This window comes from Pollicipes pollicipes, unplaced genomic scaffold (genome assembly GCF_011947565.3).
Source record: "Pollicipes pollicipes isolate AB1234 unplaced genomic scaffold, Ppol_2.1 Scaffold_6686;HRSCAF=7923_pilon_pilon_pilon, whole genome shotgun sequence".
NCBI lineage: Eukaryota > Metazoa > Arthropoda > Thecostraca > Pollicipedomorpha > Pollicipedidae > Pollicipes > Pollicipes pollicipes.
The window spans coordinates 30,302,479-30,366,726 of record NW_023596921.1 but is presented as its reverse complement, the minus strand read 5'-3'; the positions used below and the strand labels follow the sequence as shown (position 1 = coordinate 30,366,726).

The 64,248-nt window shown below is 57.6% G+C and overlaps 1 protein-coding gene across 1 annotated transcript; it reads left to right on the top strand.

The window, feature by feature from the left end:
- Positions 1-3,888: 3,888 nt before the first annotated feature.
- LOC119108165 (nuclear factor 1 X-type) lies at positions 3,889-36,771 on the top strand. The gene is made up of 18 exons (XM_037231744.1): positions 3,889-3,947; positions 4,158-4,314; positions 4,923-5,028; positions 6,801-6,811; positions 7,432-7,615; positions 14,569-14,634; positions 22,491-22,559; positions 25,146-25,244; positions 28,719-28,859; positions 29,447-29,656; positions 30,018-30,107; positions 30,601-30,746; positions 31,415-31,477; positions 31,833-31,965; positions 32,423-32,559; positions 32,696-32,767; positions 36,018-36,285; positions 36,623-36,771. The coding sequence occupies exons 1-18, from the start codon at positions 3,889-3,891 to the stop codon at positions 36,754-36,756; spliced, it is 2,145 nt and encodes a 714-aa protein (XP_037087639.1). The 3' UTR covers positions 36,757-36,771.
- The last annotated feature ends 27,477 nt before the right edge of the window (positions 36,772-64,248 follow it).

Below are 64,248 nucleotides of genomic sequence, written 5' to 3'. Positions count from 1 at the left end.
TCCACGGAGACTCAGAAGTTCGATGCGCTGACTTAATCACGCGCGGGCGACGGCGCATCTGTGGTGAGCGTGACGAACAGCGTGTGCGGCACGAGAGCCACGGGCTGTCCACCCCGGCAGCGGCGCGAGGCACGAGGGCCGCGGGCTGTCCACCCTGGCGGGGCGTGCGGCTCGAGGGCCACGGGCTGTCCACCCCGGCAGCGGCGTGCGGCACGAGGGTCGCGCCTGTCCATCCCGGCAGGGGCGTGAGGCGCGAGGGCCGCGGGCTGTCCACCCCGGCAGCAGCGTGGGCACGAGGGCCGCGCCTGTCCACCCCGGCAGCGGCGTGCGGCACGAGGGCCGCGCCTGTCCACCCCGGCAGCGGCGTGCGGCACGAGGGCCGCGGCTGTCCACCCCGGCAATCGTGTCAGACGGCTCGGTCGAGTCTTGCGTGAGGCATGTGGCCGAGGTCGCATGCGCCAAGCCCTTCGCCTTGTATTTTTTGAGTGCCTAGGCAATGGCTAAACCGTTTTAAAAGGCCCCGTTTCCCCCACTTGGCACCGAAGTAACTACGTTTTGTTCTTTGTGTGGATTGGTGGTGATTCCACGCGCTACTGTGGACGAGTCGCCTCCGTACGAGTATAACGGGTTCTTGTGCCTCAAGCAGCCAACGTAACGTGATTTAGAATTAGCTTCAGCAAGTAATGACGCCATTGCAATATTACATTCTGTCGACATGAACCGCTGTCGGCTGCCGTTCGCCAGCTCTGGCCGTGCTGTTTCTGCCGGGCCCGGCACAACGCAGCTGCTCCGGTCGGGCCCGGTCGCCGACGGAAATCGTGTGCTCGGCGGCGACGGCGTCGCGACCGAGCCGCGGGCTGCCCTGGGTCGCGCGACAGAACCGCCGCCGCCGCCGCCGCCGTCTGGCCTCGCCGCAGCCTTGGTAATGAATTGGCGTGTCCTTGGGCCAGGTGGGCACGGCCGGCCGGGCTGGAACCGGCGGACGGCGGCGCGGCGGCGCGGCGGAGGCGGGCCGCCGCCCCTGCCGGAAGGGCTGGCGCCTCCCCCCCCCGCACTGGAGCGGTCTGACGAGTGCCGCGAGACGGGCGGCCTCGTGACCGGCCGGGCTGCTTCCCGGACGGAGCTCCCAGGAGACATCGTGGCTGCGGGGCCGTCGGGCGCCCACCGCGCTGCTGCTCGCGCGTGAGGTTGGCAGACAGCAGTTTTGTGTTTGCGGTGGGAAGCTGCTGCTGCTGCTGCAAACATTTGGTGTCAAGCGATCAGACAGGTGTAAACCATGGGTCGATGCGTTCCTGCATACCCACGGGAGAATTACGCCGGCGCGGTTCGCCCTATGTTAGCATGATTATCATTTTGCTACGGTTTCGGGTTTGACAAGTAGGAAAGGGAGACCAGGGGGGCGTTTGAGGACGATATCACGCGTTGTTTTCCAGAGACCGCTGTGGTCTGTCGCTGTGCTGACAGACCGCAGCAGGAGTATCGTCAGCGGGCGCGGCTGGAGCCACCCGTCCCCCGACAATTCTTAAACTGCATGACGCCTAGGGTGGGGCATGGGGAAGGTTGGCTCTCGCATACCCCGTGTGCTCTCCAATGCACAGTATCCCCCTCCCCCCGGCCGGCCGGTGGTGCCGCCGTTACCGCGTGCGAAGCTGCCCATCTTGCACACCTGTGGTTAGCTTCCGTGTGTTAGAATACGGCACGGAAACTCTGAGCCCCGCTCTTCCGAAGATCATCCAATGGCTCACGCGAAAAGAACAATGCGGGACGTTTAAAGGGAGTGTTCCACATTTGTGTGTGGTTTTCAACCCAATAACCATCGTGAAGACCGTCCGATGCAGCTCACAGTTTTGCCCTTTTTAAGACCTAAACCCAACTAGTTTGTAAGCTAGACGCCCACAGATGCGCAGACCATTTCGTGCCGACTGCGACTATTGCAAGGTCACCCAGGCATCCATGACGCCTTAATAACGCTATTCAAATCCCGCCATTCCATTGACCATGCGGCGGTCAAGGCCAAGAAAATATCACTTGTCGAGTCGTTCACATCTGACGTTCGTGAGCACGATTTCTGGGCCGTCAACTGGCTCTCAAACAATGTTTTGCACGATATGATGACGCAGTCAAACGCTGACATATTTAGGCGTATATTTACTAAACAGGGACATGTGTCGTCTGAAGAGTCCTTTCCACTTTAAAGTATACCAATAGTTATAAGCGAGCTTATTTCATCACAACTGTGTCATCATATCTTCGATGTCTTCAAATGTGGAACATCCCTTTTGTTATATAGTTATATATAGTTTGTTAATAGTTATAAGCGAGCTTATTTCATCACAACTGTGTCATCATATCTTCGATGTCTTCAAATGTGGAACATCCCCTTTTGTTATATAGTTATATATAGTTTGTTAATAGTTGTAAGCGAGCTTATTTCATCACAACTGTGTCATCATATCTTCGATGTCTTCAAATGTGGAACATCCCCTTTTTTAAGCGCGCACCGTTAACACCGAAATCGCGAGATAGTACACCATGCGAATGGGGGCGAATGATGAGTAGCAAATAAAGCATGTAGCGACTTATGTAGATCTCAAGTGGCTACACGCTTTCCGTAGCCAAAATTCCGTGGTTGTCCGTCGCCAAAACGCAGATTGAGTTTGTAGCGTGTTTTTTTAGCAGTCGGTCGACAGTGTACATCCTACCTGCATTACACCAAATGATCTGGAACCAACTGATGCGAAGAGAGCACACTGACCACCAACGCAACAAAGACCATGGGCTTCCGTAAGATGAGGCGAGGGGAAATGCCGCCATACCGCCTCAGAATAAGACGTGCATAGGCTTCTCCCCAGATATTTGCTATGTGGGGAAGACCGACCGTGATGTCTTCGTTGAGCGGAGCCGTGCCGCCGTTCGCCACGTCTTGGTGGAATGTGTCCACACTGCCTCGAAGCGCATGCGCCACTTTGGACCAGGTGCCGTGTACCGGACACTGATCGTGCCTGCATGTAACGAAGCGCCTCTCGAAAACCAATAGCCACTTAATGTACGTTTCTGAGCGCCACCGCCAAAGCTCCATTCACCGCCGAGTGTCAGTTGCAAAGCCATGTGAAAGTGTTGAGGTGTGCAAATGATCGGCTTGATACATTCGTGTCGGACCACCATTCCGGTTTTCCTCGCTGTGGGTAGAGAAGCACCGCATCGCGGCAAGGCAGTAGATACGCGCGACGTGGCTGGGTCCGAACGTGGGTCTCTCCAGCTGCCAACTGTTGTGCAGGGTCTGGCCTGATCCAGGTCCGAGGCGTGGGTCTCTCCAGTGCCGACTGTTGTGCCGGGCCTGGCCTGATCCAGGTCCGAGCGGGGGGTCTCTCCAAACTGCCGACTGTGTGTGCCGGGTCTGGCCTGATCCAGGTCCGAGCGGGGGGTCTCTCTAGCTGCCGACTGTTGTCCGGGTTCTGGCCCGATCCAGGTCCGAGCGTGGGTCTCTCCAGCTGCCGACTGTTGTGCCGGGCCTGGTCTGATCCAGGTCCGAGCGTGGGTCTCTCCATCTGCCGACTGTTGTGCGGGGCCTGGCCTGATCCAGGTCCGAGCGGGGGTCTCTCCAGCTGCCCGACTGTTGTGCCGGGTCTGGCCTGATCCAGGTCCGAGCGGGGTGGTCTCTCCAGTTTCCCGACTGTTGGTGCCGGGCCTGGCCTGGTTCAGGTCCGAGCGTGGGTCTCTCCAGCTGCCGACTGTTGTGCCGGGTCTGGCCTGACCCAGGTCCAGAGCGGGGGGTCTCCTCCACCTGCCGACTGTTGGTGCCGGGTCTGGCCTGATCCAGGTCCGAGCGGGGGGTCTCTCCAGCTGCCGACTGTTGTGCGCGGCCTGGCCTGATCCAGGTCCGAGACAATGGGTCTCTCCAGCTGCCCGACTGTTTGTGCCGGGTCTGGCGTGATCCAGGTCCGAGCGTGGGTCTCTCCAGCTGCCGACTGTTGTGCCGGGCCTGGCCTGATCAGGTCCGAGCGTGGGTCTCTCCAGCTGCCCACTGTTGTCCCGAGCCCGGCCGGCCAGCCGTCGGCGTTCCCGGACAGGCCTTCCCCGTTTGCGGGCTGGCGGCAGCCGGCCGCTCTGCATCCTGCCGTGGCCGGCGGCTGACAATCCGCCCGGCTCTCCGGCAGGACGAGTTCCACCCCGTTCATCGAGGCCCTGTTGCCGCACGTCAAGGCCTTCTCCTACACCTGGTTCAATCTGCAGGCGGCCAAGCGGAAATACTTCAAGAAGCACGAGAAGCGCATGAGCCTGGAGGAGGAGCGCCGGTGTAAGGAGGAGCTCCAGGTGCGTGCGCCGCCCGAGGCCGAAGCACGCGGCAGGGCAGGGGAGGAGTGGGAGCACCGGTCTGGGAAGAGGACGGGACGGGGCGGGAAGCAGGGGGCTTCCTTTCTTGTAGGTGCACTGCGCCGAGGAGCAATGAAGACCCAAGTGGAAGACGCAATGTCGCGCAAACGATGCAGAGGCATAGCTTTCGCAACATCTTGTTGGAATACACATACTTAACTAAACTGACTGTTCATTGGCCTAAGGCTATCTGTGCATGTATTTTTACTTACCCTAGTGGTATTTTTATAACTGTCCAGACCATTATCGTTCATCGTTCGTTACAGTTGTTAGATGTCCTTTCAGGTATATGACCTTGATTTGTGGTCAACTTGGTGCTTCTGGTTTCAAGACTGCCTGTAACGAAGCGTGCTGGATCTTTTCCCCGACTCCCCGCTGCGTCTGTCCTCCAGATTTGTTTTCTACGGAGCCGTGACGTTAGGCTTGCCGGAATGCTGCGAATGCGTTCCGTTTGAACACATTCGTCCGGCCCGGACCTCGTTTCGTGACGCGCAAGCTGTGATCCACTCAGCACTATTCGCAGCACTGACCCGTATCGTCTCTCGCAGAGCGAGAAAGCAGAGGTGAAGCAGAAGTGGGCGTCAAGGCTCCTCGGCAAGCTCCGCAAAGACATCACACAGGAGTGTCGCGAAGACTTCGTCCTCTCTGTAACAGGTGACTATCAGGTCCATTTATAGCGGCACGCGCCCACCGTGCTATTTGCCACGCACGTCAATGGCGTGATGCTGTGATGAGATTTGCGGAGGTCGGCAACTTATGGCGTTGTAAGATACTCCATTTTAATGCGATAGTCTTAGTCAACCCGTCCGCCGAATAAAACATGTCTCGTGGCATACCTCGTCGTAGCAGTAACAATGGCCCGCGGCATACCTCTGTCGCAGCAGTAACAATGGCCCGCGGCATACCTCTGTCGCAGCAGTAACATGTCGGCATACCTCTGCAGCAGTAACAGTCTCGCGGCACTCTGCAGCAGTAACAGTGTCTCGCGGCATACCTCTGTCGCAACAGTAACAGTGTCTCGTGGCATACCTCTGTCGCAGCAGTAACAGTGTCCGCGGCATACCTCTGTCGCAGCAGTAACAGTTTACTCAGCTAGCCATCAGATACCGTCGGTCATCCCCCATGCGGTTGCGCTCTTATCGTCTCTCTGGGTGGCTGTACTCTCGGGCTTCACTGCCGTGTCACCCCCGGCTCGTCTCCCACCCGGTGGGACTACTCTCGCGGCCTCACTGCCGTGTCACCCCCGGCTCGTCTCCCACCCGGTGGGACTACTCTCTCGGGGCCTCACTGCCGTGTCACTTCCCGGCTCGTCTCCCGCCCGTGGGACTACTCTCTCGGGGCCTCACTGCCGTGTCACTCCCGGCTCGTCTCCCACCCGGTGGGACTACTCTCTCGGGCTTCACTGCCGCGTCACCCCCGGCTTGTTCTCCGCCCGGTGGGACTACTCTCTCGGGCTCACTGCGTGTCACTCCCGGCTCGTCTCCCGCCGGTGGACTACTCTCTCGGAGCCTCACTGCCGTGTCACTCCCGCTCGTCTCCGCGCCCGGTGGGACTACTCTCTCGGGGCCTCACTGTCGTGTCACCCCGGCTCGTCTCCCGCCCGGTGGGACTACTCTCTCGGGGCCTCACTGCCGTGTCACTCCCGGCTCGTCTCCGCCCGGTGTGACTACTCTCCGGGGGCCTCACTGCCCGTCACCCCGGCTCGTCTCCCGCCCGGTGGGACTACTCTCTCGGGGCCTCACTGCCGTGTCACTCCCGGCTCGTCTCCCGCCCGGTGGGACTACTCTCTCAGGACCTCACTGCGTGTCACCCCCGCTCGTCTCCCACCCGGGGGACTACTCTCTCGGAGCCTCACTGCCGTTCACCCCCGGCTCGTCTCCCACCCGGTGGGACTACTCTTTCGGAGCCTCACTGCAGTGTCACCCCCGGCTCGTCTCCCACCCGGTGGACTACTCTCTCGGAGCCTCACTGCCGTGTCAACCCCCGGCTCGTCTCCCACCCGGTGGACTACTCTCTCGGAGCCCACTGCCGTGTCACCCGGCTCGTCTCCCACCCGGTGGGACTACTCTCTCGGAGCCTCACTGCCGTGTCCACCCCCGGCTCGTCTCCCACCCGGTGGGACTACTCTCTCGGAGCCTCACTGCCGTGTCACTCCCGGCTCGTCTCCCACCCGATTGGGACTACTCTTCTCGGAGCCTCACGGCCGTGTCACTCCCGGCTCGTCTCCCACCCGGTGTGACCACTCTCTCGGAGCCTCACTGGCCGTGTCAACCCCCGGCTCGTCTCCCACCCGTGTGACTACTCTCCTCGGAGCCTCACTGCCTTGGGTCACTCTGGGCCCGCCTCCCGTCCCGGGGTGGCTGTACTCTCTCGCGGCGTCACTGCTGTCACTCCCAGCTCCACTGACACCGCTTGCCCGTCCTCAGGCAAGAAGCCGGCCTGTGCGTACTCTCCAACCCCGACCAGAAGGGCAAGATTCTCCGGATAGACTGCCTCGGCAAGCGACAAGGTCAGTGCGGCCGACCGTGCGGCCGACGGTTTCTGTTTCCCGGTGGCTGTGCGGCTGCCGTGCGCACCAGACGGTGCGCCACTAGACTCGGCACCGGATGTCGTGAGACGATGGTTTCTCCGCTCACCGTCCGCGGCCGCTGCAATGACAGCACGGAGCCGAGGGCGGGACTGGGGCAGCGTGCCCACAGCTGGCAGGGCGCCGTAATGGCCGGCACGGTTGTGAGTACCGCGTGTGTCTGCCGGTCGGGGCTTCGCGTGGCGTCGTTACACCTTCCCGTGCGCTGGGCTTGTGGTCTCGAGATTCCTCAATCGTGCATGTTCGTGTGTGTGTGGGGGGTGATGCCGGGGGACCTGCGGTCAGTGTGTGGACGTTCTCGGCTAATCCTGTGAACAGTTGTGCATTCTCGCGACGCTGCCGCTAGACGCTGTGTCTCATCTCTGAGGGAGGGCTCACTCGCAGCCCGTCTCTCCTCTCCCTCTCGTGGCCGGCGGTGTCCCGTGTCTGCGTCGCCCGCCGCCGCCTAACCCCGGCCTTCCGTGCGGCAGGTGTGGCGGCTGGACCTGGTCATGGTGATCCTCTTCAAGGCCATCCCGCTGGAGTCGACTGACGGCGAGCGGCTCGAGAAATCGCCCGACTGCATGCACCCGCAGCTCTGCGTCAACCCCTACCACATCAACATCTCGGTCCGCGAGCTCGACCTCTACCTGGCCAACTACGTCCACCGGCCAGGTAAGCGGCCGGGGCCGCACGACTGGCGGGGCGGGCCGGGCCCGGCGCGGGGACGGCCGCCGGCGCACAAGCGGGCGCTGATGGCACCGCTGCCTGTCCGGCCGGCTGCGCAACTGGCGTTGGAGCCGGGTACCACGCCCCAGCGTCTGGTTGGCACACGATGGCGAGGCGGCCGTTAGCGGGTGTGTTCACAGCGGGCTCTTGGCTGGGTGTGAGGTGTCTCCGGGTGCGGTCGGCCCCAGCTGAGCGTGGCTGCGTGCGGACGGTGCGTTTTGGCACGCCTCCGCCTGTCGCCCGTCGCGAGGCCCCGCATCACCCTCGCCCACATCGCCGGCGCTCTCTGACGCCCCCATGCGTCTGGCCTGTCCCGCGGCCTCCCTCGGACCGCTCGCCGGTCGCCGGCCCGACCGGCTGCCGCCGGCGGCCATGGCGGCTGGTCGCTGCGGCGTGCCTCAGGGGCCGGCGCGGCGGCCTCCCTGCCCGCCTGCAGTTACTGCCGAACGGTGCAGGGCCGGGCGCGCGCTGCTCCACTCGCCGCACTGGCCCGGCAACTGGGCCGCCAGATGTGGCGGGGTCGCAGCCCGAGGACGCGCTCCGGGCGGAGGCGTCCGGAGCGGTGCCCCGGCCGCGCCGCCGTGCTGTAAGCGGTCACAGCCGGGCTGCCGGGGCTTTTGTTTCATGGTGTCAGCGCACGGTTAGTTCGGCGCCGTCGGTGGCAACTCGGGAATGATGCGCACACCGGTATTGTCGCCTTTGACCCTTTGCCGCATCAAAATGATAAGAGTTGTGGCGCTGTTCGGCAGAGCCTCTGCGGTGCATATCTGAAAGCACGGACGTCCGATCCTGTGCGGGTATCGCGAGCGCACTGCTGGTGCTGCAGGCGCTCTTTAGCCCGGGGGATGTTTAGCAGTGATGCTGTTAGGATGGCCACCGGCCGCACTTGAGCTAGAAACGTCCAGTCGTGAGCGGAATCATAAGCAGTAGTCGGAATTAGACCCAGCAGTGGGCGTAATGGTGTGGCGCCGCAACATTCTGCAAATGGTTTATTTGTGCTTTTATAACCAAGTCAGGCGAATCAGTTATTTCAGGTTTCATATATTTTTTCATGGATTGAGAAGCTGCGTCCCACCTACACGTGTGCGGCACTGCATTTGAAACTGACCAGTCAAAAGCACATAGGCTGGTGGTGTGCTCTTGCACCAATATTGCGCCAGCCTGGGCTGGTCCGATATATGCGTGGTGAGGGGAGACATTGCATCATTAGGCGCGTCTCATTAGGGCTTGGTCGATTGAGGCCGTGGAACTAGGTTTTTTGGAGTTCCTGTTTAAGGGGTTGGATTGTCAATGGAAATGGCGGATCTCGTTGACTTTGCTCATCGCTTGTTTAGAGCTGTTCTGTTTAACAAAGAAGCCTGTATTTGTTACTTTTGGAAGATATTGTCAGCATGGCTTTCGTAAGAGTTTGTGCCAGGCTGTAATGCCTCATACGGGTAAAACACACTGCTTAATAATCCAAGTTGTTTGTAGGCAGCAATACGCTGTTCGGTTCATTATATTTTGTAGTGGAATTGTACAAACTGCGGCTTGGTGTATGAGATAGATTTCCGTCTCACCAAAAGCACTGAGCCTAGCCGTAACGCGCTGCGGCCAATGGAACGGGTCCTTTCAAACGCGTGGTCTCTGATTGGTTCACGGCTCGCGCACGATAGAAACTGCCACACGTGGCGTGAGTTAGCGCTGTTTACAACTCCAGGAAATTGTATCGGCAGTTCATGCTTCGGCCGACGCGAGCATGCGGTCCGTCGTGCGGGATGGATTCCAGTCCTGCTCGCTCAGTGCAGGGATGTTAACATGGCCTCCAAAGGTGGCGCTCCTCCTTTGAAGGGCTGTTTACTGAAATGACTTCTCAGGGGTCTGAGCATCCTAGAATCGGTGTTGGTGGAGGGATCAAGAGTGTTCACGTGTTAGTGTTCAGTTCTGTTCAGGAGGAACATGCATGGACTAGCGTCGGCCTTTTACCTGTGACCATAAATTTGGCTTTCACAAACACGCGATGCCTATGGTTGAGTGGGTCTCTCAACCACGGGTTTGTGAGAAATGTACTCAAACGTTTTGTTTCCAGAAAAATGAATTGCCCAAAAGTCTTCAGATATGCGATGTTTCTGTCTCGACCGCCTGAATTATCGCTCGCCGATTGCGCCCCCAGCCCGTTCGTCGCTCAGACCTCTGACCCACTGTCCCGCGCCGCACTTCTCCCCGCTGATCGTGCGACGGTGCGCGTGCCCACTCCCTGGTGATCGTGCGACGGTGCGCGTGCCCCGCGCCGCACCACTCCCTGGCGATCGCGCGACGGTGCGCGTGCCCCGCGCCGCACCACTCCCTGGTAATCGTGCGACGGTACGCGTGCCCCGCGCCCCACCACTCCTCGCTGATCGTGCGGCGGCGCGGGCGCCTCGGGCCGCACCACTCCCCCGCGAAACTTTCCGACATCGGTAACAAATACGCCGGCATTTGCCGGCACCCCTTCATCGCGGCCCGCGCGAATTCACATGTAGATTTTACAGCCCGTATCTGGGCGGCGGTGGCGAGGGCGTCGCGGCGCGGCCACCCGCTCGGAAAGGCGGCGTCCGACGGCGTTTACCATAAATCGGCGCCGACGACGCGCCGGCAGTTTGTTCCGAGCTATTGCTAGTTCCGCCGCTGCGCATTGTGCCATCGGATCCGGTGGTAATCCCCCGCCCCCCCCCCCCCCCCTCCGTCGCTGCCGGCGCCACCTCGGAGGCCTGTCCGCGCCGCCGCCTCGGCCGCCGCGATACCCGGACTCATTACGGATAATTACCTCCTCGCAATGTGCGGCCAAGTGGCAGTTTAAAGAGGGCCGCTGTGTCCCGGCCTGGGGAACGGAACGCGGCGGCGCTAAAAATAAGCCGGCGCCTGTTTTTGTGTGTTTTGAAGATGTGCGGACGCGGCTGGGCTCGGGCCGGATATAAATACATCGCCGTGGATATCCTGTTACCCTTTGGGCCCTCGCTAGCTGTGTTGAAGCGTAGTTTTGTCAGCCAATGTTGATTTGTAGGGCAAGGATCTGCTCTGAGTCGTTCCGGGACACAAATTGGAGATCAGTTTGGCACAGAAGCTCTTGCTTTGTAGGTTTTTCTGCCCCCCGTTCTATCTTGCGTACAGACATTCTCGTGGGATAAAGCTGGTCGTATCTTGATGTGATTTAACCAAACTGGTGAAGTTATCTTCCCTCGCTCGGTCCCGAACTTAAATATGTTGTCGGTCTTATCTCATCGAGGCCTTAGAAGGCTATGAAGGTACTTCAAATGCAGTGGCATGTGGCGATGGATGGTTATTATTCGTCTTTCTGATGTGCAATGAAGCATTATCACCTTTTTACATTGGTTGTTTGGGCGCTTTCTCCATGTGATCATATGGTCATGTGGCGCCGACGGCCGAAAATATGCCATATTAATGCACTGAACAGGATCAAGGCAAAATTGCGATGTCCATGGGTTCAAGCATATGCTTCTCCAGACGCCCCCTCTTACATTTCAATCTCTTTGGATCCGTCAGAACATTGGTCTTTAGCTGTCGTGGCGTTATAACTGCTATCACCTAACGGTGGTTCTCAACTGGGGGCATCGGAAGCCCAACAAAACACAGCCACCGCCCGTAATGCGCGCTCTCCCCATTCAGCCGTCATTTGCGTACGTTCTCGTCTTCCCTCAGCGGTTTCGCTGCTCGCACTCATTCCAGCGTCGTTGTGGCGCGCGTTTGCAACGGCCGTTCCGCTGTCGACCCGCCTCCCCGTGGCCGTTGTTAGCGCGGCACCCTCCGCCGCTCGCCACTTTTGTCTCGCGCGCGCCGATTATGAATGCATAATGTAGCCGATACCGGGTGCTGACTGCTGCTGTTTAGCCGCGGCGCCGTGGACAATTATGGTAATAATTTGCCATTTCGGTCGTTAGACGAGTGCGCTAAATCAGCACTGGCCGCCGTCTCGGACATAACTTCCAGTCCACTTAGCGGCGGCGGCGTGTCGCCTGGCTGCGTGTGGCGTCGCACGCGCCGGGCACGCGCCCGCCGCCAGGCCAGCCGGAGCCAGAGCCGGGGGGCCGGGCACGTGCCGGCCGGCCAGCGGGGTCCGCCACCGGGCCGGGGCCCCCGCCGCCTGGTCGCCGCGTGAGGGCCGTCGCCGCTGCCCCAGCCGCCCGGCCCAACCGGCTTTGACGACCGCCGTCCAGCGTCGACGGCGACGCCGCCCCCGCGCCGCCGATGCGTCGGGGCAAGCGTGGGGAGGTTGGGATAGTCTGCCGCCGCCGCCGCCGCCGCCGCTCAAATGGGCGGTAAATCGTCGGATTCCGCCCGGCCGACGTTCCGGACCGGGCTATGCGCGCCGGTATTTTGACGTGGGAGGCATAGAAAAGGCATCGGCCGCTGGGCGAATGGTCGCGCGCAAGCGTCGACGATCAAGGTAACGACGGCGCGGCGGCGGCGGCGACGGCGGCGCCCGCCCCGTCGACCCGTCATCGCCGCGGATGGTCCGGGCCGAACGGTCCGACGTCGAAGTCGACGATGCGGCGCGAGCCGTCGGCGCTGCCAGCGCTCGCTGAGCCGGTGCGAATTTACGCGCCCGGTATCAGTACGCGATCGCCGCGCGCCGGCCGGTGCTAATGTGGCGTGATCGGACGACCGGCCGGCGCCGAATTTACGGCGTCGATACCGGCCTAATGGCGGCTTTATGGAGCCAGCCCGTCGAAAAAACGTCCCGATTAAAGCGAACAAATTATCCGGCCTGCGACGCACCGAGATCTCTGGCGTTGATTGGGGACGCCGTGCCGTCGCTGGACACCCGGCTATCGGCGGCCTGAGGGGTGGCGAGCAGACGGGACGGCCCCGCTGGCGGCCGGCCCCCTCCCATTGCCGGGTTCACCGCTCACGTGCTCATCAGGTCGGCGCGGCCGCTGAAATGGGTCGGTCATGGCAGAGGATGGGTGACGTTTGTTCACCAGTAGTGCGTAAAACACCAGTTGTTTTATGAAATCGCGTAATGGCTGTACATGCGTTTTTTTCGGAGCAGCGCGTATGTATGCCAGATTCGTACGTACAGCAATTGATTTAATATCGTTGATTTTTATCGGTACGTTACATTCTCCGTCTGGGCCATGCGACACCATTGTCTCCCGTCATTTTTCTAATCAAGTTACTTTCATTATTTGTATTCAATATGGTGGTCGTTGAAGTCTCCCGTCCGAAAGTCTTCTCATATACTTGGTGGGTTCTTTAAACTATCTCCAGGATGCAGTGCTTCAGCGCCCCGTTTTGTCCGTGGGTAAACCACGCCGCGCGCAATCTGGTAAACGGGTTTTGTATCGCCATGTTTCAGCAATGGGGTCATTAATGTGCATGGTAAGAATAGATAATCGCTTTATTTTCTTTCGATTTTAGAGCAGGTGCACCGTAAAGAATAATTACTTGAATAGAAGCCTCTTCTCAGGAGTTATCCGTTTTCCTGCGATCTCGCTTGTTGTAGTTATTCCCGTCATCAAAGTAGTTGGCATACCCGGAGATGCTTCAATCTTTCTTTTGATGTGGGTTGGAAAATGACCATCGCAGTCAGCGCGCTCTTAAACCAACCATCATCACCTTTTGATTCCAATGGCCTTTTCTGCTCCACAAAGATTCATTAGTCACTTTAGAAAATGAAGTCACACGCTGAAGAACACACTTACGTGACCGGCCGCGTCAGAGAAATCACCTGATTCGGGGGCATCAGACGACACAAGTCACGTGCCCAGCTGACAGGGGACCAAAAATCAGCGGTTTAGACTCGGTTGAGATGAGTAGGAATGATATGTATAGTACAGTTCAGTACATGACGTTAAGTTCGAGAAGGTGAGCTGTGGTCGTTAAGGTAACTACAATTTGTCGCTTATCAGCTGAAGGGTGTGATATGTCCATCAGCGTCGTGAGGCCCAAGGCGCCCACTTGAATAAGATGAGGCCAGGCGCAACCTGGCGCTGGCGGTCGGATCAGTTGCAGCGCGCCCGAGTCTGCACACTGTCTCGGCGCTGCCGGCTGTGTGAGCGGCTCTGTCGGCGGCCGCTCGGCATACATAGCCATGAGCCTGAGCCGGGCCGACCAGGCTGGTGGCCGAGCGAGCAGGCCGCCGCCGCCCCCGCCGCCGCTGCCGCCGCTGCCGCTGCCTCGGTACCGCCGGTACACACCCGATGAGTGCTCTCTGAAGCTTGCCGGCGGCTCTCAGGCGAGCACGCTGGCCTGTGTCTCCGCTGCGGCGACGGTACCGGCCTTTCCCCCGCACACGTCCTGTCCGGCAGCTGCTGACCTTATGCCGGCGGGCGTGTGGCGACTGGAGAGCGGCGGCTGCCGCGCGCCGGCTGTGGCTCGGCTGGCATCACCGGCGTCCCGGCTCGCGCCGACGGCCAGGCGTCAGCGCTGGCGTGGCCGTACCGACCGCGGACGCTGCCTCTGCCCGCGTCTCGAGATCTGTGTGCCGTCTCGGGAGCGGACAGGCCGCCGCTAAGACGGGTAGGCCGTCTCTGTTCCTGCCGTGCCTTCCCCGAAACCGCTGCTCAGTTGTGGTGGTAGTCATGGCGCGTCGGGGACGTTTTCGACTTGCCTGTGACCGATGAGTGACAACCGCGCCGGTTGGACCGGGCCTCTGGCTGCCCCTGTCCGCACGCTCCGTGCCAAGGCTGACCCGGTCTGTTGGGCTCTCCGTGCATGCGGCCGATGAACCGTCTCTGTGGTGGTTTGCCGGGAGTATTAGGCCGCATGTGTCCCTGACAGATGACCTGTACCTGTGACCTGTAACAGCGGCCGGCGGGATCTGCCTGGCGCCGGCTTTCGGCCGCTGGTCGGCCCGCCCGGCCGGGTTGCTGGCGCTGATCCGTCTCGACCGGCACTGACCGGACGCCGTCCTCTTTCAGACGCCGTCTCAGGCAACCCGTGCGACGCCACGGATCTGGAGAACGACGAGCGGTTCGTCAGCAAAGGTGGGACCGGCGCCCGCGTCAGCCTCCCCGCCGTCGGCGCGCCCGTCACTCTGTCAAATACATAGTCCTCTGTAGTTTATCGCCTCCACTAATCGCCAATTGCTTGCTCCGGTAGAGATTTATCGGCTCTTCTATTGCGCCGTTCGGGCTTAGCGAAGGAGACAACGAACATTAGTCGGAGGCGAAATTGGAACGGTACCCTCGTGGTCCGCTTACCCCTTCCACGCGGCAGCCGTTTGCCTGGATTACGGCGAATTCTCGGCCGTTTTGCGAGTTGCTTGGTGGGTCGTGCTCTGCCCACAGGATCATGTTCTTTATTCCAACGCCACTTCAGTGGGCTCGTTACGTTGTGTCCCCTGTGAGGGGTGGGGGGAGGGGGGGGGGATGGCGCGCGCTACGCTCCGACTTCTGGAGCTGTTTCCTCCGTGCCAGTCGCTTCTTGTAATGTCTTGTGCTGAGAACATCGGCGCCGTGGAAACCGATCCTGATGTGGCTTGTCAGTCACGTTTGCTCTGCCATGCAGCGGCGGTCATAATCACCTTTGCTTGGCCTCCGTCCTATTTATGTGTGACACGGAGAAGAACCTGTGTTTTCCTGATCCACCCAAGCTTGTTTATATCGTGCTGTTTATACCCGTATATCGTGTTCAATTACGTGCTGAGGACGGCGAGTAACCTTAAGTATGCACTCAATTTTGATGTAATTTTATTGCAGCTAGCTTGAAAGGAGCGATTATGTCAGCTTAATAAAGCACGTTTCTCCGAAATCAAATGCATTCGTGAGCGCGAAATTATACAGTCAGGGACTGAGTGGCGGGATGGATGTGCGTACAGAAGTGGGAGGGGTTCCTGTTTTCCAAGAGCCTGTGCATCCAGCTTGGCTAGCATCCAGCTTAAAGGAATCATTCATTCCGTCTTGGGTGAAGACTTGGACTGGTTTAGAAACCGATGCAATACTTCCAGGAAGACAGAACAATGCAAGTCTATATCGATACGGATACACGACATGTACAGCTTTACATGCAGCTGATGTATGTGCATCGACCTCGTGGAGCGCTGGACATCCAGCGTTGCCTAGGAGCACGGCAGACGGAGCGCTCGCGAGCGGCCCACTGAGGGCAATGGCAGCGGCGGCTGTCTGATGCCCCTCACCGGCCACGTTTGTTTGCAAGACTGTTGTACGACCCACGAGACTTGTGGAGAAGGCGAAGGCGACCTGGGGTATGTGACGAAGTTCGGACGGAGTCTGTCTGGCGTCGTCTGGTGGTGGAGTCGACGGGACTGTGTGGCGGCGTCTGGTGGTGGAGTCGACGAGATTGTCTGGCGGCGTCTGGTGGTGGAGCCGAGGGACTCTGCGGCATGGGTGGGCGTCGGCAGGCGGATGCTGCCGCCAGCTGGATGTCCTATCCCGCCCATCTGGGCCCAGTGTCGGTGACCGGGCACGTTACGCGCCCCCGCCACATCGTCCGCTGATCGGGGTCAGGATCGGACCCAGCCGGGCCGTCCCCGGCGACGGACGGCTGCGTGGAGCAGGAGAACTGACGGCTGGGCTGGAAAGACTGCTCGCTGCCGGCTGCGTCAAGGACGCGCCTGTGCCGCACACAGACGGGCTGACGTCCTCCAGCGACAGCGCACCGCGGGAGAAGAGACAGACGAAGGCTCTCCCAACAACGAGCCGTGCGCTTTGGATGGCAAGATGAGTGAACAACGAGATGTGTGCCTTGAGGAGGAAGACTAACGATCCCGTCCGTGGCAGCGCGCTGTCTCGTCGCGAGGGATGCCGCCGGAGGCGAACAAGCGCGGCCTGTACTCGCCGGCAGGACGGCTGCCTGTGCAGACAGGCGGTCGGGCTGGACGCCAAGCGGGCGGCGGCGGCGGCCCGACCGACGCCGGCCCGCCGCGGGAGTCGGCGACGCGCGCTGGCGCGGCGCGCCGCCTCCTGCACACGGCACGCGCACCGGGTGCCGCCGCCTCTGCCGGTGCCCTTGTCCGTCTCCGCCGGAATGTTGGCAGCAGCCCGCACGCACCGCGCCAAAGGGCTGCCAGCGACGGCACCGCGGCCGCCGACACCGGGCCAGTGGGGGAGCTGGAATACTCCCAACTGGTGCCGGCCGCCCGCGTTCACGCCGCCGGCCCGGCGGACGCACCGGCGGCCGCCGCGACACCGCGCGCGCGCGTGCCGCTCTTTACGACCCCGCGCAGCCGAGGGCGGGCTATTTTTTGCGGCTATCGTGTGGCGCGCGCGCTGGGTCGCTCGGCAGAAGCCGGGAGGCGCAACGAAGCGCACCGCGCGCTGCTCGGGCTAAATTTACCTGGCCTCGAGCGGCGTCGAAATAGAGGCCGGTTCATCGGACGGCGCGCGCCTGCCCTCTGTCGGCGGCGCGCGGCAGCGGCGGCCGTCGCGTGAGCCCATCGGATGCGACTGGCCGCCGACTTCCGTCGCCGGCGACGACGGTGCGTGATAGATTCGACGACGCCGACGATCTGATGCAGTTCCGGCCCCCTCCCCGCGAGAGGGTAAACAATAACGGCGCGTCTGCTGCGGCGATTCTTTCCGCCCGGCCGGGCCGTCGTTAAAATAATGCTGGCTAATCAGAATCGCGCCGATAATATATTCATTCGTCCGTCAGCCGCAGCGATCGCCCGCGACGCCGTGCCAAAACGGGGGACGTGCCGGCCGAGGGGACGGCCGGCGGCGGCCGTTGCGCGCATCGGTATCACTTTGTCGTTAGCCGCACGTGGCGGCGTGGTCCCGGCACTGCGCCCGTCCCGGCGGGACACGTGCCGACCGGCGGGCCGCGACGACCGGACGGCCGAGCGGATTAGCTGACACGGACAGCTCCGGCGGCGGTGGAGTCGCTGATGCTCGGCAGCGGTCACCAGGGCGGGAGCGGGGCGCCGCGTGGTGGCGGCGGACCACCCGGCGTGCCGCATGCGGCTGGCCTCTCCGTCGCGGCTTCCGGCGCCGGAGCGGCGTTTGGGGCGGCCGAGGACCGGGGCTCGGCGGCCGGGGGCCGGCGCGGCCTCTCTCCCGGACGCCGGCCGTATCGCGGGGCGGGGGCCGCGCCTGTTGCCAGATCGGCCCGTGCCCGGGCGCCGTTTGCCGGCCGGCGGACGATGGCGGGTCGGATTATCTCGGGCGCCGCCGATCGCGCCGGCCGGTCGCATCCGGCTAGAAATGCGGTCCGCGTTTTCACCCGTTCGCCGCGCGATGCGGCGCCGGCCGGCCGCGGAGGCCGCGTCCGGTCGCGTTTCTCCGGGGAGGCGCCGCCGGCCGCCGCGCCCCCCGAGCGCCGAGCACCGAGCGGTGCGCGGTTCCGCCTGGCCGGCCGCAGGCCGGCCGGCGCCCGTGCAACGACTGGCCGGCGCCGGCGCCGGCGCCCAACCGGGTCAGAGGCGCTCTCGCCGGTCACGTGGCAGCGGCCGACCGGCCGGCCGTGTCACTGCTGGCGGTGTCGTTAGTCGCGCGCCGTGACCCGGCAGAGGGCGCGATCTGGGTCACGCCCCCGCCGCCGCCCCCGTCCGTGCCCCGGATTGGTTGCGTCATGACGGCCTCTCGGACGCGCGTCCCGTCCTGGCCCGATTGCGGTGCGCCGATTTCGATTGAGATCGGACTCGGCGGACGTAGTGATGGCACGGCGCGCTCGGGATGTGCCGGAGCCGTGAGTGCTGGGCCGCGTTGGTGGAGGTTGCGGCGGTGTTCTGAATGAGACGGTCGCTGAAACTGGGCAAGGGATGACTGATTTGGCTATTGTCTCGCTGAGGTCAAGTCTTCCACCTAGACAAATGCTGAGACATGAGCTGGAGAGAAGCAGTCACTAATCCGGCTTCGTTCCCCCTGCGCTTTGGTCAACCCATAGCGCACAAACCCGTTCTCGCCGTCCGGTCTGAGGGAGCACCTGGGCCGCCATTGTCCGGAGCTGGGTCGGCTCCCAGCCGCTACGGCCGGGGCGGCGGCCCTGTTGTCTGAGGGAGCGCCTGGGCCGCCATTGTCAGGAGCTGGGTCGGCTCCCAGCCGCTACGGCCGGGGCGGCGGCCTTGCTGTCGGCCAGTGGCTCGGGTCGCCTGGGCCGCCATTGTCCGGAGCTGGGTCGGCTCCCAGCCGCCACGGCCGGGACGGCGGCCCTGCTGTCTGAGGGAGCGCCTGGGCTGCTGTTGTCCGGAGCTGGGCCGGCTGCCAGCCGCTACGGCCGGGGCGGCGGCCTTGCTGTCGGCCAGTGGCTCGGGTCGCCTGGGCCGCCATTGTCCGGAGCTGGGCCGGCTCCCAGCCGCTACGCCCGGGGCGGCGGCCCTGCTGTCGGCCAGCGGCTCGGGTCGCCGAGTCCGATCGTCGGCTGGCCAGCCGCCCACGACCGGCCCGTGCCGCGGCCGTGTGCTCTTCCGCCCGGGAACGTTGGATAGGCCAGGGCCATCCGAGCGACAGGCTCGCTAGACGAGCACGCTAGGGGCGGCACCATACCGCGCTCGACTTCGAAGGCAGGCGATGGAGCCGAGCGGCGGCGGCAGGCGGCGGCGCGGCGAGCCTCGTGTCCGCCGAGGTCCGGCATCAGGGGAGAGGCGGCTGCAGGGCTGCCTGGCGCCTAGCCGCGTCCCTGGGTGGACAGACGGCCGGTGTGTCGCGAGCCGGTCCCGGTGCCGGCACCACCAGCCAGCCGGCCGGTCGGCCAGCCCGGCCGTCGTGCCGAGCTCTTCGCACGGCGTCCCGCGGAGCCGACCGGCGCACTTCGAGCCGAACCGCGGCCCCGGCGCGGCCGGGCCTCCTGCCAACGGTGTCAGGCTATTTCGGCGCGGCCCGAAATACGCGACGGCGGCCGGCGAGGTGGCCCTGGACCGCAGCGCCGGCCAGCGCCACCCTTCCGCAGCGGCTCCGGCGGCGGGCCGGCCACCGGCGGCTCCCACTGCGGGGGTCGGAGCCGTCGGCGGCAGCGGCTCCCGCAGCGGCGCCGTCTGCGGCCGGCCGTCGCTGCCGTAACGGGAGCCGCCGACCGCGCCAAATAAGGCGCCGCCCGCCGCCGACGCCGCCGACGCCGACGAGGAGGACGCGCGTGCTGCGCGCTGACCGGCCGTCGAGACGCGGCGCCGTGGTCCCCGCCGCCGCCGCCGCCGTGAACGAGACAGCTGCGCGCGGCGCGGGGGACCGCGCGGGAGAGGCAGCTGGCGCGGCGACGGACAGCTGGCGACGAGCAGGCGGCCGGGGCTCGGCGGCGGCTCACTGGGGCGTCGGCTGCAGGCGCCGGCAGCGGCGCCGGCCGCACGGTATGCCGGCCGCGATCGGCGACCGACAGAGGGCTGGGGGAGAGGTGGCCGGCGGAGGGCCGGCGCTCCTCAGCTCACCGGCACCGCTGGTGTGGACGGCCGGCGCTGGACGGACGTGGCGTGCGGCGGCTGGCCCTCCGGCGCTGCTGACCTCTCGCCTCACCGGCCGCGCCGGCCGCACTGTGAAAAACGGCCCCAGCGCCAGCGCCGCCGCCGCCGTCCGCCGTCTTTGCCAATAAAGGGAGCCAATATTTACATCTGCCTATGAGGGCATCGCCATGCCAAGATCCATGGTGGTTGTTTCGGCCGGGGGGTGCGCCAGGGATCATCGCCAGGAAAAATTCCGACAAACGGCCAAATTTCGGCCGTCTGGCTGGCCGCGGCCGCCAGCCGGCCGGCTTCCAAAGCGGCGCGGCGGCCAAACTGGCGCGGGCCGCGCTGGCCACCGGCCGCACTTGTTGGTCGGCACGACCACGAGCTGGCGACGGCTAAGGGCAGGGGAAGCGGCACGTGAGGACAGCAGACGGCCGCGCGCTGGCTGGGACGGCGGGCGAGGGCGGCCGCGCCGGCAGGCGGAGACGGCAGGCGCGCCCAGGGACAGTGGACAGACCGGCAAGGCACAGATGTGTGGCCGAGTGAGCGGCGGGCAAGAGCGGCGGACGGACGGGCGGATGGAGAAGGCGGACGAACGGACAGAGGAATGGCCAAGAGGAACAATGGACTGACAGTGGGAGGCGCAGATGCACGGAGGACGGACGGAAGGACACGCATACGGATGCGCGTTCGTAAGATGGACGGCCCGATGACCGGCGTCGGAGATGACAGACAGCAAGACCAAAGAACGCAGCTACGAAATGGCGGCCGGCGGCCGGATGAGATGGCGGCAGCGGTGACGCGCGCGCGCGCGGCTAAAAGTGGCGCGGCGCCGTTCTGTTGCAGGCGTCTGGGCGGCGGCCAAACGGCGCCGGGCCCGCGCGCGCTATTGCGTCGTAAAGCGGGCCGAAAACGCAGTGACGCCGGCATTTGCATGTGGCAACGCGAGCCGACCGGGCGGCCTCGCGTCGGCGGCGGCTCGGAGCCGCTCTGGAGGGACGTGCTGCCGTCCTCCTGAGCAGCGCGCCGCTCGCAGCCAGTCGTTCGCAAGGTCGTTGCGAACGCGGCGCAGATTCGGAGATCTGCAGAACTTTCTGTTTGCCGGCGGGCGTCTCGTTGTCGTAGGCTAACGTTTTGGGGCGCGGACGCTGTGGGGTATTCTGTGGATGGTTGCATTAGGAATACATGGCCCTCCGCCGTGTTCGGTGGTGGTGACGGTCCAATGGGGAGCTGATTTTTAAAAGAGGCGTGGGGAATCGCGCCTAAAATGCAGATCACTCAAGCTTGTAGAATGACGACATAGCGCACTGCGCCAAAATGACTCGTTTTCCCTCACACTGATCTAACGGGTCCGATGTGCGCCATGTTATCCCACCGCCCGCTCCATCCGCGCCGGCTCGGGCCCCGCTCCCACCCCTGCTGACCCCGCACCCGCGCGGCGCCCTCCGCACTCGCCGGCGTCGGCGCCGACGGGGACCGCCCTGGGGTGCGCCCTGCCGTCGGAGTCGTGCCAACTAATCAGCCGCGGCCGGCGTCGCGTCGCCGACGACACAGAAAAGGTCTGCCGCGACCGGGGGGCGGGTGGGCCGGCCAGGGCGCGGCGCCAGGGCGGCCGGCCGCGCTGGCTGCCCTCCAGCCGCCGCCGCGCCGCCATCAAAACACACCGACGCCGCAGATACGGCACCGATGATAAATGATTGGCCGGCGGCGGCGACAGCCGGCGGCCGGCTCGCGTCATCAGGCGCCGCCCCCTCTCCCCTGACGTCATCAGGGCCTGCCCCGTCTTCCCTAGCGTCATCATGCGCCGTTCCTGATGTCACCAGGGACCTTTCCTGACCTCATCGGAGGCTGCCCCATCTTCCCTGATGTCATCAGGGGCTGCTCCGTCTTCCCTGACGTCATCGGGTGCTATCCCGTCTTCCCTGGCATCGTTAGGTGCTGATCGCCACTCTGCGTCATCCGATGTTGTCTTACCTTCCCTGACGCTATCAGGCGCCGCCCCATCTACCCTGTGCTCATCAGGCGCCGCCCCATCTACCCTGTGCTCATCAGACGCCGTCTCCTCGGCGTTCCACTGTTAAGCTCTCTGACGTCATCCGATGTTGTCTTACCTTCCCTGACGCTATCAGGCGCCGCCCCATCTACCCTGTGCTCATCAGACGCCGTCTCCTCGGCGTTCCACTGTTAAGCTCTCTGACGTCATCCGATGCCTTTCATCCCCGTCCCACCTCTTTTCCCCACCCTGCGCTGCCCGACCGCCGGCTCCCTCGCTCCCTCGCTCCACCGCTCTCCGCTCCCAGACTGCACTCCTCCCGGCTCTGTCGTGAGGCCGGCCGTCACCAGCGCGTGCTGCACCTCCTCGCAGGTGCCTCCGCTGCGGCAGGCGGGCTGCTCGCTGTGTAGCCACTAACGCTAGCTAGGCCCTGTCGCCGCTTCCACTAACCGCCGCTCTCTTTTTCTCTCTCCCTCTCTGTCTCTCTCTCTCTCTTTCTGCGTGCTTCCCGCAAGGCCACCACCACCCGTCCATGTACCTTCAGCAGTGGAACGGAGCAGACCTCAGCGGCTGCTTCCACTACGGTGAGGCCATGCACGCCGCGTCGGCGGCCGCGGCCGCGCCGCCAGCCGGGCCGTAGGCGCCCGGAGCCGGCCACCGGTCCGCTCCGTGCCGCTAGACCTGCCTGGACGTGTTGTTCTTAGAGCTTACCGAGGCCTGTCCGTCTTTCCTGTAGGCGGCGACGGACGAGGGCTGGTGGCAGGCTTGTTCGGTCGGCAGTCGGCTATTTTAAGGTCTTTAGAAGCTGTGGCTAGTCGTCTAGATAACGTTACGTTTTGGCACACGTCCATACACTCTTCGGAAGCCGTTGGTGTGTCCTATGGCTGTCGGATTTTTTTTTCTGGAAGACGCACGGTGACGTCAGAGCACGAGTGCTTGTAGAACCGAGACCAACCTTTCTCGTTAACCTGCTTGCCTAACATGGCTGTCTGTGAGCACTCTTTACAAGCCTTCTTAGATATTTGCCTGCACTCTACAAGCCTGCCCAGTTATCTGCTTGCACTCTTTACTAGCCTGCCTGACTGTCTGCCTGCACTCTTTACAAGCCCGCGCGCCGCACCTGTCTCAACAGCCCATGTCCTCAGTTCTGCACGCCGCGCTTCCATTTGTCAACAGATGCGGCGGGAGTCCTTCGGGTCTCGTCTGCGTTTTGGCAGGCCAAGCCCTCTCCGCGCCGTCGAGCCCCTAAATCAGCCGGTTGTCCGTCAGCTCAGCTGACTCCTCATCCTCGGCCCGGGCTGCACGTGCACGGCAGGGCACGGCGCCAGTGGCGCCACCTGCACCTGGCGGCGCTCTCAATGGCCGGTGCTGACCGGGCGCCGTCTGCGTGCCACCCGCCAGCCCGCCCGGCCGCCCGCCCCTGACCCTCCAATTAATGCCAACTGGCCGGCGGCGCCGTTCCAGCGGCCGCCAGCCAATAGTAGCGCCGCCGCCAACAACCACATGTGACCGGGCCGGCCGCCCGCACGCACACGCCGATTTGCCAAAACTCCATGCGGCGGCGGCCAAGTGTCGCGGCCGGCCGGCGGTGACGCGGCGGCCGCGCTGGCAGCGCCGGCGGCCGGCCTGCCAGCCCGCGGGTCCGGCGACCGGCGCCGGGCGCGGCTCGCGCCGAGTGGCGCCGCCGGCGGACGCCGGGCCGCGGGTAGCGGGCGCCGGCCGCTCCGTGCCTGGAGGGCGGCTTGGGGCGGCCGCCGACGCTGCCAGCCCGGCCGCCGCCGCGGCCAGAGCGCAGCGAATGCGTGCCGCTCCACCATCGAAATGCTTTCAGAAAGGATTGATAGCGTCTAGCCGCATTCAGTAAGCTGTTTTTATGAAGTTCGTTCAGCCGTATTGCGTCATGCATTCGCATCCGTGATCATGCTGCAACGGATGACTCCCAACCGAAAATCAGTCAGTTTTACGAGATGCATTCCTGATGTAGCTGTTGGCATGTCTCCATTTCGCAGAACAAACAAAAAACAGGTCTTTAATTTGGTTCTCTCACCAATGGGCAATATATTTTGACGTTGGGGTCATTAGTCGGCGGGCTTCTGGACTGGTACCCGATCTGCGCGGCAGGTGGCGGTAACAACATTCATCACGGGCTTTGGCCCACCTGTCCACCGGCGCTGGTGGCGCATTAACGTCTCTGCAGTCAGGCGCAGTACCTTACTGCCAGCTGAACGTCTCGGTGTAATTCCCTTCGTCTCAATGAAATATGTCCAGCGTATTCCCGCTCACCTATCAGGTATTCCTCCGCCGTCCGATGCTGTTCAGTCAGATGTCGCCATGTACTCCCACGTGTCCAGCGGAGTCTATGTTGCTAGACCCGTCTCGTCAGTTCTCTGCCGCTACATGTATCCCGCCGAATATTGCTACGCTGTCCTGTTCCTTGCGTGCTCCTGCACAATGCCATCTCTTCCATGTGATAGTCCTGTGCTGAGTGTCAGGCGGCCCGTCCGCGTCTCGCGTTGCTCGATTGCGGCTTTGACCACCTGTCGTGCCCCGTTCCGCCGTGATGAGACGCCTGTACTGTTCGTAGCCCCGACCGCTGGCGTGCTGCAGCGCCTGTGAACGTTCCGCCGTGATGAGACGCCTGTGCTGTCCATATCCCCGGCCGGTGGCGTGCTGCAGCGCCTGTGAACGTTCCGCCTCCCGTCCGGGGCCTGTCTGAAGCTGTCTGTAGGTACTCTGTGCCCCATTTGCCACGGCCGTCGCCCCCTGAGCAGCTGCACGTCGGGCGGTGTTTTGGTTCGCGCTCTGGTCGGACCGGTTCCCTTGATGTATGCTGTCGGTGCCCCGACCGGAGCGCCGGTAGGAGCGGCGTCGCGTTCCGGACTGCCTGCACATTGCCCGACGTGCTGATGCCCAGTTGCCCTCCACGTGTCTCACTGCACTGCGTGCGTGACCCTTAAGGACATGCGTTGACCTGCAGCCAGCCCTGAACGCTTGCAGCGGCCGGGTCCGCTCGCCCGTGAGTGTGGCTGGGGTGTTTGGCTGTGCTGTCGTGCTGGGCTCGTTTCCAAGTGTGAGCCGCCGCGGGCCGTGGCGGGGAGCGGTGCCGTGGCGCGCGCCGGTCTGGTCCGGCGCCGGCCGCTCTGTGAGCGCCCTCTGTCTTGCATCGGCAGGTCACTACAACCACAACCCGTACACGGGGGTGCTGCCAAACGACACGGTCATGACCACGGGCGTGTTCTCGTCGTCCGAGCTGTGGCGCCTCTCTCGGGGTAAGTGGCCAGCTGGCCGGCGCGCCCGGCGTCGGCGTCGCAGGCCGGACGCCCTGGCCCTGGAGCCCCCGCCACCGCCTGAGCTCTCCCACACCGCCAGCGGTCCTGTGTGCCGATCTCACCATGCCACGCTTCGTCTCAGCCCCCGCCGTGGCCCCACCGGCCGGCGGTGCCGCGCTGCGCCGGCTCCTCCCGCCCGCCCCCTCGGGGATTGTGTTGGAGCGGCGGACGGATCTGCGGCAGCTCGGCCGCCTGATCCTGCGCGTCGCCCGGTCGACACTTGATCGCCGTCGCCGCTATCGCCACCGGCTTCCGACTCGCCGCCCCGCAGTGCTCAGCTCCAAAGCCAGGCCGCACCCGCTTCCGGCCAATTTATTCCACGCATGCCGTCGTAAACCGGGGCCGGGATTATTTTCGCGTATCGCAGGTTTATCAAGGCGCGCCCAATTTCTCAAGTTGGATCATAAAGGCCGGGTGGCAGCCGGGCCGGCGGCGATTGCGGGCCTTCTGTTGTGTCGCAACCGATCTGCCGGCTCCTGTCAGCCCATCCGGGGGCGAGGGAGGGGGGAAGGGGAGGAGGAGACGGGACACGGTGGAAGGCGGGGAAACGACCGAAACACCAGGGTAGGACACCAAATGTGATAGTAGAGGTTGACTTTCTAGTGTGACTAGCGCACCAGCCCCTGCCGAATGAAGTCGCATGCTAATGTCTCTCCTGGGAAACACGAGGGACAGCTTTGCGTCTAAATGTTCGAACTCTCCGTTGGGCGCCTGCTCGTTTTTCGAGTATGGCTGGAGCCGAGAGTGCGTTACCAGCCGCCGTCCCAAGCGCGGCGGCCGTCGCGCCAGGCACGCCCCTGAATTGGACAGCGGTGGCGTAAGCCAGCAAGCCGTGACCGGAGGGCGCGTCTGGCCCGTGTCGCCCGCACCGCGCCTGGTGTAGGAGGCGGCGGCGGCGTTCACGGCGGCGGCCGCTGGTCGGCCGAGGGCGCCGCGTGTGATCGGCGCCCGGCCGTCGGCGCGTCTCTCTGTCCCCTGGCGGCCGTGATTAGCCGATGGGGCAGCGCTGGGCGCCGCCCGCCGCTCCATTGTCACCTGGCCGGCCGGCCGCTGCGCCGTTTGGCTAATGAAGCACGGGCGGACGGCGGGACGGGCGCCGATTGCGGCGCGGAAGGGGAACGGCGCGGCCGACGGCACCCGGTGGGGAAGGGCCGGCAGATTGGTGGCGGCGCTGAGGGTGCAGGCGGATGATGGTAACATGCGAATTGAGGCATTGAGGAACTGAGGAACTAAGGGCTTGTTTTTGCGTGTGCGTTGGAACTGGACGCAACTCATTTGAAACAATCATTTGAAGGCAATAGGGGATGAAGGCTTTCTTAGTCGTTGTATTTTTAAAAAAATATTGTTAGATAATGCAGGTTAAAAATTCCCTTACATTCGTGCCTTGAATTCGAGTCTGTGGTTGATAAGATATAGCTCTGTAGGTGTGTTACTTCTCCTCCCCTCCCCTCCATTTCCCTGATGGCTCATTGAATTAATCGTGACGTATTTTGGAAGTCATCAAAAAGATAACTCGATATCAAAACCTCATCAAATTACACAGGAGTAGTTCATTTGATTTGCCCCATTAGCTCTCCCCTGAGCTGGATGCAATCGTCTCATACGGGCTCACCGACGATATAGACGTCAAGCAGCCCCTTCAGTAAATTCCTTCGGAAGACGCACGGTCGCCCGGCCCGCCCCGGCTGCCTTGAGCGGGGCTGGCCGGCGGTCCCCGGCCGCTCGTGCGGGGTGATGGGCGACGACAGTGTCCCGCAGCCGGCGCCGCTCGCGCCGGGCCCGGCCGCCGCCCGTGCCGTGTCAGCGCCGGGCCGCGCAAATCATGCGCCGCCGCCGACGCGGGGGACGCGGGCCGCCGCCGGCCACGCCCCTGGCAGCGACCGTGCTGACACGGACCGGCCAGGTCGGGCCGCCGGGCACCGGCCGGCAACGCGCCGCGCCGCGCCGCGCTGACGGAGTGGGCGGCCGGGCGCAGTGTGGCGGCCGGACGGCGCCCGAGAGCGACCCTCGGCGCCAGCTAATGACGCGGCCCGGTGTCACTCGCGCGGCGGAAATGAAGCGGCCGCGCCGCCACCGCCGCCGCTCGCCTGCGCCCGCAAAACAGCGCCGTAAAAGTGATGGATTCGCCGGCCCCTAATCGGCCCGCTGTTGAGCGCCGTGCGCCGCATTAGCCGCTTTGTTGCCGAGAGTGCGGCGTGCATACGGCGCGGTCTGGGTGTGTGACGCGCAGCGCCCGGTCGGCCGGTGCGGGGGCTCAGAGGATGAGAGACATCGGTGCTGGGAGGCTGCTGCATCTTCCTCAACGGAGTTGGATGTCACCCCGATCATGGGGCACTGATGGAAACGTCAAAAACTATCAGCATAGAACTTTTTGATGCCAGGAAATTTGTCCGTTCCTCCCATTCAGGTGCTGGTCAGCCACTTATTCTCCCGTGTTCGGCTGCGGGAAATTGTCATTTGCTGTTAACGTTAGTACATACTAACGCCAGTATCAACTATATTAGCGTGAATATCTAGGCATGTTTATATCAGAAGAAGTAAAGGACCCACAAAGGAGGTCTTTCAGTTCTCAGGAATGCATAGTTCCTCATTGTCACCCTTTTACAAGATGATGCCATTTGGAACAATGGTCCACAGTTGATCACTTAGTGCTCATGTCTGTTTTGCTTAAACCATGCTAGTCATGCTGTAAAGGTGCCCTCGAGGGTTATGTTTCACTCACAGTGCAGCGATTTCGTCTCGCGGCGTGCCGTGATGTAGTTGCGCCCGTTCGCTTGTTCTTTGCGACGGAGCGCGGCCGCGGTCGCCCGCGCCGGTCCGCGTGCCGGTCCCGGCGCCGGCGTGCGCGGCGGTCTGCCGGCGAGCGACAGAGGGGGTCTGCACCGGATGGCGGCGGCGGCCTATTAATGCACCCCGAGCGGCGGCCCGATCACCTCCAGCGGCCGCGACTCGGCTCAATCGCCGCCCGGCAAATGATGAGGAATGAGAGGGCGGCCGGCGAAAGGGGTGCCGGGGACCGCGGATGGGGGCGGCCGAGGTGCGGGGACCGAGGTGCGGGGCTCGTTGGACGACTGCGGCGGCCGGGGACCTCCCGCTGATTGCTGCACGGGGCTGGGCGTCCGAGCCGGCGCGCGGCCTGAAACCCCAGCAACTTTTTTGTCACCCACCAAGCAAATCGTCGACTTGTCTTGATTGCTGCACGTACTGTCCAGGACGTCTGACGTCTGCTGGCGCTCACCTGTACCGCATGAAGTGTTGCGCGCCCGTCTGCAGGGCACCAGCGAAAGGCACGGCGGGCGCGTCACCACTGGTGCGTGCGTGATCACCTGAGCCGGCCGGTGCTGTACGGGAGTGTGGTGTGCCCGTGGCGTGTGCCCCTGCGGCGGCCGCTGACGACGGCGCGCGTCTCGCCAGGCTCGATCGTCTCGCCGAACGGCATCAGTCCGGCCACACTGACCACCATCAAGGTGGAGAACTCGTCCGTCAACTACTACTGCAGCAGCTACACGCCGCCGGCGCCCGACCACCACGGCCTGCTCGTCTCCGGCGCCTACTGTGAGTGCCACCCCCGGCCACCCGGCCACCCGGCCCCGTCCCCGGCCCCTGCCACCCGGCCACCCGGCTACCAGTCATCGGCCCCGGCCCGGTCACCAGCGCATGATCTAAACAGGAATGTGTGGACCTTGTCTCCATGTGTGCCGTACGAGCGCTGTTAACGGTGGCATCGATGGTGAGGCCGGGTCAGGGGCGTTGACGGCGGCGGTAGTTATCGTGCCGGCGGCTCCTGCGGGTGTGCGCTGTCTGCCGCTGTCCAGGAGGGCTCCGACGGCTGCCTGACGCTGAGCCGGCACCTGGCGGCACACAGCGCTGTGTTCTCTGGCCGCTGGCGCCGGCTGCCACTCGGCCGCGGCCCCGTGTTGGCGCCGTCGCCGCTGCGTGCGAGCGCGCGTCCCCTGCCCGTCTGATTGACGGTGGCGCCGCCGTGCGTGCGAGCGCGCGCCGCCTGCCCGTCTGACTGACGGTGGCGCCGCCGTGCGTGCGAGCACGCGCCGCCTGCCCGTCTGACTGACGGTGGCGCCGCCGTGCGTGCGAGCGCGCGCCGCCCGCCCGTCTGACTGACGGTGGCGCCGCCGTGCGTGCAGCGGGTGGCGGCGGTGGCGGAGGCGGCGGCGGCCTGGCGATGCCTCGCACCTCGCACAGTCCGGCGGCCGAGCCGCGCGTCAAGCGGCTGCGGCGGCTCAGCTCGGACGAGGAGCGCGACCGGCAGGCCGAGATCGGCTACTACGGCCAGTCGCCCGTCTCGCTGGCCTCCCAGGGCTCGTGGCACGCCGACGTCGACCACAGCACGTTCGGTGAGCGGTGCACGCCGCCCGGGCCGCGCCCTGTAGTGTCGCGCGCGCGCGCGCGCGCCGTGTACCGCCGTCCCGGGCATGCTGTACAGACGGACAGCCGGCGATCTAACCCCCGCCCCGCCCGCCCCGCCCGCCCCGCCCGCCCCGCCCGCCCCGCCCTCTCACTCTCTGTCTGTCCGTCTGTCCGTCTGTCTGTCTGTCGTCTTGCTCTTTCTCTCTCTCTTTCTCTCTCCTCTCTGGCCCTGCTGGACTCGCTGGAGTGTGACCGCGCCCTGTGCGTGTGCGTGTGCGTGTGCGCGTGCGCGTGCGCGTTCGCGTTGCGCGTGCCCGCAGCCACTAACCGTGTGCCCCTCTCCTGCAGCCGCCGCCGCCCTTCCCCTCGTGCGCGCCCCCTCATCGGAGCCCTCAGGCCAGGAGCACCGGCCGGCCGGCAGTCCGCACCACAGAGAAGGTAAACGGACCGGCCGCGGCGGTCGCGTTCACCGGGCTGGGTGGCGAGCGCAGGGTCGGTCGGCGGCAGGCGCTCGGACGCCGGAGAGAGGTAGGCGGCACCGTCGGCGGGCAGACCCCGAGCTGGCGGCGCGCGGCGTCCCGTCCACCGTAGAGTGTGCCAGCCTGACGCCGGCGGCGAGCGCTGCCGGCCGGGCGTGGAGCCGCAACCCCACCTGTCTGTCCGTGTAGCAGAGGCGTCCTTGCCAGCCGTGTGCGTGTCTGTGTGTAACACGCCCGCCCACTAACGCAGCGCCGCCGTCTTGTGATGGCGCCGATTGGTGGCCGGCCGGTTTGGGCGCGTGACGGCGTCCGATCGCGTGGTGCCGAGCTGACGCTCACGCTCGGCGGTCACGTCCGCCGGGCTATCCTGCTCCCCTGGCGGTGTTGGATGGTCGCCCTGAGCCGTGTCCGGGGTGCGTCGGCCGCTGACCCGGGCCTCCCCCGCCCGGCAGCCGGCCTCTCCAACATGATCCTGCCGAGCGCCAGCTACTACCAGGAGTCGGAGCACAGCCCGGGCAAGTACCAGGAGAACGGGCACGACACCTTCTCCGACTTCGTCACGCTGGTGTGCCAGGAGGCGCAGAACACGCAGCCGCAGGTGAGCAGTGGCGCGGGGCGCGAGCCGCGGCTGGGCGGCGGACAGACGGCCTCAGACTGGCGGACTGGGGCCGAGACCGGCATTGTGGAAACGGGCCTCAGGGTGAGACTCCGTGGGCGTGGGATGGGATTGCGGTGGTGTGGCGGACGTGCTGACGCTACCATTGAACGGGTGCAGAGGCCTCATCTTTCGGAGATACTGGGGGTTAGACCAGCGACTGGGCGGCCAGCTGAAGGACTGTGCTGAGGGCCACCCCGGAGACTGGGACTGACGCTGATTGCAGTGCTGACTGGCGGCGTGCACTTAGAGCCCTCAGCTGGTCCAGGAGACTGGTCCTGAGATGTGCCTGCGTACTGTAGATACCGAGATTGCAGCGACTGAGGCGGAGAATGAGAATGCCGCGGCGACTGAGGGGCCGTCCGCTCAGTCACCGCTCCCTCCCCCATTTGTGTTCGGTTGTCGTCATGCTGAGCGCCGGCCGCCCCGGCTCTCAGCGTCCGTTTGTGTGTGTGTGTGCGTGTGTGTGTGATTTCTGTTGTCCCGCACTGGCCGCAGCAAGGCCTAGGCTTGGCGTTAGTGGCGTTTCGTTTGGCCCGCTTGTGCTGCCCGCCCAGGCTTGTGCTGCATGAGCTCCCTTGGTAACGCCTGACCGCTGGGTGTTGTTTTAGACGTGGAAGTCGTCGACCATAACTAAAGCTAACGACAGCCGTCTGCTCTGGAAGGAGGGCAAGGTGAGAGGGCCGCCGCGGTCTGCTGTGTTTCCGGGCGTGCGCACGCGGCCCGTTCTGATTTGCATCACGCGGGCGCGTAGAAACGTCAAACGAGCTTTGGCCGATGTAGGTTTTGCGCAGCGCTTGCGTTGTTACAAGTGATTTTGGGCTAGACTGCGCCGCTGTTGCACGGGATTCGCATTGTGCAAACGGCCTCGAGCCGCGTACCGTTAAAGATGCCTTGTGACTGCTCCTTATGCGGGTGGGCCGCCGGCCGGCGTCAGCGGCCGGGGCCGGGGCGCGTGGCGTGCGGCGTGCGGCGTGCGACGTGCGGGGCGGCGCGCTGAGCGGCGTCGCGGCCTTTCTGTGCCGCCAGGCGTCGGTGCCCACCGGCACGCTGTCCGTCTCCAGCGCCGCCGGCCGCCAGCACAAGTACTACAACAGCAGCATGCTGCCTCCGCCGCCGCCGCCGCCCATGGCGCGGCCGGTGGCCATCATCCGCTCCACGGGTGAGGTTCGCAGCGGCGCTTGGTCGCCGCCGCCCATGGCGCGGCCGGTGGCCATCATCCGCTCCACGGGTGAGGTTCGCCGCGGCGCTTGGTCGCCGCCGCCGTCGCCGCCGCGGGGGCGCCGTCCTCCCTGTGCGTGAGCACGGCTAAGGCTGGCCCATAATGCGTCCGTCGCCTGGTCTGACGAGCTGGGGTGTGGCTATCGCGCCCCTGGCGTGTGCGCGCGCGTGTGGCACTCACAGGTCAACTTGTGCCAGAATAGCGAAGTGCTCGACCCAGATGCATTCCGCTCTTTTTCACTTGTGACAAAAGTTAGGTGATGTGATTCCCATATTCTCAAAGCGTCATGTTTTAACTCGTAGCGGGTCTTTTGTTGCTGTGCGGCGTCGCGCCCGCGCGTGGTTGTGGCGCCGCCGTCAGTGCGTTGGCCACCTCTGACCGTCGGGCCGCCCGGCAGCGGACGTCACCTGCGGCAGCGAGGCCTCGCCGCCGTCGGCGCACGCCGTCTCGCCGCACGCCGTCTCGGTCGTCATGGAGACGGACGCCGCCGGCGAGCGCATGACGTCGCCGCCGAGCAGCTCCAGCAACGGCCAGGTGAGCGGGCGGCCGGCGCGGCCCGCCCGGGCCGGCCCCGTCGCGTTCTGTCGGAATAACCCTGACCGGCGCCGCCCGCGGCCGGCGCCTGTCCGCGCCGTCCAGACGTGACGTGACGCGGTGTGACGTGTTGCAGGCCAGCCCGGAGCCGGCCGGCCGGCGCGGCAGTCCCGTTATCACGCTGGTGCAGCACGCGGTGACCGGCCAGGTGAGCCGGCGGCCGCCGCGCCGCCCGCGCCAGCCGGCCGCGCCGCCGCCTGCTCTGGCCGCCCCGGGCTGCCGCGCGCTCTGTACTCTGCCGCCGCCTCTCTGCCAGCTGGTGCAGCGCAAGGGGCTCCTCTTCTCTGTCGTCTGCTACGGCTCAAAGGGCTTCTCTGTTTGTCACGGCTCATAGGGCTCCTCTGCCTGGCACGGCTCAAAGGGCTCTTCCCTGTCCGACACTGCTCAAAGGGCTCGACTGTCCGGCCAGCTTAAAGGGCTGTTCTCTGGCTGGCACGGCCCAAATGGCCCTTCTGCGTTTCAAAGCTCAGAACGCTCTACTCGGTCCACCACAGCGCAAAGGGCTCCTCCATTTGATCTAGCTCAAAGGGCTCCTGTCTGTCAGCCGCGGCTTAAAGTGCTTCTTTGTCAGCCACTGCTCAAAGGGCTTCGCTGTCTGCCATGGCCCAGAGGGCTCCTCTAACAGCCATTGCTTAAAGGGCTCCTCTGTCTGCAAGGGGTCAGAGGGTTCCTCTGCCGGCCACGGCTCAAATGTCTCCTGTATCTGCCACGGATCAAAGGGCCCCTCTTTGTCAGCCACGGCTCAAAGGGCTTCTCTGTCCGTCATGACTCAAAGGGCTGCTTTCTCAACCATGGCTCAAACGGCTCGTCTGTCAGACACGGCTCAAAGAGCTTCTCATTGCCAGCCACGTCTTAAAGGGTGCCTCTGTCTGCCACAGCTCAAAGGGCTCCTCTTTGCCAGCCACGGCCCAAAGGGCTCCTCTGTCTGCTACGGCTCAAAGGGCCCCCGTCTTCCCGTCACGACTCCAGGGGCTAGCTACTGTCACAGCTGTCGGCTACCACTCCTCCCATGGCTTTTCTGTCACTCTTCCGGCACATATGTGACCTTTTCTCCGCCAGTTATCACATCTAACAGAGCTGCTGTTGCCAGCTATCAGCTTTCTCATTACTGAGAGCCGCTCTCTGCCAGCACCCGCGTCTTGAGCTTGTGCCTCACCAGAAGCCGTGGCGTTTACTGGCTCTCCTCCAGCTTGTGCGCTGCCCGGACCACGTGCCCGCCGACGGCCGCACCTCGAGCGGCAGTCTCCGCCAGCTGCGCCGCAGTATCGGGATTCTGCGCTGCCTGCTGCCGACGATTTGTGTCTTTAGCGCGGCGCTCCGTGGATCGCACGATCAGTGTTCCTTCCGACCCATGGTCGCGTGCACATGGGTGCATTCCAGTACAGGAGCAGCTCTGCGGGCGGTCGCGCGCGTCCCTGCACGGTTTGAAGCGGTGCTCTAGGGTTGCGTAGCCTGATCTGTTCCGTTCGCCCGGCACATGCCCCGCTAATGCCGGCGCGACTTCGCTCTTCAGCTGGGTAATCGTTCAACTGTCGCCCAGTCGTGACCGCACTGTGGCGCTACTGGTGCTTCACTCCTGGAGACTGTTCGGCCCGCGCTGCCGGCTCAGTGAGATGGTGCCTCGGGCGTGATGAAATGGGTTCAGATGAGATCGGTCAAACGATGGCTCGGGGCTCGGTCAGACGGTGGCTCGGGACTCGGTCAGACGGTGGCTCGGGGCTTGGTCAAACAATGGCTCGGGGCTCGGTCAGACGGTGACTCGGGGATCGGTCAGACGGTGGCTCGGGACTCGGTCAGACGATGGCTCGGGGATCGGTCAGACGGTGGCTCGGGACTCGGTCAGACGGTGGCTCGGGCTCGGTCAGGCGGTGGCTCGGGGATGAGTCAGACGGTGGCTCGGGACTCGGTCAGACGATGGCTGGGGACTCGATCAGACGCTGGCCCTGGGCTCGCTGAGACAGTGACTCGGGGCTCGGTGAGACCCTGGCTCGAACGACACCGGTGCTGTCTGGTGGCTTCATCACGCCGTCATCTACACGCTTCGGCTCGCCGGCCGGGTTCCCCGCACCCTTTCAGTTGGCTTAGGGTGAAGTCGCTGATCTCTTCGCTCTGCCACAACACTTTCTGCTGTCTGCTTCTGCGCTTGGTGTACCCTGGCTTTGGAACCGGCTCCTGGTACATCGGCGTGCGGTCGATTGTGTTTTTGTTTAGCTGGTCATAGCATGGGAGACTAACTGAGATACGATCGGGTCACTGTGTCGGGCTAGGTGATACACTTTAATGGCAGATTGGGACTCACTGCTGCGCACAAAACGTGATCTCGGCAGCGCTGGCCGTGGCCTTGTTTTGCCCGCGAACGTTGGGCTGACCTTATTCGGGTTTTGGCAGCTGATCTTTCATCACTTTTGGAGCCTGCGGTTCGTGCATCGCAACCCAAGTCCCGTTATGAAGACAGCGTGCATCGTAAAGGGACAAAAAATGCCCAAAATGATAAAAATAACCAGTCGCATTATTTGCTGTCACGCATTTTTTTCGTCAAACCCACATTTGCTGCTACGCAGCTTTTCGCCAACTCTTTTAGCTAAACAAAAAACAAGGAATTTTAGCGTTTCAAGTGTCACATGCCTGTAGATCTCTAACAAATGAATTCAATGTGCACAGGCCGAATTGGCATCGATCGCGGATGGCTGGTGTTGTTCAGGGCCGGTTCCACACTCTCAAGGGTCATGTAACGCCGGTGTGTGCTCCAGCCCGTCAGAATGCATCTGGTATTACAAATGCGCTTGTTTCTGTGGCTTGCAACATTGCTGTGAGCAACGTCGCATGACTTGTTAACTTAAGTTGTTTAAGGAACTTCTTACTCTGTGTGAGCGTGCCTCCCATGTGTTTACTCACCCTGGAATATATGTGAACCGTCTAAATCAGCCCAGCACAGTTCTCGTGCGGCGTACTGCAAAGTGGATGCAAATGGGAGTTCTGGCATCTGATTTGTCTGGGAACAGTCAAACGATTGCCAGGAACCGTCGGCAGAAAGAAGTGCAATCCCGCGAAGCACATTATTGAGCTTTTCGTTGGAATATGAGCGATGTGAAGAACGCTGGCGACTTGAACTGCAGTCATGAGGCTATCACTTCAAAGTTGCCGTCTGTCCGCAGCTGTACGACGGCTGACTTTATCTGACCCCTGCGACCTTGGCCTGTGCCGGCAGACGCGCCAGATGTCCTGTGTATCCGGCCCCTGTCTCCTGTGACCCGACTGTGCACGTCCGCTGGCGGTCCCACTTACCCGTGACCTGTGTCATCGTCCCCAGCCGTTCGCGTGCGCCAGTATCGCCGAGTTCTGCGGCCGCTGCTCGCCGTTGGTTCGCTGTTGGCTGTGACAGAACCTTCTCTCCGCAGCTGTACACGTACACCAGTATTCCCGGCTCGGTGAGCCCGACCAACATGGCGCTGTACACGTCGCCGCCGCGCTCGGCCGCCAGCAGCGTCGTGCGGATGTCGACGGGTTCGACCGGCGGCGGCGGCGGCTCGGGCACCCCCAGCGCCTCCGGCGGCGGCCGCTGGAACCAGCACTTCATCCTCGAGGAGAATGTCGACTACGGCATGATGCAGAGCCTGCTGCCGGCCACCGCCGGCTCCGACGTGCCGTCCGGCATCATCGATGACGGTGAGGAGTGGCGACGGCGTCACTGTCAGGTGTCCGTAAAGCAGTGGATCCGCTTGGTTGAGTCTCATGGGAGGGGGAGGAGGAGGGGGTCATAAAGCAGTCAGGATGTGATGATTAGGTGTGCATAGTAGCCTCGATTCTTAACCGCCAGCAGTAGTGCGACTGCAGCGTGCCTTGCCTTGTGACCAGACGTGCCGGGTCGCCAGTCCCGCGTGTGTCTGCCCCCATCTGGTCGGAAGGACCGGCGCGGCCGCGTGTGTGGTATGTCGCCTCCGGTCGCTGCGGCGTGACCCGGGGCGACGTCCAGACGGTCACCGCGTGCCCCTGCCGCCGCCAGATCGGTACTTCAGCTCGGTGGTGCACGCGGCCGACGCCCTGGAGTCGGCGGCCGGCTCGGCGGCGTCGGCGGCGGCCGGCGCGTCGCCAGCGAGCCAGCCGCCAGCGTCGCCGGCCGCCAAGTCGCAGCCCTGAGCCGGCGGCCCGGTAGGCGGCGGCTCTAGTCAGCGGCGTCCGCCGCCATTCGCGTGCCAAAGCCGCGCCGGGAAGTGCCTGCGCCGCGCCGCGCCCGTCCGGCGGCCGTCGACAGCGGCGCACCACCCGGCACGGCCTCAGAGCGGCGCGCGGCCGGCGGCGCGGCCGGCCCGGACGGCCGGCCAGGGGCGCTGGCATCGGTAGCTGCGCGGGGGACACTGTGGATCTAGTCGTTTTGTTCGGCGAGCGAACGTTTGAGTCGGGGCCGCGGTCCCATTCTGTGATACGCGTTAGTAGCGAGGTTTCGTTCGCCGCACAGAGGGCGAGGAAGGAGCGCCATCGTCCGGCCGCCGCCGCCGCCGCCTTAGCCTGCCGCTTCCATCTCTGCCGCCGCCGCCGCCACCGCCGCCACCGCCGCGCCGCGTCGCCGCCGCTGCTGCTGATGCCGCGTGTCCAGCCGCCCGAGCGGCGTGGCCACCAGGCCGCCGTAGTTAGCGATAGCGTGAGCAATGCTAGGTCTTTCAGGCACTAGGATAGCCGAAATAGTTGCCTTGTCTCATGCAATAGTAAACTGTTCGTGGTTAGCCGTGTTGTGAACTAGTGGTGCGCGTGTCGTTGGTGGTTTGACCGCAGCTAACTAAGTAATCTGCGAGGTCCTTGTTGTACTCATCCACGCACGGAAAGAGCTTGTAGCGGAGTCGACACGCGGTAGATGACGTGGCCCTGAGGGGGTGTTCGCCGGCGCCAGCTCGTGATGCGGCTGGCACAGTGCGCTGCTCTACTATGAGCTCACTACAAACTTGTCTCCTTCGCTCGTCCGAAGCAGACGTTGCTTCTTCACTTCCGTTCCTCTGGTAGTCGGCTCGTGACGGGCCGTCTCAGTGGCGACGTTGCGCCGGCAGCCCACCTCAGTCGCCTCACATTTCCCCTGAGCGGACAGTGCGCCTGCGGACTTCTAGCGTGAGGTTGTGAAGGGCCTGTCCGGGGCACGATGGGCCCGCGCCTGCGCCGTCCGCCCCGGCGTCGCGCTGGATCGCACAGCGTCGTCAGCCTCTCGTCGACCCGTTGCGCCTTGGCCGGGCGCGTGGCCGGTCTGGCCGGCGTGGGGACCGCGCCGGACCGCGACGGACGGGCCGCTCCGTCGGCGACCAGACGGAGTCGGCCCTCCGAACCGGACCAGCACTGCCGGTCACGCCCGCCGCCGCTGCTCCGCGGCACGGGTACCGGACTCGGTACCAGCGACGGTCGACAAGCAGCTCACGTCTCGGCCGCCGACGTCCCCCGATTCGGGGAGCACCGCCCGCCTTCAGCCCGTGCGGCCGACGCCGCGTGCCGCCCGTTGACTCCGCCTCCGCCGGCTCGCTCGGCCGCCCTCAGCCGGCGGGCTGCGGGCGCCTGCCGCCAACACGCGCCACCTGTACAAGTGCCGGCCGGTCTGCCATCGTGGCGCCCGCGCACCAAGCAATAACGTGACCAAAAATGTCTCCGCAGCGTGGGCGGCCCCACGCGGCCCTCTCCCGACCGGCCGCAGCCGCCAGCCTGGCTCCATTAACACGTCCCACGTTGTACATAATGCTACAGTGATTGTTGACATGGACCTAGCGTAGTCTTCCCGTGTGGTGCCGTCGTGTTATATACATACATATATATATACTTATTTATAGCCGGGTCGGCGCGGACTAACCCCGATTTTTTATACGGCCTGGTCGCGGCGCTCCCAGTGAGAGCGGCCGCCGCCCCGGATACACCAGACTTCAGACCGCTCCTCGCCCGATTAGCTGTTTTTTTATTTATCCGTGATGTGTACGTGTTTTCTTTTTTGGAGCGCGTGCGGCCGAACCGGCGAGGTGGGCGGGGCCGACGGCCGAGCCCGGCGCCGCTGGTCGGTGGCGGCCCGCCTCTGCCGCCGCCGCCGCCGCCGGAAGTGCCCGCTTCCGGGCCGCGTGAGGCCAGCGTGTCGCGCCGCTGCCCCCGGGCCCCCCTGCCGGTCGGCCTGTGTTGTTTCCGGGCATCCTGTTGAAATCGTTTTTGTTGCTGGCGTACGCCGACGCCGGAGAGACGACGCTTGGTAGCCTCGTCGCGCAGTTTTGAAGTTTTTCGGTAATGAAATTTAGCTTTAATCATCGACAGTTGTGCAAATGATGCGAAATACATACAGAAAACGCCGTGGTCATCTTTCGACTCCGTCCGGCGACCCCGGCTTCAACATATTGCATATAGCCAGGCTCCTCGCTCGGCCTTTGCAGCTCCGACCATCCCAGAGTTCGCTGGACATCCCAAGCTCCATCATGCTCCGATGCCCCTCTTCACCAGGCCCGGCAACACATGACAATCTTAGTGCCACGGGCAGCCTCAAGCGCGCACGATCGCTTTGTAGGCCGATGTGCCGGGCAGGAACGTTGCCGGCTAGTGATTGGTGGAGTGGTGGCAGTTGACGCGGGGGGCAATCAGCAGTGTCGGTCGCACGGTCCGTATGGTAGGAGTGGCACAATTGGTTCCGAAGCATGTGCTCTGTTCAGATTTTGGCCGCCTTTTTAAGCTCGTGGAGTGTGTTGAAAGAGTGGGGAATTTCGGGTGTCCTGCTACCTTGTTTTAAAACCATTCCATCTTACATCTAATTCAAGCGGATTGTGGGTCACGTTATATCCTTACTAACATAAAACATAACATGTTACATCCTCACTCACATGAGATAATTGCTAAATGGTAGAAATCGTGCACTGCTCTGGGCATTACCATTGTACTCGAGCAACCTAACAAAACGCAGTGAGAGAACAGTGCAATGCATTTCGCGAGTAATCCCTTTATAATTCTGCGCTGCGCTTCATACGTGCTGGCTGTGGCTTCGGTTCATCCACATGTTGCATGTAACCGATCTCCTCAGGCCTCAGCGTCGCGCGGCTATGGTGCCGAAGCCTCCGCCCGTGAGGAGCTTCCACAGACGTGCCAATCTTCTCAGGCCTCAGCGTCGCGCGGCTATGGTGCCGAAGCCTCCGCCCGTGAGGAGCTTCCACAGACGTGCCAATCTCCTCAGGCCTCAGCGTCGCGCGGCTATGGTGCCGAAGCCTCCGCCCGTGAGGAGCTTCCACAGACGTGCCAATCTCCTCAGGCCTCAGCGTCGCGCGGCTATGGTGCCGGAGCCCTCGCCCGTGAGGAGCTTCCACAGACGTGCCAATCTCCTCAGGCCTCAGCGTCGCGCGGATGTGGTGCCGAAGCCCTCGCCCACGAGGAGCTTCCACAGACGTGCCAATCTCCTCAGGCCTCAGCGTCGCGCGGCTATGGTGCCGGAGCCTCCGCCCGTGAGGAGCTTCCACGGACGTGCCAACATCCGAGGGCCTCAGCGTCGCGCGGCTATGGTGCCGAAGCCCCCGCCCGTGAGGAGCTTCCACGGACGTGCCAACATCCGAGGGCCTCAGCGTCGCGCGGCTATGGTGCCGAAGCCCTCGCCCGTGAGGAGGTTCCACGGAAGTGCCAACATCCGAGGGCCTCGGCGTTCTGCGGGGACCTGGAGTGTCGGAAGGTCTCGAATCCGTCTTGATGTCCCTCGACGGTCGCGTGCCCTGTCCGTTCAGTCTTCAGGCGCTTGACCTTTCTGCGCCTCCCGTATAGCCTTGGCGGGTTCAAATTTGACATGGGGGTGAAGGGTCCGACGACACCCCATAATCTTTGAACCCGTTGCAAGGTCTCGCGTGGAGGATCGCTTGTAAAACTCCTGCACCCCCACTTCCGCTGCCCGGTCCCCAGACACGAGGCCTGTGTCAGTTATGGACCACCGAGATTGTCAGTGTCACGAGACTGCAGAAGAGACCCGATACGATGGGAGGCTCCTGTTTGGTCAGAAGGTCGAGATGGCCGGGTGTCAAGGCGGCCAGAGGGCCCTGAAACGCCCAAGTGGCTCGAAGTCAATGTGGAGCCCGAAATACGCGAAAGGTCCACGGACGGGCAAGGGATCTTTGACCGTGAAATACTGGTGATGGTCAAAAGGCTGGTGGTCACCATGGTCCCTTGACAAAAGAGGCCAAAACGACGGAAAAGTTTCCAGCTGGTAACGGGGCTCTAGCACGATCAAACGTCCCGGAGGATCAAGGGGTTCTGAGGGGCGCGTGTGCGTCTGAATGCAGAAAGGTTCAAAGGCATTGCAGAGTCCGCAAATGGCCGGAGAGTCCGGAATAATCGTTTTAGGAGCCCCTGAACCAAACGACAAGAAAGCGAATAATAGCTCGGTGCGGCCAAAATAGCTCGAAATGGTCGGAGCGCTTAAGAGGCTACTGGTCATGGGCAGCTATAATGGCTACTAGATTCGAAGGGATCCAAAATGATCAGCGGTATTCTAAACAGTCGGGGGTTGAGACGGTCAAATACCGGCCAAAGACCCAGCTGGTCAAAGCATGCTAGACAGTTGAGCGATTCCAAATTGATCGAGGGGTACCAATATTTTCAAAGGGTCAGGAACAGCCAAGTAACACGTGAACGCTTAGGCGGCGAAACCCATTGAATGTTCTGAATGCGAGTCTTCGAGAAAGCCATGATTATCGAGACGGTCGAGGGATCTGGGATGTCAGAGGCGGTCAAATGGGTGGAAACTCCCGAATTTCTGAAACATCGGGACCCAAAAACAGACAACTTATGGCTAAAATAGGATAGACAGATGGAGAGGGCAGCTGAGGGGTGGCTGGGTGGCGTTACCGGGCCGGGCGTCCGCCATCGGCCAGAGTCGGCTGGAAGTGCGGCCGAGAGCAGCAGCGGACGCGTGGCCTGTCTCATCTAACAGATTGGACGAATGGGTGGTGGGTCGTGGGTTCCCTGGCGGTGATAACATAGGTGTTGTTAGGAGAGGAGCTGGGGTTTGAGTGTTCCGCTTTCGCGCTAATCCACTTATCAAGCATGCACCGAATTATGTTCAGAGGCCAGTTTTATAAAAAGGCACCGCCGCTTCTTGGCAAAAGATAACTCCGGCAAAAAACTCTCCGCCTACCGATATTTATAAACGACTCTGACACCCGATGTAAATTTCACTAGCGACGACTTTTTCAGACTCAAAATCTGCTGCTGCCTATTAGAAGCACTAGATGCTATCGTACCGCAAATAAACGTCTTGTTTATTTTTACGATGGTCGATTATGCTCATTGGAAAGGACGAATAGTTTTTTTTTTGCAAAATGGGTTCAAAAAGTATCTTACGCGTGTAATTTGTTGTTTGTGTATCCCAATAGCATTTTAACCTCTATATTCAAAACAAAATTCTACCCAAGTGGTAGGCAGTGGTCAAAGGTACACAGGAAGATGTAGCTCAGCATGCGAAACCTTTACGTTTTCCGAGTAGCTGAATAAGGTATGAAGCATTCCGAGTCGCGTAAAAAAGCCAAAAATGTGTATGTTTATGCCGAACAAAAATAAAGTAGGTGTAACACGCAACTCATTTGTAAAATCCTTTGCTGAGACACATGTCAGGTCTGAATGAAATAGTACTGCATGGGTAGGCACCTGGGCATTACGGTCGCTGTTCTGTCCGTCTTTGCAGGAAGTCATGTGTTGAGGAATCTCAGAGCTGCCTGAGCAAAGTAATTGGAACACGGTAGGTAACTTCCTGTAAGAGGGTCAACCCCCGTGTAGGAGAGACTGGGGGATGGTCATGCCCCTCTTAGATCGCGGGTTATAAGTGAATACTCAACTACAAGCATATCACAAGTGATTCCGTGAAAACAAGGAAATGAATGCTTATCTATCTCTCTCTCTATCTCCCCATCCTCCCCATGATTCAGAAAAATCAAAAGCAGGTGGGAGAACCTAGGCAAGCAAGTCTAGTGGGACGTAGGATCTAGGCTGACAGGTGGGCTTCTTTCCAGATACGCAACTAGGTGCAGCGATGCATATTTTCACTCCAGCAACGCAAGCCCGCTGGTATTGGTCTACATATGCACCTATCATCACGTTCTAAGGAGTTGAGGGCTCTACTGTGGCTAAAATTTCCGAGTGTTTTTAAACAATTCAAACCCGACCAAAGTATTATGTTCTTGGCTCGCTTGCTTCCTTTCCAGCCGAAATCCCAGCCCGCATGTATCCGCTGCCAATCGCATACCCTCACCTGGAGCCACGCTGCCAAAACTGACACTGCCGACAGCTGCTATTTCAAGGAAGGCACGTGTCGAAAGCGCCAACGACAGGGTCGATAGCGACGCTCGGCAGTGGTAAAGAGAAAAAAAGTTGTTTTTTTCCTGATTGGCTCATGGGCACCTAAAATGTGCCGTGGTTAGCGCCGACGACGGGCCGTCCGACAGTCAACGCGCTTTTTACGGGTGCCTTAGAGGACAATAGATCCTTAATGGTCAGGTAGGTAGACTACTAGCTACCCACTACCAATACATAACGCGTTCCTTCCTAATAACACGGTAACCATACAAACCGCTAACCTTTACTGAACATGCCAGAGATCTGCCCTGATCGCGCTGCATAGCAAGTGTTATCCTACCTCTACTCTGATAAGCTATTTGAACACAAATAAACGGCGGATGCAAGGCTATGTATTTGAGAAAATAGGCCAACATGACAACAGAAAAACAGCATTTCGCTACTGGCAATGCCAACGACGTTTAAAGTTTCAAGCAGTTTGCATGCTTGTCGCTGCCAGTTGATGGACCTGATGCGGGATGTGCAACTCCAGGACCTCGAAATTAGGCAGCGTCAGTCATCTACAACCAGAGACAGCATGAAGTGCATTGATTTCGCTCACAGAATCATCAGAGTTACGCATAAGCTTGCCAGAATATCTGTAGGTCGTTACACTCTACCTACATGTTCAGTTCACATGCCGAATGCATGTTGATTGAATGCAAGAGCATTCAACAACGGTGGGCGGGGGGGGGGGGGGGGGGTGGGGGGCTCAGGAATCACCTTAACTTGCAAGAGCCTTGAGTTCGAGATAAAGTAGGAAATAAATAACTGATGGGGACTTAGGCCTGCTTAAATTTATTACCTCCAAACCCACCAGTGAAGCACGAAATTAAGGTATCATAAACATGGAAAACCAGTGTCCTGGTCTCCTAGCCCCGCACGCGGCCCCAAGAGGTCCGTGACCCACAATATCGCCGAGGAGCCCACAACCAAGGCTACTAAAGAAGGCTACGCAGACGTGACGTCACCATTGGCCTAAATTTTGGTAGCCCGTGGTATGGTTTTTGGCTGATACTACGCGAAAGCTGGTAAATGCTAGTAACATGACTACGAACGGAGATTTCGCCAATGGATTGGGTAACCATCCTGTTCCACATCTTTATTTCAATGTCGTGTGAATAGATATTGTATATTTTACATTCAAGTCATTCTTAAGACAAATCAGTATTAAGATTTGCTCTAAAACATAAATCATACTAAACAACGTTTTCTAGGTTCAGTGTCCGCGCCATATTCGTCGTAGTCAACGTACCTGAACATTTATGTGTAATACCTCTTTGTGAAATGTAAACCTATTCGTAAATAAATGGATATCATGTGTACTGTTCATATTACATTTATCAATGGGAAATAATTGTCCGTTAATCGCCGTACTGCAGTACCAAGAATTAAATGTAAAAATACGGTAATGTGAGGAGGGCAGGTGCCAAAAACTACGCTGTTTCTTTGCTATGATCTTACTAGTCGCTGGTCAAATTGCAGGTCCAAAATGTCGGATGGGTTAGGTGAAAAAATGTACGCAGGGAATAATATCCCGACTACCCTTATATATCGCCAAGACTATTTCCCAGTTGAGATATGGGTCACGACACTTTGAATGGCAGAAATTGCAAAACTTGTCAGGAATCGTCCCATTTTACAGGAAAATCTGCCATCTTAAACTGAAATGGCGCGCTCTGCATTTACGCCTCCCGGAGCTCACCCCTCACTGCCTCCATTAGGGCAAGCCAACCCTGCATCCACCCTGGCAACGCCCCTCCTAAGGCTAAAGGATGTGCATTCCAACCTCTCAATGCGCGTCCCAGAGTGCTGTAAGCCCGTCTGGGCCGCTGTTTTTCATCTCCACCCTATGCTGTTGTTGTACTCTTTTACACAGACTGTTCCTCAGCACTTCCGGTTGGAGTTCTCCGGTAAAAATCACTGGTCAATGGGTAAATGGGTTACTCCATCTGTCTGTCGGGGCAGAATGGAAGAACGCTTCAGCAACAATTTTACAGCTCTGATGCAAACCCATAGGTCTAGAAACGTTTCAAAAAGTGGGGGGACCAAGCTCAGGGCGTACTTCAGGCACGTTTTTTGGAAAACAATCCCGATCACCGGGGGAGGGGGTATAGATGGAGGTTATCGCTTTTTATTCAAAAGTAATGACTGCTATTCTAGATATACATCTAGAGCTATTTCCCACAGATGCACACTCTTGCCTATCCGGCTCATCTTTGTCATTCGGGAATTAAGGCTATCCAGCTTTCCAAGATGATTCGTCCATTTCAACGTTGTCTTTTCAGCGGAGCCATAATGTCACGGGTGGGAAGGCATTTTTGGTCATTGAGGAGGCATCTGTCTGCACAGGGTAGATGCAAACATATGGCCCGAGCATAGGCTGGTGAGAGCTTCGAAAGTGAATCGATGGCTTACAGTATAACAGATTTTGCACGCGCCTTCATTTCGTTGGCTGCTCGTCAAGAGATAAGGTTTATCGCGACATTTTAGGCGAAAACAAACTATTAAGCTTGAAACTGACAAAAACCATGTGACAAAAGCCATAGAGCTGGAGATTCTCCTTTGAAAACCAAGCCACAGAATAAAGGTTCTTCTGCCATGTATTCCTTGTCTGAGCCCTGCTCCCGTCCGCCGTCAGTGGCCGCTGTCCTGGCCTGTCTGTCTCCCGCATGACTGACTGCAAACTGATGGTATGGGTGCTTTGTTGCACATTTCTGGATCAGCATTGCTACTAATCGTCATGTAAAAAATGTGTTGGACACCTGCAATAGTACCTTTTTACGAATTATCGTCCCTTTCACCCACCACCCCGCCGGGAAGCTGCCTACTTTGTTTCATTGATATTTTTCCTTTGCGACCAGAACAGAAACCAGAAGCTACCGTCAAATCAATTCTGTTCATATTTTTAACACGCGCCCGGATGGCCGGCTAGATACCTTTCGCTAGGATGGAGGGTCAATTTGACGCCGCTCTCTGAGATCTCGGCAACTAAGAGAGCTAGAGACACAAAATTCACAGGGTGTGTTGACTTCTAGGTAAACTCATTTGGGTCAGGGCTTGAGGTTCAATGGTCATTATTTTCGGGTCATTTAAGTTTAACTGAGGTGAAATTCCAGGCTGGCCTCTAAAGTGCCCCCAGAACCTAGATAACTGTTTGTAATCAAAAGATCACATGTCCAGTTAAGGTCAGTGAGCTTGTTTCACCTTTTGAAGGTCGTAGTGACCACAGTCATACAAGAATGCTTTGGGTTTTGCATTTGAACAAGCGAGAAAGATTGCGCTAAACAGTATGCTTTTAAGGACAACATGTTGACCTGGGTCATTTCAGGTCAATGACCTTTTCGGACCTCTAAGAAGTTCATGGAAGATGTACAATGTGGTTCCTGATATCAGTAAATTCTAAATGAGCACCAGAAACTACCTCATACAGCAAGCCCTAGAGTAATAAAGCAGGTTGGTTTTGGCCTTGGTGTGACCTTTTTACCTGACCTTAGGTCAACTTAATTTGCTCATTCAGTATCTGTGTTTCGCAAGAAAGCATCTCAGGGATGTATGGCCTCGTCTAACACTCCATTGTTGCACCAGATTCAACGATTTCCTAGAAGTTGACTTCGCTCAAACCATGGCCTGACGTTGACCTGCCACAGATCAGCAACCTTACAAAGTACATCTAAATGTTTTATGCCAAATGATCTGCTATTTAATTGTCTACAGCTTTGCAAAACATGGCACCGCTGCACCGCATCGTTCGGAAACCATTCTGGAAACAACTTCGGGGGCGAGTTAATTTGACCCCCCCCCCCCACACGAGCGCGTGTTAAGGTCAATAAACTGCACAAATCAAGCGTTTAGCGACCGCATGGAATACATCACCGGTGTCCTTAAAGGGAATGTTCCACATTTGTATGGCGTTTTGAACTGCACTGGCGATCCTGAGGACATTTTGATGCAGTTCACGAACATGCCCTTTTTAAGACCCGAAACGCCCTGGCTCCTGAGTTACACGCCCGCAAAGTAAGAAAAGGCTTATTTACAGCCAACTTCAAAATCTCCTTCTGATTAATGATGCCATAGAAACGTCATTAGATCCCCGTGATATTACAGGTCGTTTTTTGTCTATGGTCAAAACAGCATGGCCACCGCTACGTTCGCAAAGGCGATAATGCTGCACGTGTGATACAGTCCGCGGAAGATGATTGGCTGTTAGTAAGCTTTTACTGCTGAATGCGTGTCGCGAACACAAGCATGAGCAATTTCGGGTTGTGCGACACTCGCCGTGAACGTGCCATTTTTCCCTATTTCTAGGCCACAGGTCAATGCTACAAAAAAAAAACGCCACTGTCTGCAAAAAAGTACGGCACCCGAAAGATGGGCACTCTCCCGAAGTTATAAAAAAGACGCGACGGCAAGTCTGTATTTTTTCTCCTGCTGGCGTTTTTTTTCTTCTACTAACGTGTCTCTTACAGCTCGGTTGGCGCCTTGTGTACCGGAGCACAGAACCTTGCACGGGTTATGGGTTAGCAAGACATTATGAAAGAAGGGAAACATTCAGTAATTTTAGATATATTTTTCTCTAAATATTTCACACATATCATACGACAAATTTAGATCTTGAACAAAACGTTGTGTTTTACAAGAAGAATCTCTTGAGCGACGTTATCATGAACCCCCATTGGGACTTTGTTTCGAAGGGAGGTGACGGTGAAGTTCGGTGTTGTGACTGAAGATCTGTGCGGAAATTGTGAGAAAACCTGTAATTTGATAGTCCCACAAACTGTGCAAATATGAGATCACACTTATTTGACAAAAGAGTGTGAATCGGGGCTCGACATGCGTGTGATCACTGGTAGTGTGTGCCAGTGGCTTGCATTGGTATTGATGTGATGCAGAGCGTACGTGCGAGATTTCTTCTTCTGAGAGAAAACATTGTTTTGGTATTCGTCAGTCTACTGACTCCCAATAAAAGGTGATATATCGATGCTTTTGATATTAATGCCTGCCTCTACATTTATGTTTGTGTTTGAACATGACAAAGGAATGCTGGTAAACTGAGAGAAACACTAGCACTTACGTTGCAGGGGTGTACAAGGCAAGTACTTGTACTGGTAGTTCATTATGATCTTGCCAACATTGTGAACTTATTGAAGTAGTACAGCATGTAGCTAATCCATTGCATGTCATTACATCAGCAATTTATTTTGGCAGTAGGGACTGGTGTGTGCAGCTCATTAATGGACGTGTTCAGCATAGGCTCACATGACATGGCTTGGCAAAACTGTCTCGTTAAATAATTCTGAAAATATAGAGCTGTATTTTCACTGATGCACATTGTGCTGCCTTCACAAATCTTGTATGCAGGCGAGCATTGCTCCTGACTAATCAATGTCATGGTCACTGTAACTTGCGTGGGATGCTTGGTGCTGAGAAAGGTGGAACAATATTGCTGTTGGTTTCTTGTACAGCACTTAATGATATGTTTATCATGAGCCCTGTGTGCACCGGCAGTTTCACCACTTCCTTGCATTTTGTCCATCCAACCGTAACTACATGCGCTTGTCATGTTTTCAGCCTTGTGCAAGGTCAGCATGTTTGCAGTGTCATTTCACCACTTGTAAAGTTTTAATGTTATTTTTTAGTAAGGCATCCTGATGGCCGCAGCACGCTGTATGACCATAAAAGTGAAAGACGTTTGTATCTTTCTCACCTGCGTTTTCTGGATTCCCGAAGCAGGCTGACCAAGTGATGCCACTTCTTGGTTGTCTGCTTTGCTGAAAGTGATTTGTGTATTGTACCATGTATTTTTGGTCAGTCATATGTTAGATGGGAAGTCAATACAAGAGCGCATGCCTGACCCATCTTTTCATGCTTGAATTTATTATAGAAGCGGCATGGATTGCATCGAGATAGTGCCACAATAAATCTATTGGCCAGTGGCATTACACAACGTACCACATTGGTTGAGTATCTACGTCAAGCCTGTGAGATAGTACCTTATAATTTATGAATGACTGGTAAAAATATATTTATCAATGCCAAAGGACTGTCTACAGCAAGAATGTCGTTGCATCGTAATGGTTATATGAGGGTTAACTATTAATTGCATGAATAATCCTAAGCAAAAACAAAAAATTGGGAATCCCAACCTTACCACCTTTGCCATAACAATAGCAATGATTTGACAATCAATGCATGGTAACATTACAAATTTATTAACTTTTGCGTGGCACCACATTTCCAGTTACAGACAATAAAGAAAATGTTACAAATGTATTAGTTTTGGCACGACATCCCACTTCCAGTTACAAACAATAAGGACAACGACCACTGTACGCATCACATGATATCAATGTCAGGACTACAACACTCCGCGCAACGATGGGTTGACAATAAAGTATTGGCAAAATCATCATGAGCAAAGCAGCAACAGCAGCAGCAGGACAGCATATCGTACTTTGATATTAATAATCTGCCATAAAAGCAGGCGATCGCTACGTTGCGGATGTCAAACAGACCACGAAAGCTCTTCTTACGGCCAGCACCAGGACAAAAAAAATCACAAATAACCCACCCACCAATCAGCCCCCCCCCCCCTCGACACAGCCCCTGCGACGAGAATGGCCAGTTGGCATCAGCTTTCGTGTGTTTCGAGGTATTCTTTAAGTCTGGCTGCCAGAAGCTGCCAGGTTTCGCTGTCGTCACAAATCCATCTCATGACGCCATCAAACAATGACGTAACGGGGCCCACTTTTATAAACTTTGAAATTTCGCTACTTAGCGTCGTTTTTGAACTTTGAAAGTTTACCAATAGTTACAAAGAAGCATTTCCCATTATATCTGACACCCAACAATATCTTCAAATGTGGAAAATTCCCTTTAATTTGCGATGGCTTAGTGGACTCAATCTAAACCGATATAATTCAGAAGGTTTTTCATAATGTTTTATTAGCGTTCTGCAGACACTGAGGACGTCGCGAAAGTAAATTGTGGATCGATATATTTGATCAAAATTTGAGGGTGAAAAGTTTGATTGTAGATCGAGTCGTCAATAACGTGTATTGACATCGCCAAGCCATGTTTGTCTGGAACTGCTTAACATTCAGTCAGAATCGACTAGTATTGCAATTTATATAACGTGGTCTTTAACATGCGCGCTCGCAAATATTTCAACAAAAACCTCGACGCCAGGTATTGCAGTCTCCATTGTCCGCGGAGCATTACTTCAGTGGTTAACTTTTCTTCATGGTCCACCGGTGGGCTAAACAAATAGCGGTTCTAAAATAATAACCTTAAAACACTTGAATCGGTTAATAATAAAACTTATGTGACATAATTTTGAGCATGCATGCTCGCAAATCTTAGTTTAAAATCCTCGACGCTTGGCGTTGCAGTCTTCGTAGGCCGCGCAGAATCGGCTTCACAGCTAATACTGAGCCGTGGCCAAGTGCTGGACGAAAATGATGACGCTTCTGAATGAGGCACCTTTGAACGTTTTAGAACATCAAATCATCTACAAATCAGTTTGTGTGCATATTTCACGTGTGCCATTTTTTGACTGATCATAGGAACGGGTTGGCTCGGGTGAGGAGTCGAATTGCCCCCCCCCCCCCCGAAGGTTTTCCAGAATGGTTTCCGAACGGCGCGGCGTGGCCGCGCCAAATGCTGCATAGCTGTGGAAAGTTGAATAGCGGATCGCTTGGTGTCAAAAATTTAGATGCACTTTGTAAGGTTGCCGATCCACGGTAAGTCAAAGTCAGGCCATGGTTTCAGCGAAGTCAATATCTAGGGAATCGTTCAATGTGATGCAGCAACGGAGTGTTAGACGAAGCCATACATCTCTGAGATGCTTTCTTAGGCAACACAAATATTGGATGAGCAATTTACGTTGACATAAGTTCAGGTATGAATGTCAGACCAAGGTCAAGACCGACCTACCTTCTTACTCCAGGGCTTGCTGTGTCGGACAGTTTCTTGCGCTCATGTCGAATTTATTGACAGCAGGAACCGTGTTAGACATCTTCCATCGACTTCTCAAAAGTCAGAGTAGGTCCCTGACCTAGAATGGCCATGGCCAACGTTTCGTTTTTAGGAACATACTGCTCAGCGTAATCCTTGTCGCCTATACAAATGCAAAACTCAAAGCGGTCTTGTATGATTCTGGTCACCATGACCTTTAAAAGGTCAAACGAAGTCACTGATCTTAGGTGAGCATGTGCAGTTTGGCTAAGAACAGTTATTTAGCTTCCAGGGGTTCTTTGGAGACCAACCTGGTTTTGACCTTGTTTGACCTTATTTGATCCTAAGGCCATGACATTGGAACCTTTGACCTGAGTGAGTTCATGTGCAGGTCATCACACTCTACAGATTTGGTGTCTCTAGCTTTCTTAGTTCTCGAGATCCCAGGGGGCGGTGTCAAATTGACCCCCCACCTGAGCGAAGGGTACACAGCCCGGGTACACCCGGGCTCGTGTTAAAGCACCGCGAAGTGGTGCTGGTATCTGGTGGTGGAGCTGAAAGAGCAAAGGTCGATTCTTTTATTTTCGTGTTTCTGTAGCTATTCATCTGTTCAGAAGACAGATTAACACGGCGCCTGCCGTCAGATGGCACTTGCAGTGGCCGATGCCGTTTGGTTTTACGGAAGCTGCAACCCAAACCATCGCCTCCTTGCTCTCGAGGTTATGGGCGGGCATGTCCAAACCTTTTGATGCGCTTTTTCACTAATCCATTCTGAAAAATGAACGTCCTTAGGCAAACACGGAATGACCTTATTTGTTTTTTTATAAATTATTTCGACCTACTCTATCCAACAATAATAAGACCTCCACTCTACTCAACAATAATGAGGCCCCTTATTTCCTTGCGGGCAAGGGGCCTCTTGAGTAGAACACGGAGGGCACATTACCGGTTCCGGTCAAGAGCTGAAGGGCCACTCCGTCCCGTCGCGAAGCGTTTTCTGGCTATCATTCTGGCCACACGGAGCGGGATCTTCTGGTCGATCCGGGGGCCATCGGAAGGATGTATCTTATCATATTGTTCCCCTCCCTGGCGCGGGAGGCCTTCTGACCCGCGCAGTTGGCCCCGGATGAGCACAGGAACACTCACTGACGCAAAAACATCCCTGATCGCACAAGGTGGTCAAATAATTGTTACACGGGCTCCAGTTTCGAGTTTTTCTGTTTTCTTCAGAGATATTGAGGAACCCCTTAACGTGGATTGTAGATGAAATGGGGTTGTAAGCTTGTATTAATATGGCTAAGCCATGCTCATCTTGACATGTTCAAGATTCAGCCAGAATTGATTACTAATAAAAAGCTGTGTAATGTGGTTTTGAGCATACGTGCTCGCGGGTCATAGCAACAACAGGATGAGCACCCGGCGTTGCAGTCTCCATAGGCCGCGTGACATGGGCTTGCGGCTGACACTAAGTGATGGCCAATAAGCAAACGAAAAAGATGACGCATCTTGAGGAAGATGGCTTGTGAACTAGGTAAATCGGCATATATATTGAAATTTGGTGCAAAAGTAAACTAAACACAACCTTAATCTAAAAAGTGTGTGTGTGGGGGGGGGGGGCAGTTAACACTGCTGGCCCCTCAGCTTGAAAAGCGGGGTGGGGCATGACACCCTGCCCCCCCCCCCGTTCCTACGCCCATGTGCAAACCAATGCCATTTCCCAGCTGAAAATGCTTCATTGAATGTGAAGGTCTTAAAAATTCGGTTCATGGAACTATTTATGTTTAAACCAGCCCGCAAAAAATAGCGTTTTCACGCGGCCGTAGATTGGTGCCATATGAATAAGTCCCATGATGACATCACAGCATCGCTACCTAGACTGCAGCAATATGCGGGCTTGCCCACAGCGAGCATTAGTCAATGGTGGTGGAAAACCGGGCAAAGCCGGGTTTCGTAGGGGGAGGAGTGAGGGATGGAGCTCAGTGAGAAAGCCAACCTTTAAGTGAACTGCTTTGCCGTTAACAACTAGCTATGTTAGGGGAGGAGCTGCCCTTTTTAATTACGCGCTGTGACAGTATTCTTAAAGGGAATGTTCTACATTTTATTGAGCTAGGCATCAGTTATGATGGGAAAAGCTTGCTTGTAACTGTTGGTAAGCCTTCGAAGTTCAAAAACGACCCTAAGTAGCAAAATTTTAAAGTTGGTAAAAATGCGCCCCATTACGTCATTGTTTGATGGCGTCATGGAATGGCTCTGTGACGACAGCAACACCTGGCAGCATCTGGCAGCCAAACCTAAAGAATACCTCGAAACTCACGAAAGCTGACGCCAACTGGCCATTCTCGTCGCGGGGGCTCTGTCGAGTGGCGGATGTGTGGGTGGTTTGTTTGTGGATTTTTGTCTTGGTGCTGGCCGTAAGATAGGCTTTGGTGGACTGCTTGGCATACGCAACATACCGATCGCGAGCTCTTATGGCAGATTATTAATATCAAAGCATGATATGCTGTGCTGCTGCTGTTGCTGCTGTGCTCTTGATGATTTTGTCAATACTTTATTGTCGACCCATCGTTGTCTGCAGTGCTGTAGTCCTGACATTGATATCAAGTGATGTGCACAGTAGTTACTTTCTTCATGGTTTGCACCTGGAAATGCGGCGCCATGCAAAAAGTGATAAGGTTGGGTAAGGATAAGATGAGGTAACGTTGTCAGGAATTGATTGCCAAAGCATTGCTATTGCTATGGAAAAGATGGGAAGGTTGAGCTACCAAGAAACTTTTTTTTGCTTAGGATTATTTATGCAATTAATAGTTAACCCTGATATAACCACTGTCGTGCAATGACATTCTTGCTGGTGATAGTCCTTTGGAATTGTTAAATCAATTATTGCCAGTCATTCATTAATTACAAGCTGCTTTCTCATAGGCTTGACATAGGGAAGTCAACCAATGTAGTACATTGTGTATGGCACGGGTCAACAGCTGTGACACTACCACAGTGCTTTAATGTGGCATGACATAATGAACAATGATATGGTTTTGTACTGCAATCCATGCTGCTTTTGTAATGAACTGCATCATGAAAAGATCGGTCACGTGTCCACTCTTGCATCGACTCCCCATCAGACATATGGCTGAGCAAAACGCATGATACAATATGTAAATCACTTTTAGCAAAGCGGACAACCAATAAGTGGCATCACTTGCTCAGCCTGTTTTGGGAATCTACAAAAGGTAGGTGAGAAAGATGCAAACACATCTTCCACTTCCACAGTTATGCAACATGCTGCACATCTCGGGTTGTTTTACTAAAAAGTGATAGGAAAATTTTAAATGTGGTGCAATGACACTGCAAACATGCTGACCTTGCACAAGGCTGGAGACATGACGAGTGCATGTAATTATGGTTGGATGGGCAAAATGCAAGGAAGTGATGAATCTGCCAGTGCACGCAAGGCTCGTGATAAAAGTGTTACAAATTGTTATCCAAGACACCAACAACAATACTTTTCCACCTTTCTCAGCACCCAGCAACTCACGCAAGTTGCAAGTGACTATGAAATTGATGACTCACGAGCAATGCTCGCCTGCATACCAAATTTGTGGAGACAGCACGTTGCGCATCAGTAATAATACAGCTCTATATTTTCAGAACCCTTTAGGAGAAGACAATTTTGTTAAGCCACATGAGGTGAGCCTATACTGAGCATGTGCATTAATGAGCTGTACGCACCGGCCCCTACTGCCAAAATGAATTGATATAATGACACGCAATGAATTAATTGCATACTGCAATGCCTCAATAGGTTGCAAATGTTGGCAAGATCATAATGAAGTACCAGCTTGCCTTTGTATACCCCCGCAACAAAGTTCTATTGCTTTTCTTAGTTTGCCAGCGTTCCTTCGTCATGTTCAATCACAAACATAAGGGTTATTCAAGTCTTACGTGTTCTATCTGCTCGCGCTCCCTCCCGTCAGACCACGGCTATTCAGACCAGACACGAGCGCTGCGAGACGGTAATCGTCTTAACACGCGAGGCGAGCAGGCGGGCGGCGCCCCAGGCAGTACACTGCCGGTCGGGGCAGCGGCGTACCGAGGTACCGCAGCATTGGCGGTACGAGCAGGGGCGGACTCAGGCGGACGCCAGTAACTTCACGATACAACGGTAGAGACAGGTATCAATATACCACATCTTATTGGGAGTCAGTAGACTTAAAAAATACCAAAAACAATGTTCTCTCAGAGGTACAAACCTCGCACACACAGTACAGATCAATACAAGCCACTTGCACACACCACCTGTGATCACACACATTTGAAGCCCTCGATTCACACTCTTTTGTCAAATGGGTGTGATCTCACATTGGCACAGCTCGCGGAACTATCAAATTGCAGGTTTCCTCGCAATTTCCGCACAGGTTTTGAGTCATACCACCGCATTTCAGCGTGATCTCCCTTCATAACAGAGTCCCAATCTGGGTTCATGGCGACGCGGCCCAAGAAGCTTCTTCAAGAAAAAAGACGCTCGGAAGTGAAAAACGACAGCTTTGCTGTCGCGTCATCTTTTATATAGCTTTCGGGAGAGTGCTCGTTTTTCGGGGGCCGTACTTTTTTTGCACACAGCGGAGTTCTTTTTTATAACATTGACCTGTAGCCTACAAGTAAAGAAAAATGACCCGTTCACGAGTGCCGCACAACCCGAAAGTGCTCACGCTTACTTTCGCGACACGCATTCAGCAGCGAAATCTTGCTAACAACCAATCATCTTCCGCGCATTGTATCATACGTGCCGCATCATCGCTTTTGCGAATGTACCGGCGGCCATGCTGTTTTGACCATAAGCAGAAAACAGCCTGTAGCATGACCGCGATCGCATGACGTTTCTATGACGTCATTAATGCCGAGGCAACTTTGAAATAGGCTCCAAATAAGCCCTTTCGCACTTTTGCCGGCGTGCAACTCAGGAACCAGATCGTGTTGGGTCTTAAAAAGAACATAACTGTGAACTGCATCAAAAGGTCCTCAAGATGGCTATTTCATTGCAAAACGCCACACAAATGAGGAACATTGCCTTTAACATTGCCAATAGTAAAATAAGTTATCAATCTAGTGATTGGGGAACAGCCACAGTCGTACCATGTTCTCATTGTATTAAGTGTCATTGCACGCATGGGAATTTGACAACGTGGAAGTATGCATTGACCTAGCTGCTTTGATCTGGGGGTGGCCTTTGCCATCCCCTCCCTTTTATTCTCTTTTCATGTTTCTATTTTCTGCGATAATGTGAGCAATACAGTCATACATATTAGGACAAGGCGCTTCAGGACATGAGGGCAAATATAAATGAATGCAGCCGTTAGTCGCGGTTTCGTCACAACTTAGCAAATGGGTGAGAGAGGCTGTCTGGTGCACCAGGGGGGAGGGGGGGGGGCAGAGCAACAGGTAACTATCATAAAAACTATTGAAACGATTGCTGTCGCCAAGTAGTGTAAATGTGAATGGGATGGATGGAGTGGGTCTATCACTAAAAAAATCACTAACTTCACGGAAAGAGGGGCAAGCATACAAGGTCCATGCATATATCGTAGTAATCACAACCAGGGATGCAAAGAGTAAATGCCACCTAAGTTGCGCATAAATAGAAGACATTTAGTCCAGTGTACACATTTAAGATGAATAGTTCAACAGGCCTGTTTAGATACATATCCGCTGAAGCATTGTGTTGTTCCCCTTGCCCCTGCAGCTAGAAATAAGACGAATGCTTCAGGTGCTCATTTATTATTTTAGATCACCGGTTACCACCCAAGCATGGGCGATGAATCGCGAGGATGGGACGGGGTCGGGGAGCACTGCCGCACAAATAAGAATAAGTTTGGACATCAACTGTTCTCCCCTCCATTTGGCATTTAGACAGAAATTTCACTGCTGCCCCCCCCCCCTCCGTGTCTTAACGTGCTACAAACAGCAAGAGGTTGGCATCTGGGTAAAGCTGTGATACATCCAGCAATAACGCATATATTTTTTAATCGAGGCTCACCTGTAAGCTATAGCATGTTGCTGAATCCTGGACAATGTTTCCGGCGACTTTCCTTGACGTCTATGTTTCTGCTTCTTACACGCATGAGATAGAACCAAAGCACTACATAGGCATCTCGGATCATGACGCACGCTGCTGGTCCTTTTCGATAGCCCGTTGTAGCCTAATGTTGACTTCACCACCAAGCAGGTGGAGACAAAATGATGCAACTTAAGCGATGAAGATGAAGGCGCCCTGAAGCCAGGTTTCTGAGGCATTGCAACCTACATGGGACGTATTACGGCGAACCTGTTTTAAAAAAGCGCAACGATGAGATTTAATTGTCATCGGCCCATTTTCTACGATAACTGCGCATTTGCCATTGTGCTTCTCTACGCACATTTTGTTTATAAGACTCGATGGAGCAAAATCTTTCCCGACTACGGAAGATTTTCGTGGCGGGAACTTTCTCCGAGCGCTATCAAACTCTGTGGAGGGATGTCTGAAAAAATGTCATCCATTGCCGGTAATTCTTTTATAAAACTACCCCCCCCCCCAGAAACCAAAATAAGCAATAACAGCAACAGCAACAATGACCCAGTTCTGCGGGCAATTCGAGCGTTTCCTTTTTGACCGAAATTTCAGCAATTTGCTAAGCAACTGATCACAGCGTAACAATTTTGTCATAGCAACGCTCCATGCGGGGGAGTGGTGCTGATCTCTGAAGGACAGCTAACAGCCCACTAAATTGTGGATTAGTGATGGTCAATGAGACACTTCAACAGTCACGTGTCAGCCACATCACGTACTTAACATGGCTATAGCTACGGAAATCATTACTTCAAGTTATCACTGGTGGAAAAGCCTGTGTGGCTGTGTTCCATCAATTTTGCAGATAATGTGATCACTTCAACATTTACCATGCATGGGGGGCGACGTAACTGCTCCATTTGCCAAATGAACAAAATTGTCATTTCTCCCCCGCCCTTCCCTCTTCTCCTGAAGCTCCCGGACGCCCACCCATGACGAAAGGAGGCCCATGTGAAAGAAAAAGAGCCTTCCATCGAATCGACGAGGGGTTCCTGAGGAGCGCAGGGGACAGTATCCGCCCCGTAAAAGGCTCTAGATGAACAAGCAAGACCTATAGGTCGACAGGATACCCAAGGTGATCTAAAGGAAACCCTACGAAGGCATAGGAAGCTCTGCCAGCCCAGGAGGGACCTCCGACTAGGAAGACCGGGTGCCAGGCCAAGGTGAGGTTTTACGAAATCATCAGGCACGTACGCGTAAGTGCACGTGGATTGCAAAATGAGTTGGCCTGGGCAGTAGACATTGCACGATCTTCTCTCGAAATACACAGGCCCCTGTCATCCCTATGCATCGCCATAGGCTCATTTTTACTGGGTGCCAAATGCGTGGCGCGGAAGACAAAATAGTTTCACCAACATTGACCCGCGTCGTTGATGTGATTTGCTTTTGCTCAGTTCTCCTCATGGCTGTTGTGGGGGTAGGGAGCAGGGGGTGGGGGGGTTGAGGCAGTGCTTGTTGGGTTTAATTAGGATGTGTTTAAAGCTTTTGTGTATTATGTACGAAAGCTGAAGCAGTATGCTGTGCACGATGCTGTTTGTGTGCGTGGTACCCATATTTAAACCTATTGGTAATCTTAAAGGCGCAGGTTTTTCACCGTTCACGATTCTAGAGTGATGTGGCACTGGGCCGCTAGTTGCGGCAAGTTGTGAGTGTCTTGTGTAGGTGCGTCGTGTTTTGTGTTTTTTAGCTGCATTCACAAAGATATGTATGAACCTGGTGGTACAAAATATACCATGCTATTGTTATTATATTGTAAAGGTGATGCATGTCAATTAATGCTGATACTGCTTAGATAACTAGCCTCTATTTTAGATTTTTAGTTTGAAAGTCTTTTGAGGCATGAAATGCTAGCGTGAAATTAATGACGGCTAGCAAACCTTACAATGCTGTGAATATTTATGGATAGGGATGGGTTGCAATACCATCTGAATACATCTTATGGTTGTTGGGGACTGAATCCTATGGCACATCAATTTTTCATTGCCACATCATCTTCTTTAGGTATGTGAGTGCACATAAGCAACATTACGTGATGAAGGAAAAATAATTTCCATGAAAGTGATCAGGTATGGAATTTTTGCAGCTGTTACATTACATGCTTTGAAGTCCAGTCTTAATAACTTGCTGTATGAGTCCAATTATATCAAAGGTATCATAAACGCTAGTTTTTCCCTTTAAAGCTGATGATAACTATAGCACTCAACTTGTTTTGCTTGGATATGCCAGGGACCTGCAATGAAATTGTCACAGACAGGTGCCTAAGAAGGAGGCATGGAAAGCGAGGCATACGCAGTCCTTACAGTGAGAAGGACTGTCAGAAGACTATGTCGCTGTACGTAGATATTGGGCAAGCATCTGCGCCACAAGCTACCAATAGTGAGAACCGTGCATGCTGCATAGAAAAGGGATGCTGGGACCAGCTCTTTTACATATGTCCCATTGTTGTTGATGTTGGGTATGAGGACATTGTGTGGCTTCTCTTGGTATTGAGAAAATCATGCTAGAATGTGTTATGCATGCATGAATAAAGGTGATCTGTGCACTGGGCATTGTCTAGTTGTTACAAAAAAGTTTGCTTTCCTCTATTGCTGGCAAATGGGAACTTCTACCATTTTGAAAATTATGAAATCTGCATTTCAAGCAAGACATGAGCAGGGTGGTAGTTATTTACGCAGCAGGTTCAAAATCAATTTTCCTGACCTGCCCATGGCTATTGAATGCCCTTCAAAGGTCAGAGCAGGTTGTGACAAATGACAGGTTTTGATCTCTTCAGGCGCTAAAATGACCCGATGCAAGATTAAAAGTGATTATATTGGATTTCTGTGGGATAAGCAACCCGGAAACACGTATGGCATAACTAGCTTATTGCGTGTCATGTCGACCTCGCATAACCTCATCTTGGCATCCTACCTACATCTCCACTGGCCAGAAAAAATTATAGCTGACGTTTGAGCTGCATAACGCGAGCAAGATTGATGTGAAAATATTTTGAACGGTAGGTCGCATGAATACACCGAATTATCACGCTAACCTATGGAATGACCTTGGCCTGACCTCATTGTGGCATCTACATGTTCGCAACAGCATACTCGTTTATCCAAAGAGCGTATACTTTTCGAAGAAATGAAATGCCTCAATTGATCCAACCCGTGCCAATATGCAACGGTGGTCTGCAGGCCTTCGCTCTGACCTTGACCTTTCATGTTCTTATGATTTATAATTGTTGTTTCTTTAAGATGCACCTATTAAGTCTTTCCGTTTGCATATACATTTCCAACTTAGGCATCGAATTCCCGATTTTTTTTTTGGGGGGGGGGGGGGGTTTGTCTCCCGGCTTTCCAGCCCGAGGCGCTCGGCTGGGACGCGAGCCAATTAATGATTAATAAACCTTGCAGCTGATGTTATGGCCTGCTCAAGAAGAAATAGTCTTGTTATGGCCCAACTAAAGATATTTAACGATTTCGAGTCTTAGAACCGTTTAAAGAAGAGTAGTAAGTAAAGTAAACTGCGGTAGGCATGTACCCGCCGTTGACCGATACGTGCCGAGTACACTTGTGACGTCATCAGTCAAAGCAGCGCAATCTGGCCGGACGGTTATGCTTTCCGTTCTAGGGCCTTGGAAATACGTCAACACAGATGTCTCTCTCCGCACTCCCCACATTTTCCTGTTAAAGTTGGAGGGAGCCCAACAAGCCCGGATCTCTCTCTCTCTCTCTCTCCCTCTCTCTCTCTCTCTCTCTCTCTCTCTCTCTCTCTCTCTTTTCTCCATCGGTGGACCTGCACCCTGACGTTGTCGGAGCAGCAGCCGACAGAAAAAAAAGATAGAGAATGTCATCTGCAGAAAGGCGACAGCTGACATCCCACGTTTACAACCCCCGCCCCGCAAGTTCGCAAGGGTGGAACACCCAACACTTCCTTACGTAGACCAGCGGCAATCGACGCATAAATGTGTACAGTAGCGGCGCCATATACCTTGGATCCACACAACAACATCAGACATTTGGAATGCGCAAAACAGCAACAAAGCCAGACACCTCCTATCCGCAAAACAGCAACGTCTGGCACCGCCGGTCTGCGCAACAGCAACACCGGGCACCTCCGATCCGCGGAACAGGAATGCCACGCACCTCGAACTCATAGAGCAACATCAGCCATTGCCAGCGTGCGCGCCAATTAGCGCCGAGTCGCCGTCGCGGTTGGGCGCGGCCTTTGTTGTCGCTGAGACCTGAGGGAGGCCGGGAGGCGCCACTCCCATTCGCGAGCAGAAGCTGGGCAGCGGCCGTTTGAAGTGGCTGGGTCGGGTGCGCTCATTACGTTCATCATTAGCGGCCGTAACAGGCGGCAGCGTCGACGTCGTCGATCGATGCGCGGCGCGGCGCGGGGATTTGATAACCGGCAATCTTTGTCGCGCCGCCGCCTAATGAGGAGCTGAGGTGCGCCAGCGCCGGGACGGGAGCGGGCACCGGGAAGACCGTCGAGCCGCCCGTCCTCAAACCAGCGCAGACCGCTGTTGTGACCGGCTGACGCACTCACTGGCTTCCGTCCGTCGGAGAGAGGGGGGGGGGGGGGCGAAACGATCTTCGCCGACCTGTTTTACTAATGCGTTGTGAGTGACTACAGTCTTATGACTAAAATGCAGCACGGCTTTGTCTTCTGCTGTTGCACTGGAGACGACATACAGGGATTATTGTGCTGGTGGCGACGATAGCAGCATCGTGGCTCATGCGCACGTTTTTGCAATCAATATTGTTGCCATTTTATATTGAGCACACACCACAGCGACGCCAGGAAAATGAAACCTCAGCGGGGCGGTACGTCACCAGCCGTGTGAAAGGCTAGGAGCAAGCATTCTCACGTGGTTAGGTAGGTGTCTAATGAAGAGCACTGAGACAAACCAGCGGGAAGCTATCACGCCTCTCGATTCCAGAGACATTAAATCAGACCTCAGCCCCGTCACCCGCATGAAGTTAAACTCATAGTCAGCTTTTATGTTTAGAAATATGCAGAGGACATTCGTGGCATCGTGCATGATATTTTGTTTTTCTGCCGTCTAAAATGGCACTTTTGCAATGAACTTTCAATGAAGTTAAAGAGTAAAACTAACATACATACAAAAGGAAGCAAAAGGTGTTCATCACTGGTGGTACGGGTCGCTCCATGCTGCCCGCATCCTGCCCTGACCAGTTTTGTCCGTGGTTTTTGGAGCTCTGAGGCGCTTGCCTCCAGTCCGCGGGCCGGTTTGGTCTGCGGTTCGTGTTTCAGTAATTGCCGCCTCCGCCCCAGTAATGAGTAATTGTTGCTCTCATTAGTGCAGCTGAGCGCCCCAGCTGATTTGATTACGGGCGCAGGTAACACCAATTGGCCAGAGCGGGGGGCGATCAGCGGCTGCCTTCCGCTCCTGCCGGGCAGAGACTGGCCAGAAGCATCTGCTCCAGAGCAGGGCCGGCCCTCCGCTCCTGTGAGGAAGAGACAGTTCGGAATCCTCCGCTCCAGAGCAGGGTCGGCCCTCTGCTCCTGTGGGGCAGAGACCGGTCGGAAGTCTCTGCTCCAAAGCAGGATCGTTCCCCCGTTACTGCAGATCCCAAGTATCTGATCCTGAGCAGAGTCAGCCCTGAGCTTCTGTGGAGTACACGTCAGTCGTGATATATTGCTCCAGGGCATGATTGACCCTGCATTCCTGCGGCCAGAGCCCGACCAGAGCTTCGTTCTCCAGAGCAGGGGCTCTTGGCCTAGGAGTCCAGAGACTCTCATTATCCAGAAATCGTTCAGGAGACACTGCTCCAGAGCAGGATTGGCCCTCAACATGCAGGGCAACAGTCAGCCATCAGTGCACTCTCCAGTACGTGCTCCCGGCGGTCCCCCAACGACCAGAGGCAGTTGTTTGCCCCTACGGAGCAGATCGCAATCAGGGACCTCCTCCCCAGCGCAGGTCGAGCGGAGTTTGTCCCCCAGGTCAAATTGGAGGAGGCTGGTGGGTGACATCGATGGCAACAAAACTTGGCCTTCTCGATGATGACCTGACGAACGTCATGATCACAACTGCAGTATCTTACCTCGCGCGTGCAACTTTCCTTTGATTGGACGTGCAATTCAGCGGATGGCGGCTTTGTGAATGTCGGCTCCGGGAGAATGAGACACTGCAGCGTCTGATAAGCGCCGCGCGCTGGTTTTGCTCAAACCCATAACGACATTTCACGGCTTCATCGCCTTTCCTATGCAGAGATCTCCAGCTGGTCTCTGGTGTGGTTCATATCTTCAATTTGTGATATTCCCAATAATCGGTTCCGCAAGGGTTTGAAAACATTTAGATGTGTATGGGTAGTCTTATCAGAGAATACTTTCTTTTCAGAGAGATTTCAGATCTGTACCGCTATTCAACATCAGAAGAGTCTCGTATTTCATGCCTGGTGGGCTCTTCCATTTTGCAAATCTCGCAGCGTTCCGCAGCTCTGGCCGGTCGCATTTGTCCGCGCCCGGGGCGGTTTACATTTGCGGTGGGAGCGCGGAGACGGCCGGCGGCAGCGCGGCCCGGGCCGGCGCGCCACCCGCCGCCGCCGAGCGTCCTCCCTCGACGGTGATCCGTCACAGGCTGCGCGCAGATTTGCCGGGCAGCCTGTTCCCATCTCGGGAGGCGATGGAGTGGCGCAACACTGGCGGCCCCAGGGGCGCCGCCGCCGCCGCCGCGCGGCCCGCGGCGCCAGTAATTAAGGCGCTCGCCGGCCGCCGCCGCCACCCCCAACGCCCGGGGGCCGCACCCACCTGGGCGCCCGCGACGATTGCGGGCGAAGACGCGTGAGGCGGCGATCCGGCCTCACCGCCCGCGAGTGCACTGCAGTCTGCTGATAGCCGGCCCGCGGCCAGCAGATCAGTCAAAACTTATTAGAGCGTGGGCATGCTCAAGTTCCGCATTGTGGTGGTGTTGTTATGCATACAGCAATGCATATGAACACATCGTGGTATATTTACCTGTTCAGAGTGTGTCGCTCGTATGCCTTTTTTACAGCCTGTGGTCTTGATAATCGGCACCAACCGCCATAACGCGTGGTTATTTTAAGCGTTCCCAGCCTGGGTTCCGGGACATGTTGAAGGTTGGCGACATCGATGCTCATGCAGTGGTATGTCCCCTGCAGCACCACGGACGTAATCCTATATTTTGTGAAGACTTGTCCACCTATTGGTATGGGAGCACGGACTATACATACATCCGTTCCCTTCCTTTGTGGATAAAATTAACCTGCGCAAAACTTTACTCACGTAGCATTGGCTTA

Coding starts and splice junctions, on each gene's coding strand:
- LOC119108165 (XM_037231744.1), top strand. CDS start 3,889: ATGGGTCTCTCCAGCTGCCCGACTGTTTGTGCCGGGTCTGGCGTGATC. Junction 4,315..4,922: donor GGTGTAAGGAGGAGCTCCAG/GTGCGTGCGCCG, acceptor CGTCTCTCGCAG/AGCGAGAAAGCAGAGGTGAA. Junction 31,966..32,422: donor GGCCATCATCCGCTCCACGG/GTGAGGTTCGCA, acceptor GCCGCCCGGCAG/CGGACGTCACCTGCGGCAGC.